The sequence below is a fragment of the Pempheris klunzingeri genome, chromosome 14, assembly GCF_042242105.1.
Source record: "Pempheris klunzingeri isolate RE-2024b chromosome 14, fPemKlu1.hap1, whole genome shotgun sequence".
NCBI classification, from domain to species: domain Eukaryota; kingdom Metazoa; phylum Chordata; class Actinopteri; order Acropomatiformes; family Pempheridae; genus Pempheris; species Pempheris klunzingeri.
Genome location: NC_092025.1, coordinates 995,026 through 1,067,114, shown reverse-complemented (window position 1 = coordinate 1,067,114; position 72,089 = coordinate 995,026). Strand labels below are relative to the sequence as shown.

The 72,089-nt window shown below is 44.4% G+C and overlaps 2 protein-coding genes across 5 annotated transcripts in view; one reads left to right on the top strand and one right to left on the bottom strand.

The window, feature by feature from the left end:
• ruvbl2 (RuvB-like AAA ATPase 2) overlaps nucleotides 1–380 on the top strand; it is a 4,832-nt gene extending 4,452 nt beyond the window's left edge. Inside the window, exon 14 of one of the 2 annotated variants that reach the window (XM_070843442.1) lies at nucleotides 13–380. In XM_070843442.1, the coding sequence (XP_070699543.1) occupies nucleotides 13–17 (5 nt within the window). In that variant the 3' untranslated portion in view covers nucleotides 18–380. The remainder of the gene's footprint in view (nucleotides 1–12) is intronic. The other variant, XM_070843441.1, reaches the window with a different exon arrangement.
• A 12,063-nt stretch (nucleotides 381–12,443) lies between these two features.
• On the bottom strand, nucleotides 12,444–71,703 carry spns2 (SPNS lysolipid transporter 2, sphingosine-1-phosphate). Of its 3 annotated transcripts, none has more exons than XM_070843467.1 (13): nucleotides 71,264–71,703; nucleotides 53,652–53,717; nucleotides 39,663–39,799; nucleotides 36,274–36,425; nucleotides 33,933–33,999; nucleotides 31,088–31,227; nucleotides 30,169–30,321; nucleotides 29,800–29,989; nucleotides 27,498–27,563; nucleotides 26,837–26,935; nucleotides 23,690–23,853; nucleotides 21,171–21,217; nucleotides 12,444–15,827 (listed from the first exon to the last, which is right to left on the bottom strand). In XM_070843467.1, the coding sequence occupies exons 1-12, from the start codon at nucleotides 71,493–71,495 to the stop codon at nucleotides 21,175–21,177; spliced, it is 1,509 nt and encodes a 502-aa protein (XP_070699568.1). In that variant the 5' UTR covers nucleotides 71,496–71,703; the 3' UTR covers nucleotides 12,444–15,827; nucleotides 21,171–21,174. The 3 variants fall into 3 exon arrangements, with proteins under 3 accessions (XP_070699568.1, XP_070699567.1, XP_070699569.1); XM_070843466.1 differs by having other exon boundaries at nucleotides 21,181–21,217; XM_070843468.1 differs by lacking the exon at nucleotides 12,444–15,827 and adding an exon at nucleotides 17,573–17,615.
• Between the last annotated feature and the right edge of the window lie 386 nt (nucleotides 71,704–72,089).

The window sequence follows — 72,089 nt, the reverse complement described above, 5'->3', positions numbered from 1 at the left end:
TTTACATTACAGGATGAATAAGCAAGATGTTTCTGGTCTGACATTTCAGAAACAAGCCAAATGGACACCTCGTAATGAAGACGGCTGCTTTGCTTTCTGACGTTTTTATGTTGTCGACGCCCTCCGGGATCGGAGTCCATTCAGAACTGGATTTTACTTCAGGATTGAATTACAATAAACACAGAATTCACTGAATTTTCCCACATCTAGCTTCTCTGTTCCACTTTAATTCTATGTTGTTTGAATTGAAATCTATTCACTGAAGTTCTGCTCATCATTGAGGCCTTGTGGCAGGAACATCCATTCCTTTAGTGTTTTCTGTTTTCTGTTGACTTATCTTGTATTTTTTATGAACATGATTAAACAGGCTTTTCCAAGCACACTGTGATGATTTGCTTTCTTGTTTACCACTCAATCTTAAATGGGACAAAGTGGATTTAATGGATGAGAAAACATTATCCTGTCATCCCACAACTCTTTCAACTATAGTGAAATAATGATAATATCCTCCTATTTCTCACAATTGTTGGACTAACCTTTTGAAAAGGGCTGTGCACAAACCCTGTCAGGCTTACAAATGTATCTTCTTCTTTCCTGGAGCCTCATATAAGCCTCAGCTCAGCTTAAAGAGTATATTATCATTAGGCAGCCTTTCACTGCCGTCTCTGGGGGAGAGTTTCTGCTCTGTTTCACCTCTGACCACAGTCAGCATCACTCTTTGCACCTGTAACCACACCCGACAGTGACGTCACTGCAGCGAGGGGAAGAGTTAAACCACTAGAGGTCAGCAAAAACAAGATCTTCGGGGAGTTACATTTCTTCAATATACATATTGGCATGTGGCTGTTTTAAGAGATATTCAACAACGTGATCGTATCCTTTAAGCTCTCAAGTCTTTGTTCTTTAAATTAAACTGGGCTCACGAGACTTGAGACAACCTTTGTTCAGTCTGAGTAAGTTAAGGATAAGGTTAAGTTAAGTTAAGGGAACTTACTGGAGCCTTGAATGACCAATGAGCTAAAGTTTGAAGCAGTTTAAAGTTGTTGCCACAAGGTGGAGCTCTTGTAGAACTCTTTTCTACAAACCATACAACCAGCAAACTGCTGAGATGAACATGAACCCCGACCGTGCGTTTCGATGAAGGACTGAAAATATCTTCCAGCTGGATCTTTTAGTTTGTTAAAGCTGCTTCACTGTATGATGGGTGTGAGCATGTACTGTACATGACTGCAGCTAGTCCACACCTCAATTTCACACCCTGTCTGATGCACTGTAGGTGCTACCCTGCTCTAACACACACACACACACACACACACACAGTGGAGTAGACTTCCCCACACACAGATTCTTCTGCATCTAGATAATTAGATGCTCAGTACTGCAAATCCCATCATCCCAACCTTGCTTGTAATGTCATTCATTATGAGTTTATAATATAATAATAGCAATTTTATCAAATCACAGTATTAAAATGTCGCTGATTGTAAATGATGCTACACATTCACATTACAGTGCCTTTAACATCACTTCTATATTCATCAGGTAGCTTTTGTCATCAGCTGCTACAAAGAAATCCTTCTAAAAATGGCATAAATGATGAAAAGTACTATTTATTGCAGTGACATTATGGTAAATTTAATTCAGAAAATCTATTAAAGCCACGGCTGCACTCTCAGCCATGAATACTAGCTGCAGTCCTCCACCAAGAAGCTGCATTCATTCATAACCAATTAGCAGATTAATCAATTTTACCTGCATACAGTATGAGTACAGCGCAGACTGTCTCCTACGTGGAAATGAATATTTAATGTTTAGTGCTGGTGGGAGAGAGTCCTGCACGGATTACCCATAAATCCCTCTCAGTCCCACATGGCTGGTGCCTAGCACCACGTCTGATGGATTCACTGGTTTGATTAAAGCTGGGCTGAACTTCATCAAGGGCTTTAGGTGTATGTAAAACAGGGTGTGTGCTCCTTCTTTCTTGGGATGAACCACTTCTCCGGCTGTGTAGAATCCTACTCACCCCCACAGCTCTAAGCAGAAATGCACCACTATCAATCTATTTAATACCTTTTTGAATAAACTGGGCGACCTGAAGACATTTCTTTGTCTTCAGTGTCACTGCGACCCCAAGTCATTGTTTCCAGCTCACATTCAGCTCAGGCCCTCTGGGTGTGAGCAGGTTTTCTGGGCTTGGTTCCCACTCTTCCCCACCGCTGTCCACAGGCTACAAGGCTGCACAGCATGCACACATGTTGTGGCGCTTTGCCTGCTGCACAGATTTAGGTGCCCTTTCTCCACCGCAGTCAGGCCACGCTAGTATTCTGCAAACGTCCCCCATCGTAGAAACCCACCCTTCCATCTGTCATCTGTCATCACCAGCCAATTTAGATCTATAAGAATGGCTGAAATGAGGGAAGGACCTTTCAAACAGCCACCATGGGGGGGGGTTGATGATTTTCACCTGGGCCACAATGACAGGGAGGAAAGATCTGCAGACTATTGACTGTGTCAGAGGTTACTGGACACACTCATAGTCTAATGAGGCTTTCAGCATGAATGTCATTAGCTTAATGTACCCATATCTAAATCAGGTCCATCAGTCATGCAATGAATCGACTTGTCGATCAATGTAATTGATTTGAGGTATTGTCAGCTGAAGGTAGGATTAACACATACATTCACCCGTCAGTCTGGGTTTGGATACAATGAGCGTCTCTTTGAAATTCCTGTTGTCACAAAGATGCTGCACATATCTGGAGGATGTCATCATTTCTGTCACATTGTCATGATGTGGCTTCTGTTCATATCGGCGTCACTGAAGCACCCGTGTAGGAGGAGATTTTGGGCTAATGTGTTATTATGTAAATGAATGAGAGTATTACACAGTCTCTTTGAAGGTAACTGGAGTCACAAATAAGCCTTATTCAGGTGTTATACAATGACTGTGACTGGGAAGTGAGATGATAGTCCCTCCTGTAAGTGATAACACTAGGACTTTCACTGATTCACTCTGGTGTCTCCCTGTTTTCTTTATCCATCTACACTTGACTCAAGCACTTCTTAGAAACATGTTAATGCTGAGGCTGACGTCTGAAAGCAGAGATGACTTAAGTGCCATAAGGAGGTCAGAACCAGAAGCCAAATGAGCTTTCAATGCAAGAAGACTGATAAACACAATAATGGACACTAACTGTAGGTATATAGTATATATTCATCATGCTTTCTATGCTCCTATATCCTATATTTATTACACATGTTCCTTGAATAGGATGTCAGGATTTGAGCACCATTTGGAATGTGGCGCTCACGAATGGATAGAATTCGAATCCATTTCCTGAGTTTGCCAAGAAAAAATAAATCATCATCCTCTTTCTTTCCTCTTGCTGCCATATGTGAAAGCACCAGGCATGTAATTCCTGTGGTAGAAACTGAGAATGAGGTCATACCGTATGTGCTTTCACCCACGGTGGTGAACGTGCGTGTGAATACAGGGTTACATGACACAGTAAATGTACTCATGCTTCATCAGATTTGATACAAAGTAAATTCAGGAGTTATGTGATAAGAAAATACTGTTGAATCTGAATAACATATCAGATAACAACAGATGTTGAAAGGTTAGAATGAACACTTGACCACAACTCTTTCATTGTGATAAGTCTATCCTGTACATTTGAATTGATAGTTATTATAGTTACTTTGGACCTTTGCATTGAACACATTCAGAGCAGTGGGCTGTGACAGTGCAGTGCACCAGCTTATCAATTCACATATCATTTCCAAACCGTTTTGCGACACAAGTGAAAATGCACAACTTTTCAGATCACACTAAATCTGAGCTGCAGTCTCAACATCAACATCATTGTCTGACAGTATGCAGTGCCGGGTAGGTCACCTACCATCATGAATAATCTATCAACCCCATTTATCACCATTTCAGAGTGCTCCCTCAATGACATTCATTCATTTGTGGTTAACAGCTCCTTGCTCTCTCTCCTCCGGTTGTGTAAGAGGCGAGGAAAGTGAGAGGAGAGAGAGCAGGGAGTGAAAAGAATCGTGAGTGAAGCAAATCGTCTCACGTGAATGGAGGGTTTTGCAAGAGAAATGTCTGGATAATATCTGAGTTAAATAGAGGTTAAGAGACAGAGAGAGACAATGGAAGGGGGAAAATGGAAGAACGAGACAGTGCTGGTCCAGAATGTATTTTGGTGCTTCATTTTCAATAGTCAACAACTCATTTATGGGGCAACATGGACGCATATTCACCCATATTCACACTGTCACTGTTTATTTTCTGAGCAAAATATATGGAAATTACTTTCCATTTGCCAATTCTATGACTTATTATTACTCAAAAGCATGACATTGCTCCACATACAATTCTGAATGTTGTTGTATTTTCAAACAAGGCTAAGAGTGTAATGCTGATGTCAATAACAGTGTCAACATGCTCATTCTGTTATTGCACCAAATTCTAAGGCAAGCCACCCTGTCATCCTGTGTTTCACTCAAAACCACAAATGCCAACCTCATGGCAGTGACAGTCAGGGTTTCACCACAGTCAGTTGGATTCATCCTCTGGGCATCCTCAGAGACATTGGGATTCATCCTCTGGGCACCACGATTGTCTGTACAAACCCATCCGATAGCTGTCCTCACAGTGAAGCTGGAGGAAAAGTCAGGGGAGCCACCAAAGTCTTTGGGGTGCATCCTCTTAGGACCATGAATGTGTGCCAGACTTCATGACAATACATCTGATAGCTCTTTAGATATGTCAGTCCAGACCAAAGTGGTGAAAAATGGCTAAAAATGCTAATTTAGTGACACTGAAAAAGACGGTGAATGCGGTCCAGGACATGTGGGTCTGATGCTCGTCTGACTGTGTTTGTTTAGGCACCGTGACGTTGTGCTGTAATGATTCACTGGCTTGACGAACGGGACTTTGTGCATTGTAGGTGTTCAGATCAACTATGCAAGGAAGTATTAGAGCATAACTCGTTGAGCCCAGTTGGAGAGAAGTTAACTACACAGGGAAGTGCAATATTAGCTGCACCAGGAATGTATTCCTGGATTTAAGCACTTTTAATTACAGAGCATGAAATAACACAGTATCCTGAGTCCATCTCTTTATCTATCCCAGGGGAGTCCAAACTACGGCCCGCGGGCCAACTGCAGCCTGTGCTCCAATTTTCATTGGCCCGCAGGAAATTCTAAAAATGTATTATAACACGGCCCACACATGGAGCGCTGGACTGTGTTCTACTTCTTAGTCTCACCACTAGGGGGAGTAACGGTCTTGAATGAGGCAGCTTCTCTATAAAATGAGTAACAGAAGAAGAAATGTGCTACAGGTGACCCAACATGGCAGAATTAAGGAAACGTGAGAGAGTAAGTGAGTGTAGAAAGTTTGAGACGCGGTGTGCGATGAGAGCACAGCTGATAACTAATGAAGATCACTTTTACATTACGGAGGAGCTGCTTGATGTTAGCAGTCTAAAGAGCACCACGACGGGGGAGGATGTTTCTGAAGCTGTGCCAGGTGCAGTTGGCATGATGGGACTTAAATGGGACGAGCTGTGTGGAGGTACGATGGATGGAGCTCCAGCTGGGAAAGAAGAAAGTGGAGGTAAGGCTGTTAATTCAAGTACCAGGGCTCTAGCACAGACTAACTGTGCTGCAGTGGTTTTATTCCCTGAGATCAGAAATGGACCAGTTTTGAAGAGAGAAGGACCTCTTCATGAGCTCAGTGACCCTCTCTGGTTGGCATGTGTAGTGGATCTCACTGATCACCTGAACACACTGAACAAGAGCCCACAAGGCAAAGACCAGCTTGTTCCACAACTAATAAATGAAAGCCCACTAATGGAAAGGAAAAATGGAAAAATGGAAATGGAAAGATTTTTCTTGAATCATGTTCAGTTATCAAGCAGAATTTACCTACATCTGATTGATTTTGCCAACTTTAATCCACTAGAGGTGAGGCGATGTACATCACCTCTAGTGGATTAAAGTTAGCATTATAGCTCACTTCTAGTGAGTGGTCCAGCCTTTTGTACGTGTTTCTGTATGTGGCCCTCAGTGAAAACAGTTTGGACACCCCTGATCTATCCATATTTAATGATGAGAAATGCTGAAATTAACTGACTTGACTCTTTTTCTCTTGTGGAAGGGTGGTTGTCTGTGTGCATCTGAAATGTGTGTGTGTGTGTGTGTGTGTTGACTGTGTGATCTATTAGTGTGCATCAGTATATTTGTGGCCCGTGGCACACCTGTGTAAGCGTCTGTTTGTGTCTGTGTGTGTGTACATTCTGTATGTAAAACATGTAATGTGCTCTTGTGCTCCCATTCACACAGAGCTGTTGCCATTCATCGCCTCAGCCTGCACTCTGCACTGTACACGCAAATCATTCACAAAGCTCCCTCGCTGGCCCCGCTTCACGTGTGCGACACATGAATGCAGATGCTGTCGTGCACACACGGGCACAGGCAGAAATAGCCTTTGGAAGTTCTTCTGAATCAGTTTATGCTGCAGTGGAAACAGTAGTTCTAAATATGGAATCATGTGAGCTAAAAACAGAAACTAAAGCCAACCAACATCATTCACTCTTTGCCAAGTCAAGCGTAAGCTCATGTTTAATTCAGAAAACTCTGGTATTCATAACTCACACTTGCTGCATTCGCGACACTGAACCCACTGCGGCACATAACGAGCACAGTTGCGGTAACACTATTCCACTGTCAATTTACATTACATCCTCGTTAGTAAGCATGCAAATCAAATTAATTCCTCATCGCATTGGGGACCTTGCTGGCACACTTTGAAATGAAGCCACTGCTTCGAGGCCTAATGGGAGACGAGGAGTGATCATTAGAGCTGGCTGTAGGGTAATGACGTCTTCTCCCACGTTGGCCCAACGACAGCAGGCCTTGACCATTACTTGCGATTCATGTCTTCTTGAATCCTTTGCGTTGGTTCCTTCATTGACATTGCTCAGCCCACCATGAAGCACATCTCTTATTCATTCCACATGGGCAGACAGCAAAGAGGAGGCGGAGGACATCTCATGCTTCCTCTGGAACATGTGTCGACTTCTTTAATGATACAGTAATGCATGCAGAGCCATACATTAATGCAGACTCTGACAGCTGAAGGTTAGTTGGCTCCTCAGGCCTGACCCTCCATTCACACATCAAAGACGTGATGCTCAAAAACAGGGGAAGGAAGACGCGGAGGAAAATCTCTCAGCTGTACAAAGTTCAGTGTGGGCACCAAATCCTGCACTTACTCTGTACAATAACTTTACTTGTGTCAATTTCTCTTTATCCAACCTCTTTGGAAACAACTGCTGATGTGTTGGCTTTCTCATTATTTTACCAGTCCTTGTGTGTCATTCTGGTTTCAAATTTCTAAATTAAATAAAGTACAGCACGTCCTTTGTATTGGTAATACTGTTTACACTACTAATAAGAACATGTTGAGCATTTTGTTTTGTCATCTACAGAGATAACATGTGATGGAGGATCAGTTCATTCAGATCATTAGGTCAAATTATATGAGCTCATGTGATTTCTTTTTGCTGGTGTGTGTGTGACTTGTGGAGTCAGCTGTTAGTTAGCTGGCCACACTACATGGCAATTGAGTGCTACGTAAAACCGGAGTCAAACTACTTGTATGTGCACAAACCCTGACTAGGCCAAAAAAGCAGATTCTGATTCCAGTAGTTGTTTGATTGGTGTGAAAATAAAACAGAGGTCCTAATTACGGGCTCCCAGTTCCTCTTAAACACAGATTCAGACACTTCATCATCAATGAATCTGGTTTGTAAGACGGTGTTATTGGTTATTGGCACCTTCCAGTCAGAACTTCCTGGTCTGACGTGGATCAGTATCATGGCTCGTCCAGAACAGTCACTTAACCTGTGATCCTGTGTAATCAACAATTACAAGATGGATTGGGATAAGTTTTGTAGAGACAATCATGGTTCCCAGATGATGCATCCTAATGACTTTGGTGATCCTCTTATCTTCTTGTGCCATTGGAGATTTACATTTCTAGCTTTGAGCGAGACGCCTTGACAACTGTTGGACAGATTGCTTTAACATTTGGTTCCAACAGGATGAATTACAAGAACATTGGCTTTCTCTTACCTGCAAAACTAACGACATTCCCATCAGCCTCAGCTGTACTTTTTGTTTAGTGCTAATTAGCAAATGCTGGCATGCTAACACAGTAAAGTAGGATAATGAAGGTGGTAAATGTTGTAGCTGCCACACATCACCATGTTATCACCGTCACTGTGAGAACATGAGTGTGCTGATCAAAGCACCACTGTGTGTAGAGTGGCTGTCGACTGTTGTCATCATAGACAAGACCTCATCTAAAATGTTTGTATAATGAGACACATGACATTGTTTAACTTAAATGAGAGCAAGGTTTCTGTTCAGTTTTATACATGGATGTGTCCAAAGAAGGAAAGAAAGTCCAAGATGAGAATGAATAGCTATTCATTCCACTGGAAGTCCTGTTAGGTCTCAGGCAGATATAAGTTGTTTATGAAGGGTTACTGGTTATTTCTTTTTGTGGGCCTATGATGATTTCCTTCTCCATCTGTTCAGATGTTGCCTGCTACGTGGTAGTTCTGGTGGTGGTGATATATATATTGGTTGTTTGTTCCATCGTGCCTTCTTGTAATGACAGTGGTTGAAAACTTGAGCATGTCCCTGCCTCAAGTGAACCTCTAATGAACCAAAGAGCTATTTTTGCCTTTTCCACTCAATTGCACTTGCAGCCTTGAGAGTAATTTGTTGTTTTCTGTTCTCTCTTTTCTCTTTTAATCCCTCATGTTCAGTCCTTCTGGTTGAAAGAAATATGTGCTACATGGGCCAGTGGATGACTTAGTTTGTCTGTTTACAGCTTTGCTTTCACACAGTACAGTGTGTACTCATGTCTTTGCTCATTTCATCAATGTTTAATCCATGTTTTATCTCGGTGGAGTACAAAAATCAAGTGCTTTGTCGACTAGAAAAAAATGAAGTCCACCCAAGAATCATATTAAAAGTCTCGGTGTAATAGATCAGGCATTGGAAAATAGATCCTGGACTCACCTTCACACACAGATGACAGTACTTCCTCATCAAATGAGCCTCTCATAAGGAGATTTCTGTCGCGTTTCCACCACAGATTCTTCAGTGAAGGTTACTGTGTTTCTGCAGTGTGAAGCAGGTTGGAGCAGTCGGTGGGTGTCTACAGAGAGAGGTGAGAGATTCACAGTGGAGGTGTGATTCTGCCGACTGCAGATACTGCTTTTTTCACGAGTTCCTCTACAGGCAACCTTTTCTGCATCACACGAATTATCACCCGTCCTTTTCCTGGCCCGACCTCTATTTGTGCTGTGCTGGTAACCCTGCGTCAGTCTTCAGGTCAGTCTCTGCCTGCAACCAAACCGTCTGTGAGGTACAGTACGATACAGTCGCTCCCACAGAGAGTATAGCCGCCATTACATCTGTCTGAAAGCCATCGTTCCAGCTCAGGAGGGTGGCGCATTTTCACGAAGAAACACGTAAATCAAATAGGCGGTGTGAGTCATGTCTGTTGTCTTAAAGTAGCAGAGTAATTTAACATGATTGCGGTGGTCACCACAACATAAAGCTATTGTGTTCTAAATGTATAATGAGATGCTGCCGATTTAAGAAACAACAACATTTTAGCTCTTTAATTTAGTCGTTACATCGACTCTTTCAGGATTGCCCACCTAAAATGAAACTATTTATGATCACGTGGGATGAAGTTAAAACATTTAGTACATTACTGGACTGCCTGAATTCTTTGAAAGTAGATAGGTCATGTTTTCATTAATGTTAGTTTTAATAACACCGGTCCATAAAGGTTGTACATAGGGTAACACTGCAAACATTATACCACATATTTTTAGTGGAAATTACTGCTAACCCTAACCCTAACCCTGCTAACCCTAACCCTGCTAACCCTAACCCTGCTAACCCTAACCCTAACCCTGCTAACCCTAACCCTAACCCTGCTAACCCTAACCCTAACCCTCCTAACCCTAACCCTAACCCTGCTAACCCTAACCCTGCTAACCCTAACCCTAACCCTAACCCTAACCCTAAGCTTCAGCTTTCGGAGCCACTGGCCACTGTGATACAAAATGGACAGTAACATTTAAAAAATTGCTCCATTTAAGATCCAAACAAGCTGCCATTTTGAAGCTTCACATCCACCAGTGGTTATTTTTTCTAACCTAAATTTAACCAGCATGTTCTACAAACTTTGTCCTGTGTGAGTTTAAGTGGCAAAGACCAAATGGAAATTCCAGTGCTTGCTAGAATGGCTCCCCTTTTCCTGTCTACGCCCCAGTGTTTCCTGCCTGCTGCATGACTAGGTGTGTTGACTTTGAGATTGGAGCGTCTGACTTTGGGGTGCACACGGGTCTAACTGTGGGAAAAGGTTTTGGATTCTCCGGGTCATCCACCGACCACACACTAATTCTTCAGTCTGAGCTTCCTTTGGCTCCTATATAATCTTCCCCTCTTCAAACCGAGGGCACGCCAGATACAAGGCTCCGTTTAAAATGTAGCTTGGCCTAATTAAAGGCCTCACAGCGAATATCTCCATTCGTCTTTTGTCACAAATGCAGTGTATACTTACTCTTTGTGTTTGTGCAGCCCTGTCATAGACAGGTCCATTAGTGCCATTAGCTGCCATGTTAGGTAACTGCCCTTTCTAATCAACGTCACCACACAGAGGGCCTTTAACTGTGGACTTCCTCACTTCCTGCGAAGGTAAATATTATGTTGTTTTTTCTTCACTGCGTCCACATTACGGACGGAGCCCTGTGTCATGTCTGTGATGTGTCCGTGCATCTGTACACCACTTAGGGGACTGCAAGATTACTTTACAAACTGAGCCTCACAGAGGCCTGCCTGACTGCACCTGAACAATACAGTAGTTCATTCACGGACTAACTCTGGCCTTCTCTGCCTGCGATAAAAATCAGGTCTTTGTAAGCCTCTGCAAAGATGAGGAGAGGCGGAAAAATGGTATCCAGTTCGCAAAAGTGGTGCATATTCTCAAATAAAAGAATCTGTGCTTTAAATGTAATACTTTTGACCTGACTTGTCCTTGTATATCTTCACTGTGACGGCATTGAACAAGTGTATAAACTCAACAACAGATGACTAATGAATCTTATTGTAGCTAGTGATGTTGTTGTACTTTGTGAACAGAGATGGAATATAGTGTACACAGTGCATGATAACCAGTTTATTATTATAATCACAGAGTTTTCCAGCCTCATTCTCCTAAAAATCCAGCAGCTAGAGATATAAAAACTGCCCAGACAGCAGCATAAACGGAGGAACAATCCTCCACTGCAACATTACTTCAGGATAGCACTCATGGAGGTGCTGTGGTGTAGGTGGCTTTACTCACTGCTATCCAAAGGAACAACTCACAACCGTCAACATTGTGGTTTTCAGCCAAATTGGACAATTTGTGTGAATGGTGATGAATCCACAAGCTGCAACAATCTACTATCTGAAAAGGTTTTTCCAATGCCAAGGTTTTTGTGGATTTAAATGCTGTAATGTGATTCTTGTTTGCCTGCCAAAGGCCATAACTTGGAGAGCTACAAACTCCTGTGAATTAACAAAAACATACCAGGGGACCACAGGTTAATATTAGTTCATAGTTACATATTTGTAATGTGTGTCTTTTTTATTTAACCTTTATTTCACCAGGAGAATTCCATTGAGATTAAGAATCTCTTTTTCAAGGGGAATCCTGGCCAAGATAGGCAGCAGCTAGATTAAGATTAAGATTAAGTTTACAAGTAGATTGTTAATCAACATACTGACCTGATTTTTTTCATGGGTCACTCCCGATTAACTAAACAATGAACCCATTAATTACTATCTATTTCAACATGAGTTACTTATTCTGTGCCCTCTCAAGGAGTTACTAAATCCTCTTATTGGCTTAATGATGATTATCTTTCCGTTACATTCCTCTTTGGTGCCTCTTCAGTTACACCAGGGCATCATCATAAAGTAGCTACATAGCTTTTTACCTGGAAATCTGCAATTTAGTTCCCTAAGAACAAACAAGAGACACCAAGATTCTTGAAAATGTCTCAATCATCACCTTACATTCACATTCACATCCATGCATACACTCTACGGTTGTATTAGACACAAACCTGGTGACTTGTAAGCTTGTGATTGCAGATGATTTTGAACTATAATGCCTTAAAACTGAACTTATCTTTGAGCTCTCTATATAAAAGTCTCTTTGAACAAATCAAGGGGAAAATAATGAAGTAAAAAAACAATAATGTCTTAGTGGACAAACACCAGGATGCTGATTCATTTGGATGTGATGAATGTGTGACAGAGTGCGGAGGAACAGAGACAACACAGCGGTGTGAAGTGATTAAATAAGTTTATTTGATTTACAGACATGTACATTTTCTATCAACCCTCTGCGGGAGCCTCACAGTTCAGTTCTAGAATAATATCCTTTGATTTCTCAGACACTTCTCTTGTATTGACTTGCTCTAAAAATAAAAATAACCTCTGTTTTCTGCTCAACATCAGAAAAAGGTTTCTTTATACACGATTCTTGTATGACAAGAAATAGCACATTCTCAATACATCACTTAAGTGATTATTAACAAAGAATTACTCAATACGACGGACTTATACTCCTAAAGGATTGGTGCTAAATCAACTAAATTTGGCAAAGTGAAACTCAATTCATGACCCATCTGACCGGAGCCAGTGTCCCTTCGGATGATAGATGACAATACGTCAGCACTTACTGTGAGCATGAAGTGACACAGACCCCCGTGGCAGAGGCTGTGAAGTTGCTGCTAGGCTATGGTTCAAATAAATCCCTGAACATTAAGTGTGCAAAATGGTTTGATAAGTTGTTCTTAAAAAAAAAAAAGGAAGAAAAAACAACATTGACAAGAGCTACAAAAATGAATGCAAAAGTATTATTGCACCCTAAACATGAGATCAATACGCCGTCTTAAAACCATCACATCAAAAGTTCCTTTTGTGTGTAATATACGTGAGATGTCCAATTCATGATCACAGTAAACAGGATGAGTCTTAGTGATGTAAAAAGGTATTGTGTTGTTTCATTGTGATACAAAAGGATGAACAAACAGGCATTTCTAAACCCATGGACATACAGCAAAGTGTTATATATTCAAACATTAAACTTCCCTTTATAGATTATTCTTCATTATAGTAACAAACAAATAAATACATTGCATCCAAGCCATCATTTACAATATATTAAAATTGCTGCGTGATATAGCTATATATATCTCTATTGTAGTTATTACAAAAAAAAACTCAAAAAGACTCATTTGGTAACATTAAAAAAAGAGAACTGATAGAAGGAAGGTAAGAAGCTTAGTTCATTAAGAAGATGTAGGTGTGTAAACACGTCAGGTTGGACAGAATCACATTCAGAGAGCTCCACGCAGTTGGAGAGAAGCTAAAGCTAATGATCTGGCAACAAGGACACAGCCCACACAGCACCCCACACACAGCCGGTGAGTCATGCTCACACATCAATGCTACGAGAACCACCTCAATGTCTCCCTTTATTCCTCCGCTAAGGCCAATCCATCCTCCCTCTCCCTCTTTGTTTTCTTGGAGGTCGGCAAAGTGCTTTTTTTCCCCTTTATGCACAAGCTTTAAAACCTTGGACTCCATTAGTGGCTTCAAGGTTTCAGTAAAATTGTGTCCACCAGGTAATACACTTAAAACGATCCTTCGTGGAAGCTTCACATGAAGCTTTAGCTAAAATCTTTGTATATACAGGCAACTAGCTTTTTTTGCATTAAATCTAAGTCATTACAAATACGATACTTGAATGCATAGAGTGGCAAGATCGAATCCATTATGTAAATCTCTATGTCGCTCTCTGGTGCGGGTATTGAAGGGGACTCTGTTTTTCAGCTCCTGCAGTGACATCTGAGGGCGTGCTGGTCTGGTTTCAAACGGGGATTCCTCGCTTATCCGTTATCAATGATAAGATAAGCCATTAGTCTAACCTGGAGCCGAAGAATTTCCTGTTCCTGTCTGGGATTTTGATTTCCCTCAGAAATAAACTGATGACTGTGACTGAAAGGTCCTTTCTTCTACTCGTGGAATGGGATATCTACAATGGCGAGGGGGAAAGGTCTCATTTCACAATGCCTGTTATTGTAACCAGCGTGGACTGGACGGGAATCCATCATTAAAAGCGACTCCGTCTCTGTGTGGGTGTTGTGCCCAGAAATTCAAAACCAACCATCAGAGAGCTACTCCTTTAAAGGGAAACCTAGCTCAATGATAAGGCAGTGTGGATAAAAAGGTTGGTTTCCTTGAAAATGTTCGTATTGCTTCCACATGTACACAAAAACACAGGTGCTCCTCTTTCAAAGTCAAAAGAGAAGCATTTCATTTACTTTTGGGAAAAAGCATGTACATTATAAGTTATAAAATATATAATCCAGTGTCCGCTTTAAATTGCCCGGATTGCATCATCATCCTTCTGAAACAATCATAGGCAGCAACCTCCAGTTTCAAATCCAACGTCACACAGAAAGAAACAAAAATAAAATCACAAGAACCCTTGTGAAAAACAATGTGCAGAAATCTGTCGTCCCTGTCGTGGTCTCTGGCGCTGTCTGCGCTGACTTAAGTGCTAAAAGCTAAAAGTAAAAACACACATTGGGGTCAAAAGAAACAGCTGTTGATGTGATCGCTCCAATCTTTTAAGGCTGATTCACTGACCTTTGGACAGTAACACTTTTTGGCTCTCGGTTGACGGCTATGTTTACATGCACAGCGAGACTTTGATCGATTATGAGAATACTGCATTCATCATGCAAACACTGTTTGACCTTCATGTTGTTAATACTGCGGTTAAAGAGGCGCCGAGTAATCTGATAGCAGATGAATAACACTGAGAATTAGATTCCTGCAGCACCTTTTAATGCGTCGCTCACTCCACAGAGTTGAATTTTACATGTCGAACCTTTTCTTCTGTCTGGTTAAAGGCTCCGAGAATTGAAGGATGAATTGTGGAAAATTTGCTTTGGAGCAACAGAGACACCAGTGGAGCGTTGTGACTGCAGTTTAGAGGAGACGCTGCTTCTGTCTATCTCCTGATAATCAAACCAATCTGAATTGCATTTGAATTTGAATTTGTGTGCATGTAAACATAGTCAGTGATGAAGTCATGAGGATTGTTGGTGGTCAGTGCAAAGTCTGAAGGAATGTAATGACGCTATGGCACTTGGTGCAGTTCGACAGCCGATGTAACAGACACATAAGAGACAGATCGTTGGACAGACAGACAGACAGACAGACAGACAGACAGGGCAGGTTCATGGTCAGCATTCAGTAGTATGGCATCAGGAGTCGGAGGGGTCACGGGGGATTTTTGCCACCCCACCTCCTCCCTGGAAGGTTCAGTGGATCCTCGCAGACAGAGGTGAGGAGGACACCAGCTGCTGGTTGGCCGGCTTCAGGCACACCGCCGTGCGCCTCGACACCGGCCTGCGATTTAGAGGAGTTTCAAAGAGGGGCAAGACGCTCCCTCGTTCCAGTTCTGAGCAGCCTCCACAATGAAAGAAAGGAAGAGCAGCAGGAGCCAGGAGGAGGAAGAGGAATATGATCGGGGTGCTGAAGATGGTGAAGAGAACATGGGCGTGGTTTTAAAGAGATGGATCAGCTGCCTTTGCTTTCTTCTTTTTGTCATCCTTATAGAGTTTGGTTCAGACGGCTCCTCATTTGGTTGTCACCTGAAAGAGTGAGAGGGGAGGAAACAGTGTGGTCAGAGTCTGGCCTCACCACAGGACATTCTCATGTAATTAATGTCGAGGTTGAAAGCTCCTGGGCCATCTGTTAGGACCTTCCTGATAACGCCTGCACACCACCACCAGCCTGTGACCTACATTTTTTTCCTGCACACAGCATACCAACACATAACAGTTTGTTTAATGCAGACCCCCCCAATCTGTACAGTAGCAAGCCATAAGCCACAGTAACACCCAGCCACTCCAGATACGCAGACTGGGTCTTTGTATCAGGTGTTTTACTGTGTTTCTGCTTCAGTGTGTATCTTCAATATGTTAACACGCATGTACACAAAGATGGATGATGGAGAGGGTCTTGTCTTGTCATGTAATATAATATATTTCTGGGGCTTTCAGCTGGCTTTGGCAAGAACAAGGAGTATTCAGATGTTCTACTCAAGTAATATTAGATACAGCAATGTAAAAACAGTCCTGCATTCAAACTCTTACCCAAGTAAAAGCAGAGACTTATTATCAGTAAAATGTACAAGCAGGTATGAGGAGCTGAATGGCTGCTCCAAGTGTCTACATCATTATATGTTATCGGTGCTTCCCAGTCCTGGTCCTGGGGCCCCCTGTCCTGCATGCTTTAGTTCTTCCCTCCTCCAACACACCTGATGCAAATGATGGTTATCAGTCCTCTGCAGAGCTGGATGACCAGCGGATCATTTGAATCAGGTGTGTCGGAGCAGGGAAATGTCCAGTACATGCAGAGCAGTGGACCTCCAGGCGCAGAATAGGGGAACACTAGAGTATTAGATTAAGTGTAGATAGAACAATATTGTCATGATCCTGTATTCTGTTAAGTTCAGTTTTTTGTCTTGTCTCATGTTGTCTTGTCATTTCCTGTTTTATTTTGTAGTAACCCTGTTTTTGCCTCGCTTTAGTTACATTTACTTCCTGCCGTCTGTGATTGTCTGGCCCCTCCCTGATTGTTTCCACCTGTTCCCCATCACCTTGTGTATTTATTGTCTGGTCTCCCTCTGTCCTGTGCCAGTTCGTCATGTCCATTGTCTTGCCTTTCTGTGCTATCTTGTTCTTGTTCTTCTTGTTTTCAGTTGTTGACTTTGTCTCAAGCTCCTTTTGTTGTTTTCAGTGCCTTTTGGCCTGAGTATTTCTGTTCTTAGCGTTTTGATTTTATTTTGTCTGTTCGCTCCTGTTTTTTCATGGAGTCACCTTTTGTTAGTATAGCCGTAGTGTTTTGCCATTGTCCCTGTTTTTTCCCAGTCTTATTAAATCAAAAAATGTTTTTGTCACTTTTTGAGTTGTGTGAGCGGGTTCCTTTGTCTCGTCTGTCCGGGTCGTGACAAATATTTCCCATGGCATTGTAGAGGAGACGTATAAAGGAGCATCAAAAAGTGCAAAGCTCTTAAAGTAAACAAAAGAAATAGATAAAAGAAACAATAAAACATGACTTATCATGGTAATTCTGACTTCTTCAAATCTCTCGCAGCTGCTGAAATACTAAAAAACCCCAAAATAAAGCTCATATTCAGGGAAATGTGACACCAGAGGGGAAATCTACACTCCAGTTGGAGATTAGATCATTAAGTGTTCATTGTGCCAGGCTTGTGATATTTTCAGCGTGGATGAGAGAGAAGGCAGAGCGTCTCGCTGTTTGTTGTGGTCTCTTATTACGGTGCCCTGGATGCTCCAGTACACAAGCTACTACCGCTGCTACAATAGGATTAGTGCAGGGAGCTCGTGGAGCGATGTTCCCTCGTGCCTCACACTCTGCAACACACAGACACACACCCATAGGCCAGCAGACTCATGCATACACACATATGCAGACACATCGATGTGTTCGAGAAAAACAACAAAATCATACAAACAAGGGTAACAGCTTAAACAGGAGGATCAGAGGATTCTCAAAACACACTGGGTCTGGTTGTGTAGCTGCAGATCCAGTCCTCTATGGGATGGACCATTCTCCCCAATTATTAGAGTCAGTTGTTGCTGTAAACTGTGAATTGTTTAAGAGCCAAACTTGAAATTAAGTTGCTCAAATGCCAGCGCGACATAGAGATAATTAGAGCTGTGAGTGCTTTGATACGTGGAGACTGGCCTGCCTCCTCACAGCTTCACTATGACTATGCTGGAGAGTGTTGGCTTCTCAAGCAAAGGGGAGGTCTGATGGGTCTGGCAAGCGTTTAAACTCTAATCAAACTGACTTGTAGTGATTTTTGGCTGGGAGGACTCAAATCACGACCGAACTGTTCCGGGCTGTGCTGCTATAGATCTGACTGGCCCCTCATTGGAGGATGGATGGTGAAAGCAGCGAATGGTCCAGTAAACGAGACATTACCGTCAAGAGAACACTGCTTCCTTTGCATGCATTCATTGGATTATGAAAGAAGTTGAGGGCCTCTCTGAGTGTATTAATCTATACAGGCCACATTAGAGCCTAGCACTGTGCCTCTGTGTGTGTGTGTGTGTGTGTGTGTGGTCATTGCCCTACCTGGCACTATGAGCCTAGTCAGCACTGCTGACAGAGGAATGTGAAGAAGGGAAGTACACGCCTGCAGCTGCATAAACACTTTTAACAGTTAAAGTTTGGATAGCAGTGACTAAATCAGAGCTCTGCCTCGTGATGTGAATTTCCTCCCTGTGTAACATGGGATTGTGATTACTGAATAAATGAGTGTGAAGCTGTGCTGTCGGATCTCACGCTGATCCTTTGACAGCCCCCGGCTCGGGGATGTCCTCTAGTTATCATGCGGTGTGGGGGTGAATCTGGTCAGCAGAGGCCGGTTCCTCCTGCAGAGGAAGTTAATTGGATCTCAGTGTATCTGATCTCCGTCTGGGATTGCATCATTGGAGATTAAATGCTTGCGATGTACGACAGCTTAGACGACTACTGCTTGTCTTAATCCTCATTTACTCGGAGGTTCAGTGTCTTTTCTCTCCTCCTCTAAATTCCTCTCCTTTACTTCCACTCATTTTCAAAGCCACACACTTTGTCTGTAATCTGAATATTCCCCTTATTCCACCACAGCACCATGTAGCATGTTGGACCTCTGGGAGCTGTGAACTGTATTGATCTGTGAGTCAGACCCACGGGAGGAAATATTGACTGCCACTGATTGGATTATCCTCCAAAACAAATGTTGAAATCAGTCACCACAGAGCGCCTCAGCGGTTCACTTTAGAACAGAAATGATCAGGCACATCCAGCTCTGACCTCCTGTAGCTGTAATCACTGGTTCTCTATAATTAGCCCCTTTTGACAGCAGGGAGAAAATGCTTTTGTTGCTGTGTGCGACGGAGAACTGATGAAACCCTCAGGCTGAGAGCACAAACTGACACTGAAACCTGATATGTGTGGCAGCCATGTGGGAGCCTTTCATGTCACCTGTCATTAGCTGTGCATGCTAATGTCAACCTGCCAGTGGTAATGACACTGAAGTACTTACAGTAAAAAAAAACCTACGGGTCGTTTTGCATATTATAGCCCATTAACTGCAAATGGTGCATTCTATGTTTTCTGCAGACTATTTTCCAAGGCTTTTTAGATTGATTTCCTGCCTTCCACACATCCATTGCCTGCCATTCATCAGTGCACAATGCAAATCAAGTTGCAGAGCTAATCCGTCATACTATTACTCTTTTTTTCTCTCTCCAAACTTATGTTATGTCGTGACGCATGCACAAGTATTTGGAGGACTCCTGTCGCTGGCACATACAAGGACACTTTGAAATCTGTCTGACTGCAGAGAAGTATTATCAAATAGCAATACAACACACAGCAAAACAAATGATCCTTGTCTGCTTATTGTTTGTGTTCAGAGACAGATCTGCCAGCGATATATCTCCTGAATTATCATCTAGATTCTGACCTCTGACAATCTTTGTTTTTACTCTTGTTTGTTTTTATGTAATTTTTTCCTTCTCAGATCCCGTGCATGGGGAGGGGAGCACGGTTGAGGGGAGTTCATTGTCCAGTTCCACACCGTAATACAAAACAGCTTTGCACAATGGCACAATAAAGCTGGACCTTGAACCTTGAAAGTCATGCTTCTGTCCAGCTGATGCTCAAATGTCAGGTGTCAGAGGCAGAGGAACATTTTTACAATGGCCATAACTGCCTGATGATAGATGGTCCACCAGCATTCCCCTGAACATAGAATCATTATTCATACTTGAATGAATGGACACTAATGGTTTTCTTCAAGCTAAAAACTAATCTGAAAATGCAAATCAAGGCTAGCGAAAATAGTCAGCAATGATTTAATGTGTCTTTGTAGTTATTGGGATCATCCTGTCTTCCGCTTACAGGAATTCATACAGTTTTTCCACCAAATCGACTGTTGCCTTCAAATACTGCAGGGAGATGTGACTGGCACGTCACACCGCTTCCTGAACTGAACTCTCGGTTTTCACAAGTTGGTGCAATTTTATGATGAAAACCTCTAATCAGAGCACTTGTCAGCGAGCTCATGATCAAACCTTTGTTGGCATATTCTAAGAAATAAACTGGTTTGCATTTTTTATTAAAGCTGCCGCAAAATATAGAAGGAGCAGATTTGTTTTTCATTCAGTCATCACTCTTTTTCTCTGAAGACACTCAGGGCCCATTGCTGGGAGGTGGTGATTATAAAGCCAGCAGTATCCATGACCTATTGTTCTCCACTTTATGTACATATATCATTTTGACAAATAAATCCAGATAGGGTTACAAGGAAATGGTCAGGAAGGGGTAAAACCTTGACCCCTTTGGCTAAACATGATAACCTTTACAAACAAGTCACAGCAGATTCCTTGTCCCTCTAATCAGTAAGTCAGAGTTTAATCTTGTTATTCTTTACTGGCAACTACAGTAACTCCCCATTGTCCTACTGTGCAGAGTTGGCTGGTGTGCTGCCAATTATTGTGTCTTTTCTTTGCTCAGTTAATAATTAGAGAGGTTTTGCACCATGTGTGTGAGTCTGATAAAGGCAGGAAGGAGGGAAGGCAGTTTAGTTCTTGATAAAATGCCAGATAGTTGGTCAAATAACCAACGCTCCAAGAATGCCTAGACGCTGCCTGAGCACAATGGGACAGAACACGGATCATGTGTGTATCACTGAGTGCACCACCTCTAGCGCTCAGGTCACAGTGACTCCTAAAGGTCTTCTCTCTGCCTCCGCAGGGGAAGGGAGCTCTGCATGATGCTAGCCAGGTAATGAGAATAAATGTTAATGTTTCACGGCCGTCTCTTTGTTAACAGCCACTAAAACTGCTCGTAGAACTGCTGATGGGAAAAGCACTAAAGTTTAAAAGCATCTTTAGGAGAAAAAGGCAATTTACCTGGTCATACCTTGACGGAGGAGGGTGGTCGTGTCAGCTGGCTCAACCTGAGGAGAGACAAACAGTTTTAGAAATCAGGGTCACACTAAAACCTTTAGACAAATCTTTCCAAATTGCATTCAACATTTATTTTTCTCTTTTTCCACCAATTATTCCCAATTTGACTCATCACAGGCGAACTGTCTCCGCCTGTCCTTCAGTCGTCACTCTCGGCCTCTCTGATCCTCCATGCTTGAGCCACACTGAAGGCCAACTGGCAGGACAGATGAGGCAGTTCTGCTCTCACACATCACAAAGTGTAAATGAAGACTGGCTGAATGCGTGGAGGGTGGGGGGGGGGCACACACTGAACCAGAGCTATAAATGGCAACCCTGCAGCCAAAAAAAGCCAACAACCTAGAAATAATAAAGCACTCTTTAATGCTGGAAATAGAAGAGTGCGCTCCAGTGAGTAACTTGTTCGGCTCCGCGCCTTTTATAAATAGCGCTGAGTATCTGAGGACACAGTCAAAGGAGGAAACAGCAGCACATAGCTCTGTAACGTCAGGGGGAATTTATAAATTGGGGGGTTTATTGCATGAATGGAATCTATAAATATCACAGTCAGGAAAACGACCCCGGTTGTATAAAGTTGTGGATGTTGTCGTCTTTCTTGGTCCCAGAGGTGCTGTTTGCAGTTTGTTATACAAGAGCTGCTCCTGTTTAACTTTCACGTTGTTCTTCTTTGGGACGTTTAGTACAAATCTGTACAGTTCTGTGGAGGCCTTTAGTACACTATGTCAGGAATGCAGGAACAGCACGCCTGCTGTGTGTACCTTCACTGTATATAGGTGGATGTAATCTGAAAAGCTGGTGTATGATTAACTCATCTATGAGAGACACACACAAACGAAGATGGGAACAGGAACAAGTTGAACTATTCTGACAGCACAGCTCTTGGCCGATACAGACGGAGATTTACTCATGCATTTTAAATCATTAAATCATTAAATACCTCTTAATTAATGAATTAATGACTACAGTGAAGAGTCGTTTTTATTAATGGCTTATAACCAGTCTATAAATCTTTAGTAAATCATTTGTTAATGATTAATAAAGCTGCTAGTTAAAATGTATAAACCCTTTGTAGACGGTGACTTTGCACAGGCTTTAACATGTCGTAGTATAAATTGCTCTAAAAAAGCAGACCTCCACACAGCTTTGTTACACATCATGTTTATGAAAAAAGGGAACTAGGAGCAACCTCCCAGTGACTCCAAGTGTCTCTGTTTCATATCTGAGAGTCTTTTAACTCCATCTGCTGCTCTGCTAGCTCTGCCCTACAGCGTGTAGTTTGACTTTCAAGGGGTTGTGGTTAGATATAGTTTGAGTGAACATGTGCCATCTGCCCACTCTGTGCAACAATGTGGTCAGATAGCTTGAACCACATATTGGACCACAAACTAGTATCTATTACTGGCACGGTGGCAAGAGTATGACTTTTCTGAAAGTCATTGTTCTGCATTTCTTCCCCTTTTCCTCCTGGACCAGGCCCAACACAAGCCACAGCACGGCTCAGTGGTGCCTTAGCAAAGACCCCTTTAAAGCTGTACATTAACATCACACAGAGGAAACATTAACGGCTTGGGTGGATTGACCCCGGGATTACCAAACGCAGTAAATCCACTCAAACAAGACATTGACAGTTTCCACATTTTGTAAGCAAATTTTAAGCCGTCCTTCTACAGTGAATATTACATTAAGTCCCATTCTGGTTGTGCTAAAATCTTTAACATCTCTCTTAATGAGAGGTTTTGGCGTGGGAATGACCAACAGCTAACTCCACAGGGTGAACGACAGACATCAGACTGCCATCCTGTCTAAAAATGTCCTTCATCTTCAACAGGAAGGAAGTCATTTCTAAGAGCGCTGGCACCAGGGGAGCAAGTCAGTGTGATAAAAAAGTAGGAAGAAATAGTCAGGAAGAAACAAGAAGTCATGTCTCACCATCTGGAGGAGGATGAGTGTGTTTGTTTTAGCCTTTTAAGGCCATAACCAGCTACTGTGCGTTCTGGGTTCGCGTCTTTGGTGTTCGAAAGAGGAAAATGTGAATGCACGAATAAGAGGGGCGGTAGCTGGTAGAAGTCTAAGTAAGCACACTTTAGCAAATTGATGGCTAGAACAGCTTGTGTCAGCTCTGGAGCGCTTTCAGCTGACTCCGACTTTCTGTTGGCTCAAGGGCCTTTCTGAGTCTTGCAGGGTTGGCACCGTTGTTGGCATCGCTGGACAGCCTGTCTCTGACACATGTCAAACCATAGCGTCAGAGTTAATGAATATAGCCTAGTCCAGATAAAGTCCCTGACCTGGCCATGTCTGTATGGCACTCAGAGTAAAAACAAACTTCTAGCCACTCCTTCAGTCTCGTGCTCTGAGGTGGTGCGTCAGCAGAGAATCGAGCAATATTGAATATTTAAAGAACGAATGACTAAATAACAAATAAATTAATGATGAGTTGCTCAAACAGTGTCTGAGTCACTTACTGTTTCTCGGCCTTCTCCCTGTCATCCAGGAAAAACAGTGCAGTGGCCAGGAAAAACATGCCCCCCAGGACAATGATGAAGGGACAGAGCATGAGGGCATAGCCCAGACTGAGGAACCGCCACAGTGCTGATGTAGCGTAGCTCTCCTGAAGGGCGTCGGAGATCTGCAGCCAGGCACACCAGCACAAACACACAATGACAAACACACACCCACGCCACCACCAAACCCACCACACACACACACACAGACACAAACACAAGAGAGGTTAGATTTTATGCGAGCTAATCATCCACCAAAAATTCTTAAAAATATCCTGTCATGCTCTGACACACTTCATGCTCTCACGCTGAATGCTTTAGCAGGGTGAGCTCTGCATGTTTCATCATAGCAACAGATACAACTGAAGCACAGCGTGATGTAAGACGGCCTGTTTTCGTTTTAAGCGAGGCAGGATTTCACAGCTAATAGCTCATATTGCTGTTGAAGGCTTGAGTAACACTGGCGTTCAGTCTGTCACGCGCTGCGCTGAGGAAAACAACAGCTGGAGAGCAGTGGGTGTGATGCGACCATTTCTGCCTCCCGGTGTCACTCATAAGGCAGCTCTCAAACACGCATAGATCACCGTAGTGACAATCGTGACGGAGCGGAGGCCGCTGATGGTAGCTCTTAAGAGATTGTGTGGATGTATGCACAGCGGGAACAAGAGGGGGCTTCTCTGAGAGTCTGAGCGGCCATAGGTCGCCCTGGCAGAAACACATTGATTATATGTTCGCGTCAGCAGAATGAGATGTGGAGAACTGCTGACAGGAGGATGTCAGAGGGAGCGCCACACTACGTGTTCATGTGTGCAACCACAGAAAGCAAGAGGACGGTGCAAGAAAATAAATGAAAATACGACAAACTCTGGTCCAGCAGCCGTGTGTGTGGCCAGTGCAGAGCTATTTCGTCAGGTACAGCAAATTGCCTGCACAGTACAGCTTAGCTAAAAATACATAGCGAACTGCTGCATGTCTAATTATCGAGGTAGAAGGAATTTCTTGGGAGATTGCTGAGAGATTGTTCCTGGCGTTCCCCTGCCACCCACTCTGCCTGCAGCAATGTCCCGCTCATACAGTATAGGAGAAGTCCATTATGTGTTTCTCTGGGGATTCTGATGTGACAACTGCTGTGGTCTACGTGCTGATGGAGGGGGATCTTGGCTGAAGCTCAGGAGCATTTCAGATGTACTAATGCACATTTTTCACAGAACAGGAAGTGGCAGTTGAAGAATGGGGCACTGGGAACACCACACTGGTTTGTAGAGTTGAGTTCATCATCTGCAGGTCTGTTTGGTGCTCAGGCTGTCACCCAACTGTGAACCAAAAGGACTGACTCACTCGCTCACTTTCTCCTGCGGTTGCTTAGCAATAACCACCAGTCTGTTTTTTCTTGAGATTCTCTACTTTGCTCATTCATAGGATTTGTGCCAATCTGCACGGGTGAGTGTGTATCCACCCGTGCTCAGCGTGCGTCACGACATGTCCCTAACACTCGCGTGCTAAACCTCAGTTGAGGAACTGAGGCAGTGAGCAGTGACGCACTCGGAGCATTCTGGGCCTCGTTGGTTTGTGGAGGAGTGAGAAACCCCCGGATGTGCAGAGTCGTGACCCTGGGGGCTGGAGAACCTGGGTGACTGGCTGACTGTGGGGTCACGTCTGGGTAACTCTGACTGACAGTGCATGTGGGGGCTGCAGTATTCTGACATTTGGAGCTCGTTACAATATCACCAGAGCAAATATATTTCCACATATCATGTTGTGAGGTTAAAACTAAAAGTGAAACTACTGATTATTTTAATTACTAATGTATTTGTCTATGAAATATCAGAAAATAGTGAAAGCTGCCCACACAAGTGTCGTAGCACATCCTCAAATTTGAGAAGCTAAAAGCAGGACCAGGTTTATTATTCTTGTTAAATGTTTATTCTTGTTAAATGTTTAATCACTTCATTTAAATCAAAATTGCTGTCAGTTATGTTTTAGTTGAATAATCCATTCATTGACTAATCTTTTCAGGACTAGTTGCAGTATTTAGATTTAGCCACACAGATTCAGACTTAGTCAAAGTACTGTGTCTATACATGTGTCAGCTGAGAGTTTGTACAACAGACAGAATACAGTGAGCCACATTCTGCTTCCCAGAATCTAATTTCTTTTCTTTTAATGCCAGAGCTTGTCAGGACTTGAAGATAACTTACAGATTCTATTATCTGGCTCGAACGAGAATTTAACATTTCCATTTAAGGAAGAAAAAACAAACAAATGTAAAAACAGGACACTTTGCACTTCACACTGCAGCTCAACAGACGGCTGCGCCTGCCACCAGCCTGTCCGGCCCTGACGGAGGATCTCGTACATCGGTTTGATTCGCTAATCAAAGACTTCCACTTCGCCTTTGTTGTCATGACCTCGGCTCTGAGCCGGAGGCACGACAATGAAACGCAACGTAAACACACGACTCTGTTCTCTCTCGGCACCATAAAAAGTTAAACATTAGGATATGATGTGTAGATTGTGTTTTCAGTGTTGTGTATACAACAGTGCCCAGTGTTTCTCATTGCTTCCTGTTTGCTCAAATAAGGCATAAAGCATACAGACTGAGTTACTATTTAACTTCAGATATGTTCGTTCTCTATCTGGAATGAAAAGAATGCTCCTGACGTGGACCCTGTGTCACACTCCACTGAATGGTGAGCATCACTTGTATTCTGGATGCTATTCTTTTGGGTATATGCATGCACGGTTTGGATGGTAAGGGGGCCGCTGGGGGTTGGGGGAGTGACTGTGACCTTGAGAGGCCCAGCGTCCCAGTAAGAACCGCTCTCTCATCTCTTGACCAATCGAATACAGTAACACTGGCCCCTCCTGGGAAGCACGAGATTTACTAGAAAACGCCACTGACAGGCTGAAGGGCAGTGGTGAAATCACAACTCTGTTCACCAGCCCTCCTGAGACGTGTGCTAAAAGCTCCTCTTGTACCTCACTTTGCACTGGCCCACTTAAAGCGAGAGCTGAACTGGTCTCTGAATATATCGTGTATGAATGGAGCGCTCACAGATACGCTGGGATTCATGACCTGGGCTGAATATATTCACCACACAGACTTACCAGGCCAATCAGGTACGGACTTCCTGCGTCACCCAGGAGATGAGAGGTGAAGCTCTGAAAGGCGACCGCCGTCGCTCTCCGCGTGGGGATAACGACAAACTGCACGGAGGAAGAGAAGGTGAAAAATACATGAGATCGTGTTAGGTGATGAAGAGAAAGAGGTAGAAAGGTTCACTCAGCCATGTTAAAACATGTCTTGCAATCCTCAATAATGTAGGCAGAGCCCACCTCGATAGGTCAGAACATCCCCGGCAGACCTGTCAGTCACAGTACAACTGTCAGTGATCGCCTGTCCGTGTCTCACCACCATCATACTCACCACGGTCTCAGTCCTGATTATGAATTAAGCAGCTGGGGGGGGGGGACACCCACCTCACTGACAGTCTAATTTCATTTGGTTCACTTCTCACCTCTTCTTTTCACTTTCAGATACCAACACATGCTTCAGAGAAAGGGCTCTTCTCCATTTGTTTCTATGAGCAGTGCATGAATCAATCTGGGTGAAAACAGTAATTACCAGCCCCACCCAAACTGAAGCCAACAAGGTCCGGGCCCCTCACACAGTTCAGCACTGTGTCTAATTCAATGACCGCCATTTGGTATAGTTTGTTGCAGGAATTTCCAGTGACCCAGTGGATAAGTATAGGTTCTCAGTCCTTACCATTAAAATATCTGCTGTTATGGCCCAGTTCAGGAAAAGTAGGGTCTCTCCGATGAAGATGCAAACCTAAACATAGAAGAAGAAAACGTTTTTTTAGTAGTGCTAATTAAGATCCGCCCATTCCCACTGCACAAAAGACTGGTAAGCAGACATGAAGCCAGAGGAGGAGGTTGCAGATATTGCTACCGTGTGTGGGAATTCACTGGTGAATAAAAGTGCTTTGGTTGCGGTGGTTTAAAAACATGTTATTATGCTGTAGCCCAATTATATGTGGAGGTGAAGGCCTTCATTTTGGTTCCACTGAGCTGAGTATTTAGCTTACGAGCTGAAAAACAGCACGGGATGATAAGGGCTGTTTATTCTTGTCAAAGCCATATATCCAGTGTGGAAACACTTTAACACTTCCTAAGTTTAGATCCAGCTGCAAGATTTGAATTTATGTCCTACTTCTGAATGGGCGTGACAGAAAATGTACACTTTAAATAACACCGTGCAGCGGACATACAGAGTAGTATGGGCTACTGCATGTCGACGGGCCGGTAGCAGCTGGTATTGCTATTTGGCCACTTTCTTAAAAACACACCCAGAGGGATTTGGTTGCAGTGGAATCTCGTGTATCTGTGTTGGCTGGTTTCGTCTGGCACTGTTTTACACGGACGGCTGATGTGTGTTTCCTGCTGGGGAATAACCCGTCTGCCAGTGTGCCAGACCTACAGTACAGTACAGAGAGCTACAGAAGGAGTCTGACAGCGGACATGTAGACAAGTCTGCTCTGAGAGCTGCGAACCAGACACCGTGACCGACATGTTGCCTTTTAGAAGACAGAAGCCCAGCCTTTCCTCCGATTAGCTGTGTGTTGACGAGACAACAGCTGTGAGGGGTCAGTCGGCCTCGATAGGGCAGCACCCACCCTACGGCCACGTCACACCTTCTAATATGACACATCTGTCAGCGCTTCGCCATGAAACCTGAGCTGATCACTTACAAGTGCTGCTGTACTGTACATGATTTCATTTTGTACGTTAGAGTAGTCTGAGAGGAAGTGATGTGTAAAGTCTCAACCTCTTGTGATTAAAAAAAAACTATTAAACTTGTATGTTTTCATACAACTAAATATTTTATTCCTCCTTAGTGGGATATAAAACTTTCGAGAGCATCAACCGCTCACGTTTTTACCCTCTGTGACCGTAACAGAGACAGAAATCTGGTGTCACTCACAGTGCATCAGCTAAAAGCCCTTTCTGTCACACAGCATTTGTCTCAAATTGAGTCGGACAGATCTGTAATCATGTAATTAATATGGATACTGCTGAGTCGTACCTCTGTCAAGCATGTGATAAATTTGGGCCTTTCACCTCGTGACCTTAAAAATTTTAATTCATTAAATCAAAGTCACCGCTTATGCATGTAATTGTCTGTCATTTAGGAACTACTTTGTCTGGCAGCTGCTGGAAAACTACAGTAGATGGAGCATGTAGCATTTAATCAATGAGGCTTTTCTTTCATATTGAAATGGGGCGTTTTCTCAGTTTTATGATAGCAACACTTTCAAACACACCACACGTGTAAATATAAAAGAAAAATCCCAGCAGTAAAAGGCCAAAAAGTCAGAGGCCACACACGCCAAGGCCAGCCAAGGTCACATATTTAGGACGCAGACGCCTGTTTGTTATGTTCCTTGACATGCATGGGAAATATTTTCCATCTTTTCCAGCAACATGTTGAGAGTCAGTTCCTATTCCTTTGTCCTGATAAGAGTGAGAGATTTGTGAGTCCAGCAGTCCAGTGCATTGTTTCGGGGCAGTGGTTGTTAAGTTGCACCCTTTCCTGCTTCACAGGGCAATTAGACACACGAGCACTCTGCGTCTGGACCTTTTGGCCAAATGAGGTATGAGTCTCAGCTACCTGCAGCAGCTCCCGAGGCCTCGATCTAACCCGCAATTAAGGCTATTCATTATGAGGAGCACCACCCACTCACTGCCTCCGGGCCTGAAAGGAACTGGCATCAGGCAAGGTGTCCTCTTACTGCTTCATTCCTGATCCAAACATTAACTCCACCCAATCAGCTTTCACTGAGGCCCCTCTTGTTAGATTGGTTACCAAACGTTCCCCTTTTCATTCTCAGCCCCAGAGGCTAATCCATAATTGACACACTAACACTTCTCTTTGTCAGAGGGACATTTTTCACCAGAAACCTGTTGATTCTTGGAGAGAAAAAAAAAGGACCTAATCACAACTCGCTCCAAACTTCCTCTGCTGCAGACACAATACATGCACAGGAGCTACAGGAAAGGACTCTTACATAAGCTCCTACAATACTCTTCTTGGCCACCACGAAGATGAGGCAGATGAAGATGGCAGAGCCCAGCATGCTGACAGCGCACACGAGCGGGTCGGCTCGCTCTGTCTTCTGGCGGCACAGACGTGTGGTGGCGGCCCCAATGACGACGCCCAACAGACCCGTTACACAGGTGATCGCCCCGAAGATTAGGCTAGACAGGAGAGCAGAGGTGAAAGGAAACAACTGTTATTTTAGAAATATATCATGTCGGTTTTGAGCCCTTGTAAGGTTAAGCTGCCATTCAGCTTTTTACATGTGGCACACAAAGGAGACTGGTGCCTTTCTCTTGTACAAGGTTTCAGATTACACTAGTGCCTCTTAACCTCTCACCTGTCTGTGCTGCTGCAGATCTCTTTTGTGCAGGCCTCTGCCGTCTTCTGCACCACCTGGGCTCTGACCAGGTACAGAGGGATCCACATACCAAATGCACCTGTGGCAAAAGACACCGCCGCGGACGCCAGGGAGGAGAACACATAGCTCCGACTGGCAACCACAAAACACACACACACACACACACACACACACACACACACACACACACAAAATGAGGCAGGTGATTATCTTCTCTTACAAAACAAAAACAAGCAGCTTTTGTCTCTCACACAATCTAAAATCACATCTCACTCACTCTGACTATCTCTGTCATCTGAAAACAACTGCAAAGTGTTAAACAACAGGAGTTTGAAAGATTATCTGGTCGGACAAGATCAGCATTATCTCAAAGGTGAGAAAGTGAGAATTTAAAACAGTGGCTGTAAATGCTGAGTGAATTGAAATGATATACACTTAAGGCTGACAGTTTTATGCCGACAGAAATAACACACTATTTAATGCTTTTTGTTTTTCCATAGGTGGTGAAGTAAGAAGCCAGTAAAGTCTCACACATACTCTCTTAAAATAACTCCCATAAACCTGCATGGCTACATGACAGTGCCTGTATGGAGTTTATAACATTTTTTTAAGGAAATGTAGCCTGCAGGTCATATATTGACAAGGGCCTACAGTGCCATGGATGCAAAGCTCCCTTCACAGCTCAGCAGTATTGCGGAGTGGCGCTGAGTGCATGACACTGGGTCACTGTGCCTTGTGTTGACATTTCCATGCCTCTAATGACTACTATAAAAGCATGTAGCACATAGTATAAAAAAATATATAGTGCATGTGACCCATCATTCAAAGAGTGTGGCTTCGCTGTTGGCGTGCACGGCTCTGGTGCTTCTGGGTCCTCCACTCATCACTGAACCCTTACTTCTTGGCGAGCGCCTTCATGTCACAGAACCAGGAAGTGCGGGTCTTGATGCGTCCCATCTGGTCCGCGCTGCCTCTCTTTGGCTCAGGCACAAAGACCAGGATCAGAGTTCCTGCGGTGATCCCTAAAACTGGGGACACCTGCGGGAACACGTGAGTCTGTGTTAACACATCACACTGGCATGATGTCCATGGTGGTTTGGAGTGAAGCAGACGTGACATGCAGGACAAAGAACAGTGTGTTTACAAGCTGAAAGGAGGGCCACTGTGTTTGCTGATACGCCCGACATCCTATACAAGCCCTCTGGAGCTAAAGACATTCCCTCTGCTCACTCTGTTGGCACTGTGTGTGTGTGTTGATGTGTGTATGTGGGCTCGCCTGTGTGTGCGAGCATACAAGACTCTAAAAGAGCTTTTTGGCTTGGAGAGCTGCTTTGTGAGCTCTGCACCAGAGGAAAAACCTCATAGGTGCCTTTCTGCTATTATGTTGGCTGTCATCCTTTATGGGATACGAGGTGGCATGTTCGTGCACGTGTGTGTCTGTGTGGGGGAGACAAAGACGAAAGACAGGATGCGATCTGTGGGAGGGGGTTTGTTTCAGTGATACAAGTTGCTCAAGAGCAAAACCAATTTCATCTGTAACAGGAAATTCATCATATTACATTTTGTAGTGCATTCGTATGCAAAAGTATTGTATTACTGTGAAATGTGTGTGTGTGTGTGTGTGTGTGTGTGTGCCGCTGTGCGTATGTGTATGTCTTTCATTAAGGGTGTGACTGTGTGTGGCTGATAATGCAGCTGAACGCAGTGGTTACGCTCTCAAAGGTGTGAGGATTCCACCAACACTGATCATTTCCTTTCCTACATTGTGTCTTCCCTCCAATCTTCTGCTTGTGTGGAGCGACTTAATTGGATCCACGTCTCCATCAGAATGTTATAATGTGCTTTCAGTGAAAGAAAGCTTAATGGAGGATGGAGAAGAAAAATAAATAAAGCTCTTTTTGAACACTCAAGTCCCCTAATAATTATTCAGCGAGACACTGGGAATCTGTGACCTTTGACACTGACTCCCACGGGGCCCATTAGACACTTCCTGTATGGACAGTTGACAATCAAACACATTAGCTCCTGCCCTCTCTTGCTCCTCATTTCTGTGCTTCTTATCGTCCACGTTTTTGCTCAACAAGGGAGGTCTCTGGAACACGGCAGGCAAAAACAAACGGAAACGCTGCACTATTTTTCCCGAAAAGCAGGATACTGCTGCACGGAGCCCGTTTCATGTCTTGGTATTTGTTTTCCTCGGCGTGCCACACTGGTGATTAATTGGCTTTGAGATTGTTTTATTGGAATGTCATTGTAGCTGCTGTGGAACAAACTGCCCCACTCTTTGTGTTTTTTTAAATGCTCCACCAAGACAAGAAAATATGGATGTCCTGTTTCCTCAAACCCAGTGAGCTGTCATGTCCAGGAATCTTTTCCACCACGACATGCTGAGAGAATGTTTAACGCCTTCCTTTAAATGTCAGCCGGTTCATAAGAGGAGACAGGTCATCGTTTGTTTTAAGGATTTTAAAGGCTGACCTTGAGGCTCAGCAGCTCATGGGGAGACCTTTCATTGGTGCTCTCCATTAGTGCTGGTATGCCTCATAGAGCCATTCACCTCTAAACGTTTTGTCTCAAGTACTCATTGGGGTCCCAATAAAAAAAAAAACTGCTATGACAACAGTGATTTATGCTTCTGGCTCAACACCTGTGTCTGCTCTTAAGTACGCTGTAAGTGTGCTACTGAAAAAAACAGTCCGATAAGGATTTTGAAGCAATACCCTATTAAGATGGAACAACTCAGCACATTTCTGCAGATAAATGTCCCTTGGAAGTTCAAATTAGTCTTTAATTAAAAGCATAATCCTCTTGGAGTACCTTTTGGACATTTTGAGAGCCAGCACACACACAGCAGTAACAAATGTGTCTGTGTGCCCGGTCAAACTCAAATCCTGTTCTCCTCTCTCTAACTGCCCCACACAGTTTTTATATCTCACAGGAGGTGTTTTGCTTTCTCTGAACAGTATCTTCTCCTCTAGTGTTCATCTGGGCTTGGACACTATCATCCTTTCCACGCACGTTCCATCATTCCCCTTTGTTGCTGTAGAGTACGATGGCGGTTCTTCAGCTTTCCTGAACTGTCTCTTGTGACTCAATGACACATCTCGATCACGATCCACAGCACAGCTAGCAAAAAGAAGGCAACGAACCTGGAACACGCATTTAGTATAAATGTAGCTCAAGCAGCCTTGTGTCATTAAGTTCCTCCACTGAAAAAAGCACTGTACTCAGGTTGGGGAAGAGCAGACACCTTGTTGCTTCACTGATACTGACACTGATCTGGATTCACCGGGGACGACCTCTGCTAGCAAAGTGTAACGAAAGATAAATGTGTTTACAGTGAGTGAGAAAGAAAAAGCCAGCATCAGCCTTGATCTTTAAGAGGAATCCACTTTCCTTGCGGCAGCCATTGGCTCAGAAGTGAACCTCCTTTTCTAGCTTGAACACATATCAGAGGATGTTGATTGCGTTTGCTTTTAAGAAGGATGTTCAGAGAGGGTTCTGTGGGAGGCTGCTGCTGTCTCTGCTCTGTCACTTTGCTACAATGTCAGGACTGGACTGCCTGTTCAGCCATGTGTGTCCCCTCAGGTGCTCGTGCCACCGCTGACCCCTATGACCCCAGATCTATGACAGACCTCGCCATCCAGCCCCGCAGGAGGGGCTCTTCATCTGTCTTTGCGTGCATGTTTCTGTGCAGTGCCGGAGGTTAATGATGACGATGATGATGATGATGATGCCCTTACCCTCAGTGCCCAGTGCCAGTCTCCTGCAGCCACCTTAGCGCTGGACCCCAGGATGTATCCCAACCCGCTGCAGAGAGACAGAAAGACTGTGTTTTAGCAACAAAAGCTTCACACTGATTGCTCTGAACCTGCTGTGCTGAGGTCATATCCATAGTACATGAGTCAGTGTCCTGAGCAAGATGATTCTGTCATTTCCATCACTTCAGCTTACACCTACACTACACACATCCTGTTTGTGGTGTGATAAAAGCTGCGCTGAGTGTTTGGGTACTTGACATGGAGAGCTTATGACAGTGGAACCGATCAAAGAGACCCGGCTGGTTAGACTAGGTCTATTTGCGGATGTGTGATTAGCGTATGTACACATACATGTCACAAAATGCAGGTGCAAAGTTACCACCTATAAGTCAGCAGAGCGCAGTACTGACATCGCAGTCTGGCCCAAGGCCGAGTGTTGTCACAGTGTCATCGAATTTAATCACATTTTACTTGAGTTAAAGGGTGTTTTGTGTTTTATAAAGGGAAATAACAGGGAAATCCTTTGAGGCAAATGTTGCTAGATCAGATCAGATCAGATAAAGGGCGAGGGCCTCCTCTGCTGCGATAAGCCTCTGCTGCTAGATAAGCATCAGCATTTAAGGCACAAAGTGGATTCAAATAGTAAACTGAATGTATGAGTGCAGAGGACTGCTATTATCTTCCACAATGGAATGCAACAAAGAGATAGTTAGTCTTTGATATTTGTTCGTGATCACCAGTTTTCAACTCAGGTGAACACCTGAGGGATTTTTTAGTGATGGCTGTTTCTGAGTGACAGCACGGTCCATCAAAACACAATGAAGCTATGAAATCAGCTCTTGGTGGCCAAATACCAAAACATTTTATGTCATTTTCCCTCTCATTTGTCACCATTCTCCAGCTTAACCCTTCAGTTTTTTGCGCTAGATTAGTCGTTAAAAGTCAGACTTCCTGAGTTGTCAAAATTCTTTGAACCTGTTTGTCTGCATGTGCAGAGCCTCTGGCCTGGAGATACTGTTTTCCATCACAATAGCAGATTGGAGCAACAGATTGATGATCAATTGTGGCCAGCGACTTAACTGTGGGTTGTTATCAGCACTAGCTGCCTAAAGACCAAAACATGGTTGACAGGTTTTTCTGAGTACGTACTCCTACGGGGGAAACAGTCTAGGGTTGTGCTTCCATGATTAGTTCTCCAAAAATAACACCACAGCATAAACAGGCTCAGACAGCATATGATATTTCCAGTGAGTGACTAACAGCTGATCTTATCAGAGTCCACCCAGAGAGTGTTTGGAAAGTTCAACACCAACAATAAAACTCGAGCATGAAAAATATGCTCGCATCAAACACCGGCGTCGCACAGACACAAACACTCTGTGGGGCCAAGTTTAAAAATGATGGGGAAAAAGGAGGGCAGGGGAATCTATTTCCTGTGAATCTGGTCTAATTCCTGAGGTCATTTCCTGGAAACGGTCATAACAGCCTCAGTAAAGACAAACAAGTGGGAGACTGGATAGGATGTCTGATTGCACTTTACTGAGGCCCACTCTTTTACCTCCTATTGTCTGTGTTGCTGGGCAGTTTACTGTGACCTGAACATTTTGGCAGCTCATAACGCAACCACTCAGAGGGCAGTGTAGTCCTTCCAACTGTCGGAACAACACATTCAAATGACATAGATTTAATAAAATACTGATGTTAACAGTATTGGGGAGATTGCAGCACTTTCCCACTTTACTTAGCAGTTCCTTGGGTGTGATTCTGCATGCAGGAGCTGGAAAACAGCGCAGCATGCGGCGGCTCAGACACATGCTGTTAAGCCCTGTATATAACGATAAACCTCAAGTGGCTCCTGCGCCGCATCCACCGGTACATTCATCTTTTATTACTCAGCTTTGTTTGTTTTCTCCCACTGGCCCTTTTTCTGATTGAATGAACTGAAAAGGCTGGAGATTTGAGCTTAATAATACCTCCCACTCCCGCACGCCACATCTCCAAAAAGCCTCCCACCCCCCTTTAAGCTTCGCACAGCCAATTGTAAGTTCTGCTTGCTTTGTGCAGAGGCCCAGAGCTGTTTTTTGTGTGGCTGCTTGTGAAAAAAGCAGAGCAAAAAAGGAGCGAGCCTGACCTTCTCTATGTGACACTAATTCTAATTATCTTTGCACCTTTGGATTTAACATTTGAAGAACCAGCTGGACTGGAGGACCATCACTGAGCTTTGGTATCGTGAGCGTCCACGTGAACATCTCCCGAAATAGATGACACATCTTGTTGTTTTCTAGTGTCTGCTTCAAGAATACAGGACCTGTCTGGCTCTTACCTTCCCAGGGGGATGGCCAGGTAGAAGACAGACAGCATCATGGTGCGGCTGTTACTAGTGAACAGGTCTCCAATGATGGTGGGAGAGATGGAGGAGTAGCTGGACTCCCCGATACCGACCAGTCCTCTGGAGAGCACAAACAGCAAGTAGTACTGCAGAGAGAGAGAGAAAAAAGAGGAGACAGAGGGATAAAGATATAGACTTTCTTTTTTATCAAGCTCTGCAGGAAAACGGCCATTTTTCATCATGTCAGTTCCTCACCAACTTTTCATTCCAGCAGAAAATAAACTCTAACTCTGCCTTCAGTGCAAAGAATAGCTCTCAGGACTACTACTACTACTCAGTAGCAGGTCTAAAGTCTCAAAGATGACAAATTCACAGCTTAAGTGTTCCAGTGCAGGCAGAAAAGTATTTTTCTGTTCTATTTATCTTTTGACCAGAAAATGGCGTCCAGGATCGGACAATGACAACCTCTTTATTTATATTGTTGCACCAAGTCAGGAACATAAAGGCTGTCACACACACATTTTACTAAGTGCAATCATGCAGGAGCATCACATCAGCATTTATAACATCGTCATCACGCAAAGCCTTTCTGCAGACATGTAGAATTTTTGTACATATATATTTATATATACTGTGTATATTGTTATATTCCTTTTATTATATTTCATTGTATTCTATTCTTATTTTATTTTTGTAAAAATGTTCTTATTTATTTATTTATTATTAGGAGCAGCGCCCCTAATTTCATTGTACCGCAATGACAATAAAAGGCTCTTCTATTCTATGTCTAGTCCTATTCAGCTATATTAATTTACCGTGGCATATTAACTTTCCATCAGATGTAATATGCTGATAAATAAAAGGATGACTACTTAAAAGGCTTTAATAGGAGCATGCACACTGGCGGGGGCACCTGTGTAGGCAGCTGGATTGTTAACTGTTTCCATGGTAACTACTACTCTCTGGACTCCCGCGTCTGCTTGTGAAGCTACAAAGAAACCTGGTTCCCCCACACTGGAATCACGCAAACTACAAATACTGGCAAATACACTACAAATGCACTCATTTGCATACCGTCGCAAATTAGCCGCATGTAGAACTTGTTAATGTTGCAATGAAGTAACGTGTGGTGACAGACCGTGTCAACAGACCGTGTCAACAGTAAGTATCAACAGTAAGCTTTGCTGCAGTCACATTTCCTTACATTATGTGGGATATGTCCACCGTGCTAAACCCGATAAAATGAGACTGCGGTGTGTGTGAGTGTGATAAGGTTACACTCTGTGTGGCAGCAGTGAAAGGAGACTAATGGAGGGGCTGTAGGTAGCAGAGGGCTAGGTTGGTCATCCCTGTGCTGTCTCTCCAAGCGTCATGCTGGTAGATGGGACATCATGTTATACACAAAGACATCACACACACACACACACACACACACACTGTCACTCACTGTAAGATAACACTTAAGGGTCCCAAACTGCTCCTTAAAAAGTTTTTCTGCTTCACATCGCCTCAAATGATTTATAGTCAGTCTATTTTCTTCTTTTAATGACCCATCGTTTAGTGGGATCGTGATGATGATACACCTCTTTGTTTGTGTGGTCGTCCGTCTGTCAGCGCCACTTGGAACAGAAATGCTCGTAGCTGCGACAAAACCAAAAAGCAGCTACGCCAGAGGGGCACCACAAAAATGAGGTTTAGGAATTGTAAAGGCAGATTAAAAACAGCAATGAGATGAAAGAGACTACGTAGTTTAAGGAAAGTGCACTCTTTTCAACAGTTTTGAACCTATTATAACAAGAGTCTTGAGTCTGTAACCGAAGCCAAAGATCCCAACATCACGACAGCTGAGGGGGGAGCATGTATATATAGATGACAGCCATCAAATAAAACAGATAAATGGGCCCAACAAGAATAAATGATCATTAATCCATGCAGCGGCGCATTATTACAACAATAGTAGTTCAATAGTCATTATCCCTGTCTCTCCCTTTTCATATTCAGGAGATGAAAGTGAATGGAATGGTTCATGCCTTCCATTACATAAAATTATAAATAGACTGCCACTAATGGGCTTCAAAATTTCAAATGACCTACAAGTGATGGTTTTATGACGATAATCTGTTGTGGTCATGCAGAAAAAAATATGCCATTTCACTTTATGGCAGCGGCAGATTTCTATTACATAAGATCTGAATTCTGAATCTGCTTCAAATCCTTCTAAAATGCCCCAGAGTGTCTTAAATGCGTAATGATAGGACTCAGTTGTAAGTGGTCATTAACGTTTCATTACATGTCATGTCTTTCATCTCTCATGGCGACAGCGCCGTGGAACTATTACATAAGAGCCATCTACTCTTGTCTCCTTTGATTGGCGCGCTCTGAAGCATGTCTTGAGGGTGAGGTCTGGGGCAAGAGGCCTGTGGGTGCTGAACATCACTCCTCATCTCCTCATCAGCTGCCTTTGTGACATTTGTAAGAGGGGAAGAAGACGTTAATTTTCAGCTGAGCCATAAGCAGCCTGAATGCATTTCCTGCTTAGGCAAATGGCTGCCATCTTGTCTCTGAGCAGATGAGTCTATAGGGGACTAAAAAGTCAAAGGACGCCCTCCTGAGACATCTCTGAGCTGTCATTCCCTTCCATAGCTCTGGGCTGACGAGCTTCGACAGTGAACCGGCTTACTCACCGGAGAGACGGCATTGCGAGACACCATGACGCATGTGTGCAGACATGACATGTGCTGCATAAATTTAACCAACGTAGTTTTTAACGCCACTTATCTTTGCCAGTCGAGCGGCTTCAGATTGTCAGTCTGTTCGATTTTTACTGCGACTGTCCATCAAGGCTATATAACAGAGCTTGTCTTCCCACCCCCACATACGTGTGCATGCACAGGGCCTTTTGCTGTACTGTGATGATTACTTTCACCGGGACACCCCTCCCCCACACCATCGCCCCCGAGAATAATGTCATTGTTTAATGCATCCAGCACTGCCCAGCACACAGGGGCTGTTAGAGATATAAAATCTAAATCCACTTGTCAAGGGGCAGTGTAACGACAGAGCCTTGTCTTCTAAAGCATTGTAATTGAGACAAGTCTGAGGCATGGGCCCTCATCAGTTGACTGGCTGGTAGCCAGAGAAAAGAGAGAGACAGAGGGAGAGAGACGAGAGACATAAACAATGTCTACAAAGGCAAAGCTGGTGTCTGATTTAATGAGCGTATCATTTCATATTACTAGCCTTAACGCCAAGCATATCCAGACCAGAACAGAACAATTAGCTCACCAGTGTATCACAGGGGCGGCAGCCTAATAGAATAACACTGGAGCTCTCGTGCTGTGATTGCTCTACAGTTCCGTGTCAGAGCGTGTGCACTGCCGTACCTCTTTGCTGATGAAGGAGCTCGACAGAGTAACAATGGACCAGAAGAAAATGCCGCAGCTCAGGATGACCTTTCTGTTGAAGCGGTCGCCCAGGTAACCGAAGATGGGAGCTGCCACCATGAAGCTGCAGATAAAGACTGTGGAAGGAAAAGAGAAAATGTTACTTTGGATACAGAGACAGAAAATCAAGGTTACTAATGTAGACGTCAGTAGACATAGTCTTGGATTTGCATGGATTTAGCTATTCAGTGTGTTTCTTCACTGTGCTTTGCTGTGAAAATCTATAAATTCTAACTGGACAGAGGCATGTGTTTCAGCCTCCAGGTCCACTTATTCAGCCAAGGCTTGTCCAGATTGACTGGGTGATACCAGTCAGCCAGAGACACAGTGAAGGACTGCCAGAGGACACGTCCACTCAACTCCAACCAATTAGGACCCCATTATACTTCACCTACACTTACTACGAGAAACCTGGCAAAAGAATATTAAATACAGATAGCACAGCATGGGAAATGTCACGGTGAAAGGTGCTGGCCGTTGTAAAGGATTCAATTTATACATAGAGAGGGGAGGAGAAGGAGTTGTACAAATGTGGTGCGCTACAGTAGGAGGGATTGTAGGAAAAGCTACAGTTTGGGATGCAGCCAAATACAGTAGCTGCTAAAAGAGACAGAGGGAGAGAAGGGAAAGAGATGGGATCACATGCCGTCAAACAAATAAAAACCTAAACAGAGGTATAGGAAAGAAAACTCGGGGTTTAATACATCACTGCCAGAACTGTAATTTAACTGACTAGATACATTATATCACACACCAGCAGTGATTCTTCCCACTATCGTCTGGGGAGAGGACCGCGGTGGCTTTGAGGCCATAAATAATTCCTCCATCTTAATTTCTTACAACCAATCTTATGTCCCCGCGAAAGGAACACAAGTGCTTTGAAAAGTGTTCCCCTAATTGCCCCACTGCTGACTGGACAACCAGGCCTTGTTCTCTGGGCTTTAAGTCAATATTTATGAGGACGGCCAACCCAAACGGAGCTGAATTTTTAATGCTCTCAAACCGACTTTTGTGTCTTTGCAGAGGAGAAAGGGCAGAGACGTTACTCCTGACAGCGGCGAGGGGAGCTGGGGAGGCAGGCTGGGGTGTTTTGACACATCATCAGCATAAACATACAGAGGAGGAGGGGAGGAGATGAGAGAGAGAGAAGAGAGGAGGGGGTGTTATATAAAACACAGGCATCACAGGCCCACAGCTGCTCAGACCAAACGGACAATAATCAGATTATAACATTACTGTGGTTTTGAACATGTGGCGTTATGATGTGATAAAAAAAGAGATGCACTTATTTTAGGGTGTTACCGACATCTTCACCTTTGCTTTTCTCTTTTGTTAGTGCAGTAACGTTTTGCTCTCTGTGAGTTTACTCATTCTTCAAACAACAGATAGTCTGCACTGTATGATCACACTGATTCTAGAAACGCTAAGCCGTGATTCCCACATTTTTTATTCAATAATAATCGATAAATTCTAAGAATTAATGATCAATTATAATTAATAGATACGATATCAAAACTACATATCTAAATTTTACTTATTTTCGTACACCCATTCTTATAAAATACAGATATCCTCCACTGATGGATAAATAAAAATCCCTTTTCAGAGAGTGAAATGTGATTTAAAATGTAATTTCAATCACATTTGAATCAATATTAATGAATCAGTCACAGCGTGTGTCTTCACAGGGATTGCTTTCTCTTGTCATTACAGATAATGAGTTTCTCCCACCTGATCTCTACATCACACTACCCTCCTGCTCTGTCTCTCCCTCTCGCTGCCTGTGTTTCCCTCCTTCTCTCACTTTCTGCAGCCGTCATCGTGAGCATTTATGTGGATAAGTGCTGCAGGTCTATTGTGTAATGCTAAATGACACTGATGACTGCAGGTCAGCCTCTCCAAAGAGCTTTACCAGCTCACCCTGCAGCCACAGCACACACACACACACACACACACACAGATCAGGGTGTTCTGCAGTGCAGACTGGAGATAAGATGAGGGAGAGGTCCACAATCACCCTCCACCAGCTGGTTCCATGTAGGTTTTAAAGCCAGGGGCCGAGGGCTCATTACTCTCCCAGTTTGGCAGCATGTCAAAAATACATACATACACATCGTTAACTGGCCTATTTTAAGTCATTAGCAGGACCACACATCACAGAGCCTCCGCGTGTCTGATTTCATGTATCTTTGTGATTTTGTTGATAAGCTACACCATTTCCTTAAGGCTCATTATCACCTCTTAGCAGCGTCAGCACATGGGAATGAAGCCCAAGCCTTGACAGTGGGTATTTATTTAGTATTAACCCTGCTGCTCTCTGAGCAACGGGAAGGAGTGTTCATACTGCTTTAATATTCTGCAACTTAAGAGTGAGAGATAACACCAACTCCTCAGTCCAGAACCTGGCAAAAACAAATCAATAGCATGAGCCAAACATGTGTGAGAGAAGCATTTTCTCAAGAAGTGATAAAATAAAAAGATAACCAACTATCGTCACACAAGAGCTACAAATAGACGTCTTCTTATTTGACAGGCAGAGGAGGATGTTGCCAGGTTGTGTTTGTTAAGCATAGACAGGTACGCCCTTCTACAGAATCAGGGTGAGTTAGTTCCTCATTAAATTCTTTCCATTCAGTGTCTGCACCGACAGCCCTGCTGTGATCTAAAGATTTGGATCTGGAGAGGCTGCCTAGTTCTCTTTGACCTAAATTATAGAATGGATTTGAAATGGGCCTTTGATTAGAATGACAATAAGACTGTCTGACTGTGGATTAAACGTTTACCGTGAGGATTAAAGGACACAATATACAGGATAATATGGATTCACAAAGGAGACACCTGCTTCTTTTTATTCTACTAAAATTTTGATTTTATTCTACAGGAATCTTTCATGGTTTCATTTTGTTGTGATTAATTCAATTTTACGTTGTATGTATTAGCAGGTTGTGCGCATACTAATCTGCATTGTCTAAGACACATGCTGCACACCGATATCACCAGTAACCTTTATTGGGAAACATCTACTCCCAGGAAATTCTCTGTCAGGACAAAGAATGAAACCACTGTTTTTCTGCCACTCCTCTTTAAAGACTGCAACCCCACAAGGGCCCAAATAAAGAAAACTGTCATGCTTGGAAACAATGAGTTCCTCCTCTGAGCGCAACACATTTTGAGGGATCTGGCATGTTTTCTTCTAAGATAAAATACTGCTGAAAACTCTACACTACATTTATTTAATGGTAATACAGATTTTGAAACGGCATTGTACAGTCTGACCTCGTGTCAGATATGTTTGGCTTCATTAGCGGCTCAACGGACTCAATGACAAGAAAATAAATGTGTTCAGTCTATTTCAGGACACTGTAGGAAAGACAAACACACCATGACTAACAATAAGTCTCCACAGATGCCAGGTTACACCCAAAAGTCTCAGTGCAGACAGTGACAACCGCAGGTCTTAATAGGAAAATCTTAATTATTCATAATTCATTCTGCAGCGGATATGTCTAATTTTGCGGTCTGAAATTGCCCAGTTGAACTGGTAGTTGGCGAGAGGTGCAATGAATATTAAAGTTTGACTGACATACAGTAAACAGCTCTTGAATATGAAACATGTATAAAATGTCGCTTGTCCTCTCAAGTCACATTCCTACGCTGACCACCATTGTGTCTTTGTTTATTCTTGCTGATGCAGTGGAACACCAGCAGTCCACATGTTTGTGTGATCTCCACAGCGCAACCAGAGATAAGCCCTGGCTGATCACCAAAGATGGCAATCTCTCATAAATAAAGTACGCATGTTACAAATATTGAGCAGGAAAGCCGTCACAGTGAAGGCTGGTGTCTGGAGCAGACCAACTCTGTGGATGTTTACTCTGCAGGCCAAAGGGGAGGAAAGGTTTTCATAACTTCATTTATAGAACAATGGTCAGCTTTGACTACTATTTAAACAGTGACTGACTCAAGCTGCTGCTTTTCAGTGTAGTAAAAGCAGCATTTCCTTTTTAGTATTGAGCTCCGACTGATGTCAAACACCTCCGTTTGCGTCTGAGAAAGGAACATCTGACAGATTAGAGGAGATAATTGTCGTGGCTAATTTTTCTGTTTTGCAGATACAACAGACCTCGTTCATATTCCTAAAAGAATTACTTTTAATCCCAGTAATTACAGTTTTCACCATCGGTGTGTAATCAGTGACAATGACAGCACTACCTTGGCATTTGTTTCTAGGGGAAGTGACTCAACCAGAGCCTGGAAAACAACCTAAAGAAGCCCTGCAGTATCAGCCCGACTTCCTGCCTTTATCATTAGGCTTGTGCGACATATTCCCTGCTATTACGTTCACAAACACAGGCTCCCTTCTTTTGAAGCCATTGTTTACTTCATCCCTCCTCTTGGGCTGTGACTAATTGTCAATTCCACACCAGCAGCATAAGTCAAGAAAACAAGCCGAGCGGTTAATTAATGGCATTTAAGGACATTTGTGACTAAATTATTATGTATACTCATAACAATGCTGCACAACGCCATGCGGTGAACATGGAGATGACTCGCCGTGACCTTACTGAGTTGTTTGAACAATTAAGGTCATTTATTAATGTCGCCTCGACTGACTGCAGTGACCCCTTTGAGGACAGTCTAGTAGAAGTAGTTTTGAATTTTAAAGCCTCTATAGAGTAGCTGAATTAATCATTATTCCTTTTTATCTGTTTCATTCTCTTTGTAGCCGAGGCTCTTCAACTCCCTGCTTACTTCTGACAGCATAGAGACCAGCGGTCCAATGAACAGACTTTTCAGTCTTCTGTGTGCTTCAGGTCTGAGTGCTAAACCGGTTCTGATAATGGCCTTCAAATTCCAAATAAGATGCTGTGCATATTTCTCACAGGCTCTTAATGAGCAAATTACACCAATTACCAAAGTCTTAGCACATTCCACGCGAGGATAATGAGAGGACTCAGTGACAGGTATGGTGGGAACACTGGAGTCGTCAGTGTGATGTTAGATACAGGTGAAGCGTGCTCCTCTGCTCACCTCTTCCTGACGTCAATAAGCCACCAGATAACACCAGAGAAAATGAAAATGTGTATTGGCTAAATGGGCTAAAGGCCTGGGACATTGTTTGTCAGCCACAGTTAGAACACACAGAGCCCCCCCCCCCCGGCTCAAACATATTTACCAATGGATTACTTGCGTTTAAAAATGTCTCTCTGTGAAATGAAACAACTCTTGACCTTTTAACAAATGACGGTTTCTCACTTGACAATGAGCCATTAAACCTGCAGTTATAAATAGTATGGTAAATGTCAGTGAGTCCAGATTTAATTCATCATCATCCTTTATTATCTTTTATCTTTAGTGGCGCCTTATGGAGCCTTTAACACCTCAAGAAGTATGTCTGTACCAAAGCCTTATACTCTACAAATTAATTAAAGTTATTCCATCTAATTATACCTCTTCTTCGTGCTTCAGTCAGGTAGTCTGCTGCTGGAATAGTCTTTTATATTCTTCATATTGGAAATTTTACGGTAAATTAACCACCATGAATTACCCCATTTAGGTACAGGGGAGCTCGGCGCTGGGTGGAAAAATAGCAAATTATGACAGTGAATGTAACTCAACTCAAAAACTGAATACAATGGAGCAAGCTGCACCCCCCCACTGGCAGACCCCACGAACAGAGAGAGGGAGAGTAGAAACACCGGACATCCAGCTCTCGCTTTGATTGGCCAGCAGAACAAAACCTCCTGGGATGACTCACCCCCTGTGATTCAATGCCACAGTGAATAGAGCATCAGGAGGAGATGCAGACACACGTATGTTGAGTGTGTGTATGTGATTGATATTCACTGAGCCTGTGCAGATACATTTCCCTATGAAATGCACGTTTCCCCTGAAGGGAGCACCTGTGAGCCTCTGCATCCGGCTGTGGGATACCAAACGCTCAACCACTCATTTGATCCTTTTTTTCCACAACTGCATGTATATGGAACGACTGACGGGGATTTTGTTTGAGAAGTGGAAATGAAAGTGCATGAAGTCATCTCACACTCCTGTTCTGCTGCTTTCAAGTGCTTCCTTTAAGCTCCTACCTCTGAGATTAGACTGAGATGAAGTAAATATGATTAGTCACAGATTCAGTTGCTCCCATTTGAGAATAAAATCAGTTTTATTTTACTTGATATAGAGCTACTTTAAGTTACAGTGGCGGAATGAGAAATGGGGGGAAATTATTTCAGGGACACATCTGAGTCTTTCAGGTGAAAATTAAATTACCACAAGAATCTGAACAGAGGAAGAAAAGTAACATTCAGCAGCACTTCTTGCGTACATGGGGTGTAAACCAATAATGCGTGGTGATACATTGCTGCTCTAATAAAATGTTCTCTTAAAACCAGATTTCATCAATGTGGAATTCTTCTTTAAGGTTTTGATAGTTGGGTATTTCCCACCTTTTAGCTGAAGGCACTGTCATCCTCGCAGCTGTGAAACCTGACAGTCCAACTAAGGGACAACAGTTTGAGGAATGTGAGTGTCAGAATTAGAGGAACAGGAGAAGCTCGTCCTATCTGCAGGTCTGTACATGTCTGCAGGCTAGGCGTTGTCACTCGGTGCCATTTACAGCACGGCCAAGTGCCACTTTGACCTGTTGACTGTGGACGAGGTGTGTGTCTAGGTGTCAGCGTTCATCACATCGCAAACACGCCGCTTCCATAAATACAGCTCCCCTCGTCGCTGTCTGTTGACTCTCCTGCACCTTTGAGCCTCTGCCCTTTTCATCATTACAAGGTTATCGGCCTGCTGCAACCGGAGGCGTTTGTATGAAGAGTAAACTATGGATGAGTAATGTCTGTTAGTCAGTAAGAACAGCTTAGTATCCACTCAGTCCAAGAAGGGCTCCAGGAGTCTAGGATAACATTATCTCTATTAGCATACAGATTAAAGCTTTAATTTCATAATGCTTTGCAGGAATGCCCTGCTATTCATGTCACTTCACAACACGAGTGTCCATCGCACAAATCACTGCTTCAACTGGCTTGAAAATCACAAACCAGTCAAAGCCTCCCTGTAACCCCATACAGTCTATGACATTATTTCCACTGTGACAGACAGCAGAGATAAATGGTTAGACACAACCGATCAAAAGACACCGAATGAATGAATCCATCCATGATTCTGGACTGCCACTATACTGTGTATTTGGCGTGAGCTGCTGGCTGACACATCTTTGACAACACCGCCCACTACATCTGTGGCTAAACAGCATTCTGTTAAAGCTTTTTCCTCACACGGTCAACCTTTCATAACGAAAGCAATTCAGTTGTAGCTCTAAAGGAGAGACTTTCTGGTACCTGTGGTGTGATTCTGATTCAACCTGGTCATGCACACATGGAAAAGTACCTGAAGCTTTCCACATGTGAGGCAACACCTCATGAGTGTCTGAGGAAACGAACAGGTAGAGGAATCCTGGTTGTTTCCAGGAAGGAAGAGACAATATAATAGTTAAATACCAGCATGGACACTGGAGGGAGAAACTCCCTGAGAGGAAACCTGTTATCACGTGTGCAATTATACATCATTTCCAAAGCTGCTCTCTCTGCGAGCTTATTGAGCCTCTTATTATTCATGTTTCAGTTCGGTATTACATTTGACAATTAATCAGTATGCAGCAAATGTGCAATTATAGTACTACAGAGGCTGGCGGGGCAGGGTAAGCTTACTGCTGAATAGTGGCTAGACTTACCAGCATTTATTTAACAGAATGCAGCCTCGGGGAGGTTTCCATCGTCTCTGGTGTATTATATTTAACACAAATCTAAATCTAACGCTGTTTACTGGAGTTCTGGATCTCATAAAAGGCCACTGTGCATCCATATGGAGCAGAGTAATTCAGCCTTCTCTCAACCTGCTTGCTGTGGTATTGAGATGAAAGGCGAATGAGAAAATCAACACTTACTCCTACAAAGGTTGGGGATAAGATGCTACATGTACTTTATTATTATCTTCATGTTGCAACTGCTGACTGAAAATAGTACAAAGTGAATCAGTAATATGTGACAACAAAGAGTGGAATAAAGAAACTAAGAGCGACGTCGTCCTTTCAGTCATCACCAACTAATAAACGGTGTCCAGTGTAGCAGTGTGTTGTGTTTTCCATCAGGTGTGCAGCAGTACCGCCGGGAGTGGTAGCTTTGTTTCCTCTTCCTCTAATGATTAATGGGGCTGCCTGTGGAGGGTGTGACACATAACTTTGGTGTGAGTAGGACACCAGAGCCGACCAATGCGTCTTAGGTCAGACATTCTCATACATCACATCTCTTCCTCCTGGATTCCACTTCATGTGGTGCCCCAATCGTTTCTGCATTCCTCAAATTTCTCATCACCACTAATTCTCTCGGAAACCCCTGCGTTCAGACTTCACCGGGGTTGGATTACCAATGCGTTGGCTGCTGTTTGATGAATGCCACATGCAGCCTGGGAAATACTCCTGTGGTACTCTCTCGCCTGTTTCTGTCAAACTCAGCAGCTAATTCCCGCAGAGGCTGCCATCAAACGCTTCCTAATGCCGACTTAATCCCCTTTTATTTTATTCAATCGTTCAGCCACTCTGAGAGCTGATGGCTTGTCGCCACAGCTGCAGCAGATCTCTCTACTACCTGCTCAGGGTGAGAGCTGCAGCTGGGGAGAATTACACGCTGCTACAAATACCACGCCTGGCAAGAGTGCACTGGAACATCATCTTTTGCACGTTACCAGCACATATTACATTGGTAAGAATACAGAAAGGTTCCTGCTTATGTTCTAAAAAGAAGAAACAGTTAGGTTCCAGAGCTCGGTCCAAGCTGCAGCATTAATAAAAACATGTAGTTATTTTTTCCCAGGGATACTTTCCTGTGGGTCGGTGACATGGCAGCGTGTTGAGATCCAGCAGAGCGCTGGAGCGCAGGGCGAGGAGTTTTTCTTTCCTGCCATTTTCCTGCACAGTAACTACAGAGCAGGAGACTTAATGACAAGTTGAGATGACAGAGGGCCCTGCATGTCTCTGGTGCTCTTGTAGTCTAAGCCATGTTATTGGGACTAATAGGATATGAAAACTAGGCATGACACACACGTACAGGCACATTACTCCACTCCACTACACTGATGAATGGAAACCGACCAAATGAGCAAGCCCTATCTTTGACCTTGACTTGCTGTATGAATCGAGCACATGTCTTTGACTAGGTGCTGTGTGTGTGTGTGTGTGTGTGTCTGTGTGTGTGTGTGTGTTTTGAATTGATCTGTTGATGTCAGAACGAGTGCAGCAGCCTCCCGTGGCGTCAGGTAATCGATCGGTGTTCAGCCTCTTTTTCGAAGAAGCTGGAGGAAAATGTTGTTACTACAGATACTTGATCACTCCCATGACGACTAAAAGATATGATGGAATAACAGGCCTTCTCCAGATCTGAGACTCTCCCACAACACCCCCGCCTCTCTTTTGCAGTTTCTGTGGTGCTTAAAAATAAGGGCCGATTAGAGATCTAATAGGACATTTATGTGAAGTAGGGCTGACAGCGTGCTTGTTTAATTGGCCTTAAAATCCTGATTGGATTGGCAGTCACTCATCGGCACTGCTATTGGGAAGTGTGGGGGGGGTGAGACAGGGAGCAGGGTGCCAATCATCGCCCAACAGCTGCCCTCCTCCGAGACATGGCCTATAAAAACAGCCTGAGATGGAGCCACACACACACACACACACACACACACACACACACACACACGCTGTTATGTCGATGCATCATCAGGTCATCGTTCTATTCTCGTCTCAGCAGGAGAGGGGCCGCTGAACACCATCGCAACGCAATTATTTGGCTTTGGGAATCAGTAGTGGAGAAGATTAAACCTCGCTGCCATGCATGACCAGAGGGAGGAAGTCACAGGTGGCGCTTTCTTCTCCTTCCATTTCCCTTCATCCCTCAGTCTCCTCTAACTCCTGTAAGGTACCAGTGGGAGTGACAACTAGGCAACAACAGCTGCCAAACTGCTGATAGAGAGAGAGAGAGGAGGTACCAAGGGATACCAACCAGGGCAGTAGACAAAATAAGAGCAGCTGTGAGTGGCCAAAACAGCTGATCAAGCACTCCTAGCTCAACTTCCCACTGTGTAAAAGGAAGTCAGAGAGGCCTCTATTCAACAGTAGACGTTTTTGATTGACACTAGCCATAAACCTGTACAATTGGCCACAACACAGAGCCGATCAATAGCAGGTTCCAGCCAGCCACAGCTACAGCATGGGATCACGGGATTATTCCTCAGTGGCAAAAACCTGACTTCTACTAGGTACAATGCTGACTTCCTGCTGTCTAGGCTCAGAACTCTTTGTGGGCACAATAAGTCTGATGTGTTAGCTGAGCTCAAGCCATAAGTCTCACACAGCACCTGTGGCCTCATTCCTTACAGCTCACATACGGCTGAGTGGCAGACTGACACCATGTTAAGACTGGGGCAATGTCAGTCAGTGTGTGTGTGTGTGTGCTGGTGTCCTGTTTCAGACAAGGTGGGCAGCCACACACAGAACAGCACACAGACAGTCTGTGAGCTGTTTTGAGCACCGGCTCCTTATTAAGCCACCGCCCCCCTGTACATCCAGCCCGACTGACCCCAATAACTCTGCTTCCACGCTAAACCAGTGGTGCATAATCATTATCCCACCTTCAACTGTACGGAATTATTCAACCAATTCAGACTTTTTTCAATTTGCCTCAAAGCACTTTAATGTAATAACCTCAGCATGTTAACAGGAAGAGAAAGTCTTCTCACAGATTTCTCTGTCTGGTTGACAAAAGAGCTCAAAAAAAGGTAACCCCATCCAGGTGAACCCCCTCTCCTCTTCCATTAACCTTTCACACCCTCCGCACCCTCAGGACCGGTCCTGCTCACAGCTGTGTGTGGGTGTCACTCAGTTCAGAGAGCCGCTGCCCGAGGCCCACAGATGCCTGTCATTTGCAGTGGGAGAGTACATCTCAGGCCGTCCTGGTGCTGTGACAGGTCTGCTGCGCTCAGGTGAGACCGTCTCTGCATGCTGATGGACGGGCCGGAGAGCTCCAGGCTCAAACCGCATGCCTTTGCCTTAATGTGACTGACAGCTAGGAGCACCTCATCCTCTTACACAGAGAGCGGAGACCTCGGCTCTTCAGGCTATAATTGCACTCGTGCACACACACATGCACAATAGAAATGAGTGCATACCTCAAGTCAATTTGTGTTGTGTAAGCTGCTTTTCAAAGGGTTGGTGTTGCCAAATAACAGAAATAACTGGTGCTGCGGGGGCTGAGCTCACCACAGGGTATTTTCCATGTGTTGTCTTTTAGGATGAAAACACCAGTTTACACCATCGCACTGCAGAATCCATTCATCTTACCTCAAGACATGAGCTTCTTATTTTCCTGCCAATGCGAGTGTAATGATTCTACTATTTTTTTCCAGAAATGAGTATCAATATCTCATAACAAGCTATCGAGAGACACATTCCAATACCAATTTCATTTTTATTGCAAAACAAATAAAATTATCTAATGCTACATAGACAGTCACAAACACTGCAGCAGCTCTAAAGGGCTCATATAGTGCTCCGTCAAGCTAGTATTTCCCAAAAGCAAACAACTTGTCAGTAACTTCTAGATATGGGAAATGTTTCATTCCAGTAGCTCTGATCAGGAGCCAAAGAAAAGGGTCAAAACTATCCTTTACTTAAACTGACCCGGAGCAGAGTTCATGAAGCGATTGTGACTCAGACTTGTGTTTGTTCTCAGACTTGGATCCAGCAGTGTGTGGTCAGTGTTTTTTAAAAGTGTGAGGGTGACCTGGCAGCAGCAAAAGACAGAAAGCCTCAGCACACACAACGCCCACAGCCTGTAAAACACCTACGTTGGCAGTTTAAGTTCCCAGGTGGAAGAAAGCTGCCAGGACAGAGGGAGTGAGGAAGGAGAGAAGGCAGAGCCGGCCAGGCCTGCAGGTGCTCACAGAGGCAGGGATTGTTCCCACTAGAGACAGAAGCGGGGGTGGGGGAAGCCGGACGGGGCATGTGTATGTTGTAAACATATACATATACACACTGAGAATCTCCCCTCCAGCACCCTGATTACATCAACCGCCCAACTTCTTCTTCACACCTAGGCTCCCTGTCTGTGGCTGCCCGCTCTCACAGCTCCAGGCCCGGACACCCAGCATTCCTCAGGCCGGTGTGAGAGAGAGGTCGCCTGGGGATCAGGGGCCAAGTGGAGTCTGAGCCATCACAGGCCTGGACAGGCCAGGCAAAACCAAACAGCCCTGCTTTTAGGCTGCCCAGCTGGGTGCCTCTCAGAGACCTGCACATGCAGACGGTACAGAGGGCAAATCAGCTACACGTGCCCCTCTACTAACAAACCCTGTGTGTGTTTAGGTGTGTGTGAGTCTGTGCCAGTGTGGCTGTGTGGATAACCCAAATAATGAGCTAATGCAAACAGAACTGAGAGTCGAACACCCTTTACACTTACGGCTTCCTGTTTTCAATATTTCAAACAAGTTCACCTGGAAAAGTCAGTGTGCTTTTACAGATTCAGGCACTGTGCTGGTTCAAAAAAACAAAAAGAAAGTTGGTTCTACACATAAGGACCATTGCCAGTCTGTACAGGCATCATAGGACACATGTGAGCATAAAGAAGGAGAAGAAGGAGAAAGGGTTGCTGGTAGAGAGTGAAATATAGACTCTTCACGCTACAGTAAAACTGGGTGGAAATGACATTTGGAAATGATGAAATGGCTTATTCACTGAAAAGTCAACAGAAATTACAACACTGATTTCTTTTTCCTGCTGGATATTTTTGTCCTCAACACACCATTCAGCTCAAATAAAGTTAGCCTAAGAACATCAAGAGCAGGAGGAAAACACTGGGCTGTATTATTTCCCCCTCAGACTCAAACCTGCCCTCAATGACACTTTGTGCACAAGCTTGCTGGGGTTTGAATGAGTTTGAGGGCACATGGAGACAAGACTGGGTCCTGTCCTCCAAAGAGAGAGCTTTGCAAGGTATCTCCCTAAAAGGGGAATTCATTGGGGTCTAGAGTGGAACAGGAAACCCCGCCCTGAGCCAGAGTCCTCAGACGCTCCGGGTCCATGCATGCAGGCTCTCAGGAGAACAGCCTGCTTGGCTCCTGACTGTGTTCTCTTTCTACTGACATGCCCTGGTCCTCCTCCTGCTGCTGCTGCTGCTGCTGTGAGGAGATCTTTCTCCACACTTCAGCCTGTGATGCAGTGGTGCCAAGCAAATATAACCATCTTCACTTTGAATATATTCTGAAAGATGTGTGTGTGTCAAACGCCTCATAGTTGTTTGAGGTGTAACTTTCAGATACTCGCCCGATCAATGCTGCAGATTCAATAGCCCGGACTATGTTTCAAATAGCTGTAACATTTCACCTGGGTATACAGGGCAGTGGTCTATCTTATAGTTTTAAAGAGTGTGACCAGCAAGAATCTGTTCCTGCTTTGGGTTCAGAGACTTTTTACAGGCAGGGAAGTTTAGAAATGTTTTCCTGAGAAAACTGGTTTCTATTTAAATGCTATGATAAGAGCGCCTTAATACAAGGAAAGGAGAAAGATTACAGGTATAAGTAGATCATTAGTGGGTTGATTTTGTACAGTAACTCCACAATGTGTGGCATGTAAACCGTGCTGTCAATACCTCTAGCTAAGAAAACCCCTTTTACTGTTGGTGTGTGGAAACAGGAAGACGTGGTATTGAGGACATGAACTGGGACTTAGTAGTATTGACATTTATTTGCCCTTCATTGCTCCATCCAATTTAGCTAATACCAAAATATTAGAGTTACGCACCCTCATCACACAGAGAATGTGTTTAGGTGCTGAGCTAAGATTTTTCTCGTGTAATTATGGGTTTAAAAGAGACTTACCTGTTTGCAACAAGCCGATTCCACTGTCTGATACTCCGTAATGCCGCTGGATGTCAAGCAGCACACCTGCGGTGAGGGAAAACATAAATGTGGTTTCAGTACACAATGATAATCATGATCACAGGCACTGGAAAACTGAACTCTAAATAAATAATAAGTTCTGGCTTTATGGTAGTCTTTTGTGGCTTGTGAGTATTGCTGGGTATGATGGGTAGGCAGTACTCAAAGACTATCATTCACTTAACATCCCAGAAGAGCAATATAATATCCTATAAGTGCTCCCCTGCCTACCAGTCAGTGCCAAACTTAAGTAAATGGCTACAAAGATTTCACTGCAGTGTGTTCTTAGGAACTATTTCTGATGTTAAATCACCAGACACACTTTCTGTTAAACACATTCCCATCACACACACACACACACACTTTCTCTACCATTAGCTTCCCACTGGCTCATGTAAACCCCTCCGGGGAGCAGCTCCAGCACAGCGACTGGAGCTGATTTTGGTTTTACCAGATGACACTGCAACCGACTGTGTGAGGTCAAAATTTCTGGTGGCTGTCATCAGTCACACAGACATACAGAAGCACCACAACATGGCCCCACTGTGACAAACCGCAAGTGCTTTGAAGTCGTCTCAACCCTGTTGCTGTAACCCAAGAGCAGTTATGCTGGAATGGAGGAGATTCACATACTGTGCATGTCTGTAGTGTCTTAATAACGTGTACGGCACCTGGTGCTTGGCCAAAGGTAGAAAGGCAGCAGCTGAATATCTGCTCATCTCAACACGTTGAATGTTCAATGTAGTGAGTGTGCAAAGCATGCACAAGACATCTCATAAAGTTTTTAACACACCATAAACATCAGAAGAGGAAGATGAAGAAGAAGATCAGAGGCTGATGAAGTAGGGTTGAAAAATCCCTTTGTGGCCAACATACAATTTTAAACACCAGTAAACAAGGAGCAACACGTCTCATCAAATGAACTCTGCTCCTCTTGAGATCCCCAGAAGTCTTATTTTCTAACAGAAAAGAAAAGATGCATCTCTCTCCTAGAAATCCTTGCAGTCCAGATGCAGCGTGGTGCGCTGGGTAGAGCCGGCTGAGTCTCTGTGAAGCTGGCAGGCTGGTCCTGGGGAATGCTGCACAGCTCATGAAAATGGAACAGCAGCATGACTAACATTTTAAAAAGCTGGCTGCCTCTGATCTGTGTGCTGCTCTCCTCTGAGCCCAGCAGACCGGTGTAACCTAACCTGACCTCCAGACTAGCGCACCTGAGTCTCTGTAACTTTCAGAAAGAACTCAAGCGTAGTGTCTTTGTTATCTCAGGGATTTTGGCTTTGGAGAAGGATGAGAAGGATCACAGCTACAAAGGCTGACAACTGCAGCCAGCATATTAGATGTTGTTGATTCTGCTAACCTCAACACTGGCGTGGCTCGTCTATTTGTCAACAGAGCGACATGCTGCGCGATTCAAAGGCGCTGTGATGCAGAGCCATGCGCAGGTTGGGCTGTGACTGGGAGCAGAGACATACGTCAGATTCCTGTCATCTGAGTCAAACCACCTGCTCACATTCTCACACTACAGGCAGCATTCTTCTCTGAGCGCCACACGCACAGCTCTTCGCCTTGTTTCTCTTTCAAAATGATGTGGTTTTAAAGGTGCTTCTATGTTGGTCCAGCGTCAGTGACACCCACCTCAGTTCAGCCACCTACACTATCAATAATGAGGAGAATCTGAATTTCATTAAGTGCCATTCCTCAAAAACACACGCTTCGCTTTACACGACCTGCTTTTACATGTGTGTTTCCTGTTAGCAGTTCTCACAGCAGTCGGAGCACACAATGTGGCAATTATACAGCAACACCCTCAAGGCAGGTAAGTCTCAATTTACATTTCAAGGCAGGTAAATCTCAGTCCGTATCCAACCCAAGACAGGATGGAAGGTTTCAGGTCACATTTTTCTGGGATTTAGTTCATTCTCTTTTCCAAAGGGACTCAGAATAAGAAAGCAGGCACAGGTTTGTGGTGCCGATCTGCCACCTCAACACTAACAAACGTGAAACCTGTTAGAATCATAAAACACATCAGGCTGTCATCCCTACATGGCCTTGGCAGACAGCAACTCTGCCCCCCTCATCAAGCCTGTCAAACAGCGACAGCAGTGTTTAACAGTGAACTGTACAACTGCAGCTGTACTCTAATTAGCCTGGAAGAAGTGCACACACACACACACACACACACACACACACACACACAGCCATACACCAACACATACATGCAGCCTGCTGGGAGGGGGGATTCCTATGCCAGATGGTGGAGCGTCCCTCCTGGACAGAGTCTACATTTGTCTGAGCCACACCCGTCTACACTTACCACACAATTACCAGACAATTAATAAAGGTGGAGTTGGCAAAGATGAGGACAGAGCCGGGGATGTTAAATAAACTACAGCTATAGCAACTGTGCGATAAAGTCCTGCTGCGAGAACAAGATTAGATCCATTCAAAACACGAACCCGCTGTATGAGAAGTTAATCAGCATATATGTACACACTTTATTCCAGCAGCTAAATGTGCGGTGAAATGAGTGGTGGGAGTCACATCAAAGCAACAGTGTTTATTGTGCTAGATTCAAGTGCAATGAGCTGCGTAATGAACTGTGCTAATCTGTAAGGGATTACAGCGAGCCAGCAGCACTGTGTTTGTGTAGCAGCCTATCACAACTGTCATCTCTACTCTCAGCGAGGCCTTTTAATGCCTGGCAATCAAGCTCTGTCCTTATGGTTTTTCTTTCTTCCTATTCTGCTTGCTCTCCTCTACAGTTCCCCCTCCTTAGCCTTTCACAAGCTGCTTTTCCTACTACGTTTTCCCCCTGAGTCAACCTGAGACTCGTGTTTTTAGACTCTTGAGGAAAGGTAACAACCACGTCTTGTTAAAACAGAGAGATTCAGTCCTGTATCTGATGATGAGGAGCCACAGCCCTCGCCCTTGCTAGCGGCGCCCAGTTCAGTTGCCATGGCGATGCTGTACGGGCACTAAAAGAGATAAAGGTCAAGAGACCACAAAGGAGCTCAGCTTTGAAAATCTCCAAACTGCCTTTTTCTAAAATGAGGATCCTCATTGCTGTGGCTTCACACAACGCAGCATCTGCTAACAGATTCCTAATGTACACAGGTTATTACACCATACACCAAGTAAAACACCATAGCAGCGCTGGAAAGACGGATATTTTACATTATAGCTAATTATGTTATATATATTGCAACTATAATCCCGCAGATCCATTTAAGTGAACAACGTTAATGAGTTTCTCACATCTCGGGCCTCCAGGGGTCTGTGTTCATCAGAGTGTGATGTCAAACATGAAACATCGCAGGAATGTGGATCTTCCTGACAGCACCCAACAATAACACCACATACCACCTTATTCAAGGTAACAGCACTGACACAGCACAGCACACCCACGGCCACTTTGTAGGCCACACACACACACACACACACAAATACACGGTACACTCCCTTAGTTTACCTTGATAAAAAAATAATGGACGAGCTTAGAGAAGACAGTAAATGATCAAATTCATCATGTTTTGTCATTACTGAACTGTCTGACTTTGAACACACAGCTGCCGTTTAGTCTGTTTGCTTTGGGTTCACTCTGCTGTGTGTAGCAGCACAGTACAGAGTCACATCTATGTATTTGTCGACCCCCTTCGTGGATTAATTGTGATGCTGAACTGTACACACTACTATATGTGGCTGCAGACAGTTGCGTTCTGCAGTCAAAACACAGAGTGGAGGGCCGGTGTGGACTTATTCCACCCTCTCATAAAGTCTGCCTTTATGACCACTTTTTTCAGCGAGAAGAAATGACTCAAAGTGGTGGACGTTAACATGCCACAAACGCTGCATTTAGAGCACTGAGTGGTGAGTGATCATTCTTCGATATATGAATGGTACTTTCTTTCAGTCTTTGCTCCCTCCATTCTAAGGCCACCAGTGGGCTGCTCACTAGGATTTGTGAATCGAACGGAAATGACAAACATTGCTTTCTCTTTAGTGTCACACAACAAACACGTACACGGCCTCCGGAGGATTCTGTTGTGATTGTTGTGTGTTAATTTCTCCAAAGCCTTCAGTTAAAACAACACAATGGCGTGTTCTAGAGGAAACATTTAAATGAGGATACAACATGCTGTTTTTGCAAGGCCAGCTTTCGTGTGGTGACGCACACGCTGCCAGAACGGCTCCTCTGGGACCACCATACACACACAAATACACCATAAGTGAGCAAGCACACAAACACCACACCCCATAATGCCATCCGCAGATATGCACACACAGAACTCCATCAGCTCAGAGAGGACAGATTTCATATCAAATCCCCAACAGAGACTCGAGGATCTCCGGCCCCCCTTGGTTCTATTTCTGCTCAGAGAATCTAGGCTAAGAGGAAGAGAGGATAGCGGTCCAATTTAATAGTGTCGGAGAGACATACAGAGAGAGAGAGAGGGAGACAGAGGAGAGGACACATGAGGAGCAAAGAAATAGGTGGTGGCTACAATCGGGTCAGTCTGGGCTGGATTTGTCTTGTAACGCATATGTTTCCATTGTTTATATATATAGTAGACTATATGTGTGTGTGTTGCCCTTTCCCCTGGTTTCACCGTGTGTGTGTCTGAGTGAGAGGGAGCCAATGGATGGAAGTCATTCATTCTGGCCAGAGTGTGACGGGCAGCGGTGAACCGCTCTGCTGATGTGGCCAGATCATTCCCCTTCATTCCTGCAGGAGGGTGATCCCTTTTCATGTGTCAACCCCATCAGTATAAATAGTCTGGGAAAGGAAGAAGGGGGGGACATAATGAGTGAGGAGAAAGTGCATCTTTTCTGGTTGTTCTTTCTGGTTTTGGGGATTTGAGCGTGTGAGAGGCAGTATGGAGCAGTGCGGGAGGAGAGCAACAGTGCAGAGCGCCTCAGACTGCAGTGAGGAGGAAGCTGACCACAAATATGTCCGACTGTGGCCGGCGGGCTCCTGACCGACTGCTCTCCTCCCTTGCCATGTGGCCACAGTGGGCGGGGGAGCGCTTTTTCCATTCCACTTCCTTTCCCTGCCACACAGAAAGGAAACGTGCTGCAGATGTCTGGGAAACAGCGAAGACCCGCCTGCACAGGAGGGCTTCGGAGCTCGCACAGGAGAACAAGCTCAACAAGAGATGGGGCGTGTGAGTGCGCTAGAAAGTTCAAGTCCTGCCTTCTTGTTGGTGGCCAGTTGAACACACAACTTCACACAAAGCCACTCGTACTGTACACTGTGAGTGAGGAGATATACAGCAAGATCTTGCAAACTTGCAAGCTACTATGAAGAATTAAAAGTATCACCTATCTGAGAGTTGAACCATGTTGATTAAAGGTACCCTGACCACTCGTAGTGCTATGGAGCAGTGTTTCTACACACTAATAGGAGCACACATACATGCATGGGTAGTGGTTTTATTACACTGATCAACACTGGTGGCAGTAACGAGCCAAGAAATGTCGCAATGCATCAGCTAACCCAGTAAAAAAGGAAGGAAACAGTGTAAGGAAATGTAATCAACATGTTAATCAGACCAAACAATGTGTTTTGGTGAGAAACACTGAATGGAAATGTTTGTTTACGGGAAAACTGCTGGCACTGATACATGTGATGCACTTTCAGCTCATGGATCTGTTACTTCCTGGATCTTCTCTCATCTTTTCACCCATATAATCACACCCACACCAGCACACGTCCTACTGCAGACAATTTACCATCGCGCCAAGATCAACTTTGTTTGTGAAACCCACAAATCACAACCATCCAAACACACAAGTTAGACTGCTGGTCCTCTGAACCGTTTTTACTTTTTGTTTCACATAAGAGGATGGACACTATGCCAACACTAACACTCAGTGATTCATGTGTATGTGCTGTAAAAAGTAGGTTCAAACTGATGGTTTTAGTTCCTTTTTCTTTTGTTTGTTTTGCTCATTCTGGTGTGGATGCCACTATCATTCACCACGCTGGGTATATTCAAATCAAAGTCCTGCTGCTGTGTGAGGATGAATATGCTGTTATTTCAGTGATAAAACCACTATGACATCTGAGACAGCTTTCACTCTAATCTTCTAAATTTGTAACAGCCAAACTGGGCCAAAATCAAATTAAAGGCCTGTAGGTTTGCCAGCTTTTGATTAATAGGACTTTCTTTTATCCTAATTTTCTTTCACTAATCAAAAGCTTGAATTCAGCTGGAGGGCCACGGTGCATTAGTCCCAGCCAGTACGTGCTCAATATTTGATGGTGGTGGAGAGGATGCATAGTGAAGCATCAAGGGAGCAGACTAAACCTACAGCTCATCAATAATACATCCAGGGCTAGCCTACTTGTTCGTATGAGATGCATTAGATGTATTGAGAGGAGAAGCGCTGAAGCGAAGCAAAGGTATTTGAGATGAGATGAGGCTGTCTGACTGCCAGGGGATCTCCGTGAGCTGCACTCGTTCGTGCCGACGTCTCTCAGGAATACTGAACAGCAGTTGAACTCAACCTTGAATGTGGACCAGACGGAGTGTTATTTATGTGGAGTTTTGAAAAGGAGCCGTACGAACCGGATCATTGAGAGAGACTTAAGCAGTGTCCGGTTTTGTTTGATAGAGAGGTGATATGGACGGTGTCCCCTTTCACAAACCCACAAAAAATGCCCTGAGACTTACGTTTGATTTGGCTCAGACTTGGACCATTTACATTTACACAATGAACACTAACACATATGCTGTCTCAAATATGTGTTCTGACAGCAGCAGTTAAAAGCAAGACGAAATAGTGAGTTTTCATAAGCAAAAGGTCAAATCACAAAAGATATTTCATGGCAGTCCCTTCAATAGTTTGTGAGATATCACACACACACACACACACAGAGCACATTGTATACTCTATTTAATTAAGTCAATGTATGGACAGCGTGTGCATTAAATGAGTGTAAGGGTTCACTTCCATTACTGTGAGTGTATAAGTGTGTGTGTGTGTGTGTGTGTGTGTGTGTCAGCAGATGCGAATTTGAAACATCCTGTCAGTAATCCCAGCGCTCTTTTACATAACAGTGTGGAGGATTGCAGTCATTATGTTGTGTTTTTTAATGAGATTTAATTTCTCCACTCTCACTCCTTTTTTTGGTCTCTCTGTGGTTTTATGAGGATAAAGGGAATCCACTATGGGGGGGGTAGTACCATGAACTGTACATACAATCAACACTCATTTAGACAAAGAGTCTTTAATCATCCAAAGGTAATGCAGCGTGCTCTAAAATATATTCATTTAAATATTTGATGCTTTACTTCGCTAAGTACGAGACACAGAAATGACATTTCTGTGTTCTCGTCTTCAAAACTGACTCATCTTCCCCTCTGATTCACTCACAGTGTGAGATTTAAAGCATAACGATAAGATGTCCACGGGCTGTCAACTGACTGTCTAGACCTCAGCACTGTTTCTTGAAAGGAGAGGGTGTGAAGAGGCCCCCAGACATGATAAGAAGAGGAGAAAATTGGTGAAGATTTGTATTTTCAGCTCAATTTAGCATCAAATAGCTACAGCGTGGCTATCTTCTCTGGATAATCACAGTGCTTCGGCTCCTCAAAATGGAGAATTCGGGATGATGGAGGCCCAGCTGGTTCAGTATGGCTTTTATGGAAAACACTTTTTTTTTCTTCCAAAACAAAAAAAGCTTACAACGTATTGTTTAAAGTGGAATTCTATTCTTTTATTCATACAAGTGGATGAAATTGGGTGAAAAAATAAATCAATAATGACTAGAACTGTCTCAGACCATTAAATACCCCATTAAAAACACCAACAAGGCGAAAAGTATCAACTTGTTAAAGTGGTGGACATAAAAAGAAACGTACTGCAATACTCCACTGGCACAGACTACTAAGCTCCCATCAAAGACAGGACTAAAATACAGCTCAGGTGTCGTGTCTCTAGCACTAAGATGCCACCAAGTCATTTAGCGTCCATTTTGTCACAATGCTGTTTGACTACATTGTGCAGAGGCGAAGTATGACAGATACAAGGAAGGCTTCTCTGCCATATTTGTGTGCACCCTGATAACTTGTTTGCATCTACTCCCACGCGTGATTCCTTCTTCACAGCAGCCACAGCTACTCCATACGGGCCATAACTAATGGGATGTATGTGTCACTCCTATCCAGTGCAATTAGCTGCATACTACGTGTGTGTCGCTGTGACTTTAACCAAACAGCTAATCTAATGCTAGAATGCCTACTGGGAGTTTAGAGATGCATAAATGTGAATGTCAAACATGTTTTTGTCATCTGTATTCCCATCACAACGACAGCCGGAGGGAAGACCGATCAGCAAAAACATTTTCATTCTGAGATGCTGTCAAGGTGACTTCTCCACAGCTGCACACACATTACTGGAAAACAGTCCTACCGCTGACACTCGTCACTTATGGGGGAAGCTGCTAATTTCCAACTCAATTTCATCCAGTTTATGTCCAGAACAGTTTAGTTGAGGCTGTGGGCTTCATCTTTCATCGTCTCATGAATTAGATATGCATCTCATTACCTCCCCTGCTATTTCATCAAACACTCTGAGAAAGCCAAATATGTCTTTTTGCACAAACTTACCAAAAAATGACCTCGGAGGGCAGTTTGGATCTGTTGTGGGTCTCAGAACAAAGTTGGATTTCTTTAGCAATCAGACATTTTGAATGATAATAAAATTGTGCAACCCCATTTTGGAAACTGAACTCTATAACTTTTCAGACAGATTTCCCAATCTTAGGTATGAGCGTTATGTGAGTTTGAGTTCTTCTTGGTGTGGGAAAAGACACCAAGGCATCTTTTTGTTCCTCTCTGACTTCCTCCACATGTCAGGCCTGCTTCATTACAGACCATCCCACATGCCTACAGCACGGTTCACTACAGCCCCAGGTCATTAAACTACACTAAAGAACATGCACATGAAGGTTTGCACTGATATGCTGCCCAGATATTTGAATCTACAACCTGAATGACAGCATGGGCTACTGCAGAATGCTGCGGTCTTGTCCGTGCCTTAACATCACTTGAACATCTAAGCCGTGTTGAAAAAAAAAAAAAAAACGCAGCATGGCATTTAATTCCACAACTACGACATTCAGCAACAGATTAGCTTAATGCATAATGTTCAGTGTCAAGTGTAATCAGTTTTGAGGTAGTGTAGTGACGGCCTGCCTGCAATTCATGTATCTGAACATGAACCAGTAAACGTTTATAGTGCTGAGGAATCAAAAGAATGCTGTTAGAACCCAACCCGGGCAGCGAGGTGTAACCAACCATTCTGGTGTACAACTGCACTGCAGAAACAAACACATGAGCTCAGCCTGTCATTGTCTCATAAGCACACTCACCCACAAACAACACCAATGCAAAAGTCTACTTGCCTGCTATCAGGCTCTGCAGGGTGAAAATAGCCAGATTTTAAAGGGGAGGCTAGACTGATTGGACAAAATAAGCTGATGCTGTCAGACTATAGTTCATCACCTGCATATGCTCGTATGTGTTGTCCCTGTGACAGCACTGACGGCTTGGAAACATAAAACCAATGACACATGCTCATAGGAATTCAATCCTAAGTGTGAACCTTTTTCAGCAGAAAAGCACACTAAGGACTGTGCGTGTGTGTGTGTGTGTGTGTGTGTGTGTGTGTGTGTGTGTGTGTGTGTGTGTGTGTGTGTGTGTGTGTGTGTGTGTGTCCACCTCTGACCCAGGCCATCAACAGAAGGTCTTTGACAGAGGTCAGTGCCCTCATTCAACCACAACTCTTCCCACAGTAACACATGCTCCAAACAAAGTAATGAAAATCCTGCTGCAATCTCATCTAGCTCTGCCAACATGACAGATATCCACAAATGAAATCAAAAAAGAAGCTGATGAAACATGTGAGGGAGTTAAACAAACACACACAAGACCTTATCCAACGCCTGATTGATGGATGTGAAAGATTACATAATCCCTCTGCCAGGCTCCACTATTTACTCTATCACATGTAAATGGGGGGAAAGATTAAATTTTTCCTCAAGAAGGAAGGCTTTTCAAATATAGGGCTGCTGTAAATAAGCACTCTAAATATTATTCTAGCAGCTGTGGGAGCCTCTAGGAGCTGAAAGCTAATATTACTGGTAGCTGCACGTCTGCTTTCACAACCGCTGGTTGTAACCTGTGCTGTGGGTCAATATCAGATCCTCTCAAGAACAACTTGTTAATGTGTCAAAGAAAAAATCCTATTTCACTGCATCGCAGGACATTACAGTTCCGTCACTTGTAACAAATTCCAAGCTGCCGCTCTGTTGATCAATATTCAGTGTCTGTGTGTTTTGCAAGGATACATTGGCTTCTTCTTCCATGTCTTCGTCACATGTACCAGTGGTCTCAGCCAAAGCACTGGACTCAGGGGGACATCACCATATTTACAATGACCTGTTTGTGTTGTTCTGTTGTTCATATATTTTTCTGAGCAGAGGAAAAAGTCAGTCGTCTCGTGTGTGTGTGCGTGTTTTTGACTGTAGCATAAAGCATCAACATAGTGACTCTAACACTTGCCTGTTCAAATGTGTAGTGATTATCAGAAGAGGTGGAATTCAGGGAGTGAGGAAGCCACATTTTTTTCCTATCACATTTTTACACGGGGATGAGCTGTTATTTGACAGCATGTCAAACACTGCAAAGTGCTCAGCACATCCCAAATCTCTCCTTCTTCCTTTCAGCTCTGTCTACAGGTAAACACTCCAATCTTCTTAGATTATGAGCCAGGAAGGGAGGAGTGTTTGGCATATTGCAAATGGGTGTTTGGATGGCGACTGGGAGGATCCCTCTGCCTCTGCTCATGACTCACCTCAGTCACTCACAACACATCTACAAAACTGGACTGAACTTCGCAGGTAACGCGTTTATCTCGGGCGTGTAATCCTAAAGCAAACTTGTGGGTGGAGGACACAACACCCAAGAAAACACCGCCGTCCGTCCTTATGTCCACACACACTCCTCCGATCACAAAGGGGAGGTCAGTGATTATCGGGCTTCTGCTCACCTTCACGTGTCAAAGATCAACAGGCAGCTTGAGCAAACACCGTTGTCTTTTACAAGTTGACTCGTCAAGCTACTGGAAGGTAAAAGATAAGAAGCAGTAAAGAATTTAAATGATAAGAAAAGGCTCTGTGTGTTGAAACAGCCACTCTGATTCTTCCCTGATATTGGATTTAGTTAAGAGTGTGATGTGAGGCTTTGGTCTGATGGGCGTGTAGCAGAGGTTTTCAAGTGACGATTTTGATGCAATCACACACCAGGGTTGGAAAGTACCTCAACTGCCCTCACGAGCTGTGTCTATATACAGTACCTTTGCCTCACATCCCTTCTACCTGCCCTCCCCTTCAAGTCCCACACTACAATCCTTTGGCCTATAGCACAGGCAGCACATAGTATAAATACGCTCTACAGAATGTAACACATGTAATGGCCTCAGGGCTGTGATGAGTGATGCAGGGATGCAAGGTTGGGGTGATGCCAAAATAACAGCTGGATGAAGGGGAGAGGTCAAAGAGTAACAGCAAAGTGACCGTCTGCAGGGCCAATAAATGGTGCGTTCATAGCTGGGGGGGGGGTGGGTGTCACAGGGTGAAAGCTCCCGCGAGTGAAGTGCGTTGGTTTGATGGTAAAATCTGGAGCAGCCACATGAAAGGGTCTGCACTGGCAGAGGAAGAAGCTCTATTTAATTCTGCCGGTTACTATTACAGACGTCGGCTAAATCGGAGCCTAAAGAACACACAGACTGTTTTCTCACAGCAGTGGGAATGGCACGCCAGGACACAGACATAAAGAGATTAGTGGGATATCTGTGGGAAACCAGTCTGGAAAAGTCCACTCGGTAGGATATCATGTAATTGTTAATGACTGTTTAACATCTGTTGAGCAGTGTCAATATTTTGCTGTCAACAGTGAAATGGAAGATGTCAAGACTTTTGACAGATGTTGAAATGTGCTGTATTAAAACGGTGCAGAAGTGACGATGTTGTCCTTCAAAGACGCCTTTCATACTGTACAGAGCCGTTTCTCTAATTCAAAACAGCTCAACATCAGACGGAAAAAGCACGGCAAGAAAGAGGCAGCAACCCTATAAAGTAAATTACTTGAGGCCCTTCCATCTTTTTAATGCCTCTGCTGTTGTTTGGGGACCTTTAATGTGAACGCTATAAAACGGAGAGGCTGAAACAGGGAGAGGAGTGAAGGGTGAAACGACCGCCAGCTAAACCCTAAAGCTACTCGAGCGTGGCCCACACAGCCTCTCGCACAGTTTGGTAGTGAGAAGGCACTTCCTGTATGTCTGATCCTGACGTATTTCACTGTAGCACATCATGTCACAGAGAAGTTGTGCTGTGACTTGGATCTACCAGCAGTGAAAGAATGTCACAGAGAGAGTCCACATTTGAAGTTGTTGGGGTTGTACTGGCGTCAAAAACTTGATTTGTTGCAGGATTTCACCAAGAGACACCTACACTATCTTCACTTCTCTTCTTTTCTAGCCTCTGTGGAACTGAAAGCGGTGCGCTTTATTGCATTTTAAGCACTTCCACCTCACAAAGAGCACTTTAGGTTGTGACAGTAGACAGGAAGACATGTAGAAGTTTGGAAACAAAGCTCGGTATTTACCCTGTGATTGCTTTTTTGACAGAATGCTAATGCAGAGGAATGCCCTAGGCTTTTGTAGACACCCTTCATGTGTAACCACAAAGGAACTGGACGAAGCTATGGGGAATTAATCTGCATAGCCTGTCAGACTGGATAGATCACTGCATCTTTCTTACAGTGTGACAAAGAGCTTGCCTTAAGAGGATTATTACCACACGGTCATCTGTGTCTATATGTGAAATGCCAAAAGTTCACATGCGACGGTCCTGCACTTGTCCAATGGGATGTGACCCTCTTTCGGGGTATTCCTGGAATGACAGCTTGACTAAGACAACTCATCTTAAGGTTCCTGCTAATCTGCGGCTCCCCAACATTTCTGCTCACCACAGATTAGGCTGCAGTCACTACCCACCATATTGCCCCTTTGCTGGCTGAGTGGCTCTGGGTGCACAAAGGGGGGTGTCTAGAGTTAACCTACATCGGGGTTTACTTACCAAGCAAATAACTTTAAGTGCTGAGTGTCTGCCTCACATATCCTCATATTCTCAGAAAAAAACACTTAATCCCCTCTTTATGATAAGCTGTCGAGGAGCACGGACTGTCTGCTGTGGGACTACAGAGGGACCAACAACGGGATTTAAGGTTTCAAAGCCACCTCAAATTAAATTAAATTAAACATAGCAGCCCTCTAAATCTCAGAGCTCTTGTGCACTCTAAAAGGCAAATAGAATATAAGTGCCTGTGGATTAAATTGCTGCTTCCAAAGGCCAGACACCAGTGACCCAACCGGAGCATCGTAACTCATCCAGCTCTGCTCTGGCCTCCTGTCCGACCCTGCACGGTCGGATCTCCATCTCATTTCCCTGCCTACTGCTACTCTGAAATGCAGAGAGCGGTAAGTGTATGGTCAACCTTATCAGGACACCCTCAAATGTCCCAGACGCTCCCCATTCGTATCTTGTGTTGCATCATAGACAGTCGTAAAAACAAGCGCACCCTCCTGGCGGAGCGCTGCGGGTCAGCTCTGACCCACCAGCTGAGCAGCTGAGCCTGAAGTCCAGCTCTGTGGCTGACTGCTGTCTTTCACAACAGCCCTCTCTTCAGCGCCCCTCAAACTTAATAGTGCCTGTTCACACTTGGATTTGGCCCATAAGTGTGTCTGACAAAAACCAGATCTCTGTCTCTTGCCAACAAGACAGAAATACAGAAATTGCAGAGAGCTGAACTGCTTTGCAGCTCTCTGATGATCACATTTGAACGCACCGCATTGCAAAGAGTGAAGCTGATCTTCTAAATGCATTTTTAAAGAGATGGAAAGAGCAGTTCAACAGATGGAAAGGTTGCAAAGTTCACATATATTTCACGTCCAGACTGAAGCAACTCATTGTTGTAAACCTGAAGGATGATACAATCAATATTGAGTTTTTCCTTCATTCATTCTGGTGCCATTCTCAGATGAAAAACATGTCTTCCAATATACAGCAGCCTGAGTCTCCACTTCCATGCAGTTACTTTGTTTTAAAGCTGTCGCTCCTCAGAAACTGGTGGTATTAAATACTCAAACATACTGGCAGCACGTCTATCTAATCCTGAACAAAACAACCACCCATAAAAAAAGATATTGTGACTTCTCCCTTCTTTTGTGGTTTTCACTATCTTGGATAAGACAAGTGCTGGAATCATGAAAGGTAGTTTGTACGTGTGTGTGTGTGTGTGTGTGTGTGTGTGTGTGGCTTCACCTCTGACACTGGGGATTAACTGAAAGATCTAAGTCTTTGGCTCTGTTGCTGTGCATTGACGGGTGCAATTTTCCCATCATTGTTGTGGAACAGAATGGCCCCGGTGTCTGGAATGGTCGCCCTCTGTCTCTGTGACAATGCTTTAGTGATCCACACACACTACAGTAATGGCTGTTGGTACAAAGACCTTTTGACGTCGGAGGGGGACGGCAGCGCCCTGTCTCAGCGCTGCCTGCATTCTGCGTCCACTTCCCTCTGACTGCCACTGCAGCAGGTGGCCCCTCCCCTCAGAACCCCCCCCCTCATTCAGCCCCTCTTGAAATGGTGTGTGTGTGTGTGTGTGTGTGTGTGTGTGTGTGCACTCATGCTTGCTTAATTGACATTAAGATCTATGAGCTGGGATGCGTTTGGGTACCTGCTACTAAAAAGCTTTGAATGAGAACAAGGCAGAAAGCAGAGTGATGAGAACCAAGAGGAGGAGAGAGAGCAAACAGGAGAGGGACGTGGTGACGGACAGTAGAAACACTGACTATTCATTTTGCTCCAAACAATGTCATAAGCTCAGAAAATGCATCAAGAAGAGACAACATTAAAGACAACCCCCCCATGGTATCTAAAACAACAGCACAATATTGATAGCGTATTGACAGACAATACAGCAGCTCTACGGTACGACACACACACAGAACACACTCTGTGCTACCAACACAGACGCTGCTTCCACCATCTAATTACTACTGCAATGTAGCACACTCAGCAGGAGAGGAGAGACAGGCTTGAAGAGAGGTGGAGGGAGATGGAAGCAGGAGGGAGGACGACAGATCAGCTCGTGCTGTAACAGTTGTGTTGGAGGCACATGGTTTCTGGTCCTCACTCTGCGTCAGGGTCTGATGCACATGCTGCCCATGCATAATGCAAAGCAGTCCAGCAGTGATCAGGTGGCAGGGGTGGGAAGGGACAGGATCCCTCTGCACCACATGCACAGAGCACAGCATCTCCCCACGAGGGTTAGCCTTGGCTGCTGCAGCCACCACCCCCCTCCCCGACCCCATCATCCCGCGCTCTCTTCCTCCTCCCTTCATCCACTTCTCTCCTCGGCTCTCTTCGTTCGCTCTTCCTCCTGCCTCAGCTCAGAAAGCACCGGGAGGTCCGGCGAAGTTAACAGCTTCGCAGAGGATTTTCTGCTTCGCAATTCATAGCAGAGACAGCAGTGGCAGGATCACGATGGAGAGGACGAAGGAGAATAGAGTTGTTTGGAGCCCCTTAATGAGGGGTTTCCTCTGATCAAAGCACGGGGAGGTGTAAGGAGACGGGAGTACAAATCGCTACTCTAGAGGGACTCTGACTCATCCGTGACTGAGGATGAGGATGTAGTTGTTCAGCCGATCTGCTGTGACTTGGTGGTGCTTGAAGATGCTAAGATTAGATATGCCACATCAACACATTCTTGGCGTGGCTGTATGTGGAGCAGCTAAAGCCTTCCCACTGGAACGATCAGGCTCTGTGCGTTGACTCTTGACAGCGGACAGACTGGACCTGGAGCCTTCAGGACGAAGAGCCACGGGCATGTGGCTGTTCAAGTGGCCACATTGTTCTGTTTGAATGGGCCTCTCCTTTTTTTCTGCCAGGGGCTACAGAGTGAAATTACACCATTTTCCCTAATTTATCAGTCTCATGAAATCTTAATGTTGGGTAATTACATGCTAATGGGTGATGAAGTGACAGGAAACAATCACAACCAATTCACCAGGCTATATGTGGCTGTAGCAGCTGAGAAAGTCAGCCAGCATCATTAGGAACTTGCGGTTTAACCAAGACGGCATCTCTTTGTATGGAAGAGCCTGCTCTCCCCATGAACACACTTCCCTCCTTTCTCCATGCTGCAGCAATATCTTTAACCCATTCAGTGCCATGGTGCAATGCACAAGCCCTGATAAGTAGCCTCAATACAAACTCCAGTGACCAAATACTGGTTAGACTGAGCTGAGGATGTAATGCTGACCTGATCTAATTATTCATTCTAACAATAGGCTACATGATTCTTGCTTTATGATGAATCCTTAATAATGGACTAAACTTAATGAGAGACTACAAACTGAACACTTTCAATCATTTGATTCTGTCTTCTTACAATATATAACAGAAAATATATTCCTCTTCAAAACCCTTATAATTAGTCATATTTATTTGATAACAGTTCCCTAATTGGGCTCAAACAAAGGCACTTTCCCACATTTTGACACATCCCACCACCATCAGCACAATAATTCTGTGCATCCTGGCTACAGTGAGGAGATGGAGCAGGATGAGCACCACATGGCCTCACCACAGCACCACACAGCACCACACAGCACCACACAACACCACACAGCACACACAGCACCACACAGCACCACACAGCACCACACAGCACCACACAGCACACACAGCACCACACAGCACCACACAACACCACACAGCACACACAGCACCACACAGCACCACACAGCACACACAGCACCACACAGCACCACACAGCACCACACAGCACACACAGCACACACAGCACCACACAGCACCACACAACACCACACAGCACACACAGCACCACACAGCACCACACAGCACCACACTGCACACACAGCACCACACAGCACCACACAGCACCACACAGCACCACACAGCTCCACACCACGCTCTGTTACATGGTGGACTAAATCTCTCAGAAACGGTGGAGGACTACTGACTGATCCTGGGGGTGATGGGCTCTGTCTCATCCTGCAGTCCCTTAAAGTGCGCTGACAGATAAGTCCACGGTGATATCACACACACACACACACACACTCACACACACACACACACACACACTGTGCGCGCGGTGCTAAAGCATGTCAGGATCGCGGATGGACAGCTGATCGCCTTAATTGATCGATCAGCAATTATCGACCAGCCCCGGGTTAGAATCATTAGTGACAAGCCTGTTGTTGACTGACAGAGAGGACATGTAGACTGTCTCCTAGCTGCAGGAGCACACAGTCTCCTAAGAGCCTTGTGGTTCATGCCCATTGTTCCGCCCGTCTCTCTCAGCCCATCACAGCACTGAGCTGACAGAGAGCTGCTCTGTCTGCGCCCTCTCATCACTTCTACATCCTCTCACTGAGACAGAGAAGAAGACAGGTCTTACCCGCCACGGTGTATCTATCCATGTAATTGAGGACGTTTCCAAAGCTGAGGATCCCTGCGGCGGCCGCCGGTGAGCGGCATCTGAGCAGCGCGGCGCGGAATTTCTGTCCCGGTTTGCACGGGTGGAGGTCCGGGTTGGACTTCAGTCCGGGACTCATGCTGCCCGACAGCGTGCGCACCTCATCCGAACTGCTGCAGCCTTCAATCTCGCACCCATCTCTGTCCACACACATCTTCTGGCACGAAAGATCCAGCGCAGAAAAACACAGAGAGAGAGATAGAGAAGGAGAGAGAGAATGGAGAGGAGAACAGTTGGAGAAGGAGCGGACTCTGCGCTGCTTGGTGATTTCAGATGAAACTAGTCGCAGTGGAGCTGTTGTCTGAAGTGTTGAAGCGCAGGAGCCGCTCGTCTCGGGTTCATATTTTTCTAGCAGTGTGCTGACGGACGGGCTGTGCGCTCCTTAGTATTTTTTCGGAGGACCAGGCGCTGTAGTGCGGGGGGGTGTGACCCGCCTCTCCAAGCTCCTCCCCTCAAGCCCTGCAGCGAATGATGGAGCCGCACCTGATACTGTGCGGCAGATGCCGGGGGGGTGCAACCGGAGCGCGGCGCGGCTGGAAAAACCTCCCTGTTATTTAAGGACGCGGACCGTGGTGGGAATGTGTGCATTCATTCATCTATACATTTAATAATCCTATCGATCACATGTGTTGTGGGGCAGTGGCTGCTGACTGAAGAGCCACAGGCCAACAGAAGTAGGTCACTGAAGTGTGCTGCAGCTGCACAGACACGTTCAGAGCTCAGAGGACGCTGCTGATGGTGCGCTCAT

Coding starts and splice junctions, on each gene's coding strand:
- spns2 (XM_070843466.1), bottom strand. CDS start 71,495: ATGTGTGTGGACAGAGATGGGTGCGAGATTGAAGGCTGCAGCAGTTCG. Junction 26,936..27,497: donor TAACAGCAGATATTTTAATG/GTAAGGACTGAG, acceptor TCCTCCGTGCAG/TTTGTCGTTATCCCCACGCG. Junction 21,218..23,689: donor AGGGAGAAGGCCGAGAAACA/GTAAGTGACTCA, acceptor GTCTCTCCTCAG/GTTGAGCCAGCTGACACGAC.